At 39.3% G+C, this 71387-nt stretch overlaps 7 protein-coding genes across 7 annotated transcripts in view; 3 read left to right on the forward strand and 4 right to left on the reverse strand.

The window, feature by feature from the left end:
* LOC108597402 (sine oculis-binding protein homolog) overlaps positions 1-957 on the forward strand; it is a 3668-nt gene extending 2711 nt beyond the window's left edge. The window contains exon 2 of the mRNA XM_033295035.1: positions 1-957. This exon is cut by the window's left edge and continues 967 nt beyond it. Within this exon, the coding sequence (XP_033150926.1) occupies positions 1-829 (829 nt within the window). The 3' untranslated portion in view covers positions 830-957.
* Positions 958-3028: 2071 nt separating this feature from the next.
* Positions 3029-5197, reverse strand: LOC108595148 (flavin-containing monooxygenase FMO GS-OX-like 1). Its single transcript, XM_017980314.1, has 6 exons — positions 5077-5197; positions 4854-5016; positions 4602-4791; positions 4290-4461; positions 3447-3985; positions 3029-3390 (listed from the first exon to the last, which is right to left on the reverse strand). Exons 1-6 carry the CDS (start codon positions 5123-5125, stop codon positions 3220-3222), a joined length of 1284 nt encoding a protein of 427 aa, XP_017835803.1. The 5' UTR covers positions 5126-5197; the 3' UTR covers positions 3029-3219.
* A 570-nt stretch (positions 5198-5767) lies between these two features.
* On the reverse strand, positions 5768-7245 carry LOC108595406 (electron transfer flavoprotein subunit alpha, mitochondrial). Its single transcript, XM_017980631.1, has 4 exons — positions 7172-7245; positions 7062-7121; positions 6833-6973; positions 5768-6766 (listed from the first exon to the last, which is right to left on the reverse strand). The coding sequence occupies exons 2-4, from the start codon at positions 7101-7103 to the stop codon at positions 5957-5959; spliced, it is 993 nt and encodes a 330-aa protein (XP_017836120.1). The 5' UTR covers positions 7104-7121; positions 7172-7245; the 3' UTR covers positions 5768-5956.
* A 138-nt stretch (positions 7246-7383) lies between these two features.
* LOC108595411 lies at positions 7384-11079 on the forward strand. Its single transcript, XM_017980639.1, has 7 exons — positions 7384-7521; positions 7604-7679; positions 8300-8419; positions 8499-8578; positions 8631-8677; positions 9828-9935; positions 10000-11079. Exons 1-7 carry the CDS (start codon positions 7493-7495, stop codon positions 10971-10973), a joined length of 1434 nt encoding a protein of 477 aa, XP_017836128.1. The 5' UTR covers positions 7384-7492; the 3' UTR covers positions 10974-11079.
* Positions 11080-16636: 5557 nt separating this feature from the next.
* LOC108594660 lies at positions 16637-18100 on the reverse strand. Its single transcript, XM_017979802.1, has one exon. It carries the CDS (start codon positions 18098-18100, stop codon positions 16637-16639), a length of 1464 nt encoding a protein of 487 aa, XP_017835291.1.
* A 377-nt stretch (positions 18101-18477) lies between these two features.
* On the reverse strand, positions 18478-20358 carry LOC108594661. Its single transcript, XM_017979803.1, has one exon. It carries the CDS (start codon positions 20356-20358, stop codon positions 18478-18480), a length of 1881 nt encoding a protein of 626 aa, XP_017835292.1.
* An 11442-nt stretch (positions 20359-31800) lies between these two features.
* LOC108594662 (myb-like protein AA) lies at positions 31801-49075 on the forward strand. The gene is made up of 6 exons (XM_033295036.1): positions 31801-31955; positions 39721-39769; positions 41775-41907; positions 42921-43042; positions 43178-44782; positions 49025-49075. Coding segments are annotated over exons 1-6 (1962 nt in total). The 5' UTR covers positions 31801-31953.
* Positions 49076-71387: the final 22312 nt, after the last annotated feature.

Here is a 71387-nt window from a genome sequence, read left to right on the forward strand (position 1 = left end):
ACCGGCGCCCATGCACGAGCTACACAACGCGCTGGGCATACCGCCAGTCACCGTCATGGTGCCGTATCCCGTAATCATACCATTGCCCATACCCATACCCATACCGCTGCCCGTGATGGATTTCTACAAGGCGTACTTGACGCCCGAGGAGCGCAAGAAGCCTGCAACGGAGGAGCAGCCACAGCCGCTGGACTGCAGCAAGGCCAGATCAGAGCAGGACGAAGAGCAAGAGGATGACGCAGAGCAACTGGCTGTAGAGGAAGAGCTGCAGTCGGAGCAGCAGCTCCCAAGAGAGCAAGAGCTGCCCGAACTGAAACATATACCAAAGACAACAACAGACAACAACGATGCAGCAACCACTACAACAGCCACATCCTCGCCAGCAACTTCGCCAGCAACAGTAGAGGAAACAACCACGTCGACGTCGCCCTCAATTACACCCACTCACTGCATAGTCCAGGCGGAGAACAGCAGCAGCGCACTCGGCGAAAAGCTGCCCAAGCTGAAGATAACGCGACTGCAGTCGAGAGCTACTGCGAGTGGGAGTGCAAGTGGGGGTGGATGTGGGAGTGGGAGTGGGAGTGGGAGTGGGAGCGTTGCTAATAGCAGCGCTGCTGCTGCGGCCGCCGAGTGCTCGCGGCCTCTGCGTAAACGCAAACGCATAATTGATTGTGATTTTCAAAAAATAACGCTGCGTGGTGAGCTGGAGAGCGTCGATGGACAGACGAACAACAATAATAACAATAGCAATCCTGGCAAGCGTAAGGAGGAGGGCGATGAAGATGAAGTGTGCAATACAAACAGCAACTGTGCTAAAGCAAAAAAGTAGTAATTAGCATTTAATATAAACATTATGTAATAATTTAGAATAGACAAGTGCTTATAAACTATTAGAATGTGTAAGTGTGTGCGTGCTTATATTTACATATAAATATACTAGAAAACAGTAGAGTAGAAGAGTGGCAGGAGTCTTATATTTATTTGTATTTGAGACAAGGTTACGCTCTGATTGGTTTGAATTTATGATTTGAATTTTTATGATAATAATAACGGTAAGTTATTAAATGTTTAAAATGTAAGCTTTGAAATTAAGAGGCTTATCCGCATTATATGGATGTCGTCAATTTAAACTTACATGACTATGGCTTTAATTAAAAGGAAGAACAACATCAGTGTTGCCAGATCTGGGATACATATATGAAAATGCTGAAAGCTTGGAATATTTGCAAATAACTGATATGGAAGGTCTGAGGTCTAATATACATATAAACAATTATTATTATTATTAATATCTTTTTTTTCCTATCCACAATCTTCAAAGTCTTCAAAAGTGCTATATCAGTATTGTAATTTTTGCAAACACTTGTATGGCCAATGGTAATTGCTCGCTGAATCTCATAGGAAGTCAGAAATGTTAAAAGAAGAATTGAAGATTCTGAAAAATTTCCGTTCTGTAGTTATAAGTTATAACATTGTTTAATTTAATGGGGCTAAAATATTATCAATTGTTTGGAATAACAGCTGCCATTTTTTTATTCTCAGGGTACATATATTTATTTGAGAAACTTAGGTCTCAATATTTAAGTTTCGTAAAAATCTGATTTAGTAGTCTCGCTTTAATGCCGCCGCTCTCTAACCTCTAATTCATACGCTCAAGCATACTTCATAATAATAATAATCAAATAAAAAAAAAAAAATTATAATAAAATTAAATCATAATCACAATCATATCATGAATTTATGAAATATTATATTTACGAACAGAGTCCTAGCTTTTAATCTTCTACCGAATCACTGTGGCCTTATCCATTTTGAAGGTAAGATTAAAGTTTTGGAATAAAGCAATAGGAGGCAAATCTGTCTTAAATTCCGAATCATTTTACATTTTTTCTATTTAATGGAGATTTTTGGGTATAATATGAAGCGTACATTCTCGAATTGTATTATTTTGGATGATTTCCAGGCTTAGATAGGTTACTATAAACGGTCATGGAACTCTAAAGCAACGTGATTCATAACTAACTTGACTTGTGATGTGCCCATTTCCCTATCAGTTTGCATGATTGAGTCAGCACAACTTTTTTTTTGAGTTAACAGGTGTTCACACTAGGATTGATTAAATTTATTAGAAGATTAAGTTTAGTTTAGATTAAGTTTAGTAGTATAATTAGTTTCACATTTGAAAAAAGTGTCCCACAAGTTTCACGTATTCTCGCGTGAAGGGGCCCGACCTAATCGACTGGTGGCCATTTTTTTCTTTAGTAAAAAAAAAGAAAAGAAAAGCCATGGCCTCTAAACGATTAGATCAATTAAACATGAAAATGATTTCGAGGTAGTCTGCAGGTCAGTGTGTAATAGGTTCAATTCTGAGAATTTTCGTTTCAGTTTCAGTTTTCAGAAAGTTTGTCACTTCTGCTTAGAGATTGCAAACCAAACAAGTGGACGCATTAAAGTTGGGCGCAACCAACTTTTATATACACTTTGGGGGGCATTGCAGCAAACACACGCACGCACTCACAAACACACAAAACAGCTAACGGGCTATAGCTCGTTTCCGAATAATTCGTAAGTTATATATCCCATCGGTTTGAAATAAATATAAAGTATAATTTAATAAATAATTTTTATTAAAACATTAAAAAAAATAAAAAAAATGTTATTTAACTAAAAAAATCAAGCAAAAGTATTACTCATTATTTTTTAAATAAAAATTGAGAATAAATTATTACTTAGAAATGTATATTTTTATTTTAAAACTTATAATAGTTACAGTCCTTGGATTCTACACGTTACAAATATTTATACAAAAACAAATTTGATGTAGGCTAACTTGTCAACTAGAGCAAACGAAGCATAAGTAATTATTCCACAGATTTTGGATCACATTGTTTGGTTTTTTTTGATTCATATTAACTGAATTGCTTCATAAAATTGTATTTAGACGACAATTAAGTTCTAAGATCATGTAGTCCTTTTTGAAAAAAAGACCGTTGATACAGATTCAGTAGCAGTCCTTTAGAACAGAATAATAATTGTAAATATTTAATGCATGTACAACATTTTTTTATTCAAAAGTAAACCTGTCTGAAGGCCAGAATGTTCCATACAATTTGTACTTCACTAATTTTAAGCATAACAAATCAGTATATTACATAAATTTAACTTTAAAGAAGTGTAAGCTTACATACATATGAGATATACAATAAGTTGGAATTAATATTAGAGTTTCGTGTTCGTAAAATGTTCATCGTCTATAATTTTAAAGCACTGCTGGCGATATGTATCCAGATTATAAATATATTTCTGCTTACATTCCTTCATAATATTCAACATAACAGGCTTAATACGCTCAATACCCGATGTAGTTGCCAATTGATTGTAGTACTCAAACTAAAAATATAAAAATCTTGTATTTTTATAGTATAATTATATAGCTCATGGCCTACCTGGCGCTCGGCCATTTGGTGAGCCTTCTTGCGATTGTAAAAGCCGCAGTTCCAGCGTTCGCCTTGCTCCTCCTCCAGCTCAGCTATCATTTCTTCCCTTGTGGGCAGCTCCAGTTCACCCGAATAGTACTTGAGCGTAAAACGCACTTGCAGATCAAACGTATGCGTGGGCAGCACATGGAAGGGAAGTCCAATAAACGCCATTGTGGGGTTGTTGATGTTGACGCAGTGCTTCCACAGAGGCTGCACAAAGTTATCGATAACCTGGATGCCCACATCTGTGCTCAAGCACGGAAACGTATAAACATAGCCCGTGCAATAGACGACATGCTCGAAGGTTTCGCTGCTGCCATCCTTAAAAATGGCACCATCCTTGGTGAAACGCTCGACGTCCGGCTTTTGGGTAACATTTCCCATAAAGGTTGTGTTCGGTGCGGTTTTCAAATGATGACTAAGATACACGTGGTTGGCAACAGTCCGTATATGATTTGCAATATCCATGCCACTGGGACCGGCGCCTAAGACCAAAACGTTTTTATCTGTTGAGATACAACAAAAGTAGAGAATAATTTGTAATGTATGCTCAAGATTTGTTATTATGAACTGTAACTGATTATAACAATGTACATACGTACATACATACATGTATATAAATACGTATGTGTGTGTATGAGGGCATCAGACTGTCGACAGGCTGGCCCACTTAGCTGCTATCACTGCTCGTAATACCCGGCATAACAATTGTCTCGAGTATGTCTTGATAAGACCTTACTTAACTATTTGCATTACGCGTATTTACAATTATTTGCATACTACTTATATTTTAGCTTGTTATTTACAAACCTTTAAAGTTATCCGGCTTGCGATAGAGATGACTGTGCAACTGCTGGCCTTCGTATATTTGCATGCCCTCAATATCAGGGATATCCGGTTCCGTGTAATGGCCGTTGCACACATAGACAAAGTCAAAATAATACGGCTCACAGGTGTTGGCATTGTGATCCCAAATATAAACCTAATTACAAAGACGCAGAATAAGTTACGAGTTGCAACTATGTAAACAATAACAACGCGTAACAAACGACATTGTTAATCAATAAGTACATATGTATATATATACTACATTTGTACATATGTATATTCGTCAGTGTTTACCTCCCAATCATTTAATCGAGGACGCACTCTGATGACCTCATGCTGCAGTTTGATATGCGAATGTAGCTTAAAGTGATCAGCGTACGCGCGTAGAAATTCCAGAACCTGCTCGGCGTTAATAAAAGATTCCTCTATCGCACTGTCATAGGGAAAGTCGGGATAGCCCATCACTTCCTTCGGCAAATTTGTGCTGTTATATTAACACAAAATTTATTTAAAATCCATTTAGTTGGTGTATTTCTCAAACCCTACCGTAAGCCCTTGTACATGCTGCTATGCACCTCATCGTACTCACTTTTGGGCATTTCCTCAGAAAACACCCAAGTGCCACCGATCTCTGTGCCACGTTCATAGGCGACTGCCTCAAACCCTTGCTGCAACGAGTTCTTCAAGGCGCAGAGTCCAGCGGTGCCGGCTAAGATGTTTACAATGTTAATATTCAAGCATTTTATAGTTTTAAAACAGGTATTAATACCTCCTATAACGCATACACGTCGCTTTTTGTGCATTGGCGTCGTTAACATTCTGTATTTTTATTTATTTATTACTTTTCCAGCTTGCAACTATTTCAACGCGTCACACGTTCGTCGTCAACAAGTGAATGAAACAAACTAACTTTCCTACACAAATGAGGGCGCTCATCTAGTATATACCCTACGTCTTGGTTTAACATTCAATGTTGCTGGGTTTTTAGCAACGCTTTGTTTCAGATTAAAAATATTTAATAACCGTACGTTGGGTCAATTTTCAGAACGATGCTTAATTATTTGTATTTTAAATTGTGATATATTATTTAATTATTTTAACATTTTTTACATGTACCGCATTTACAAGTTGCTGAGGTCTACTTAAGGCGCTTATCAGCCAAATAGAAAACGACTCTGAGCACGTCGCAGTAATCAAAAATTAAAAGTGTCCAACAATGGAAATGAATTACCTTTTATAGATTACATATTGTAATTCTGGAAAATTTAACAGCTAAAATAATAAATAGAAAGTTTTTTAATTATCCCATATGTATATTTGAGAGAGCAAGAGATTGTGCTAAAGATGGCGCTCATAGATTATTTAATCTTTAGTTATGCGTCCCTAATGTAAGATCTACTACTTGACTGTCGCAGTCTTCCTCCAATGATTTGAATTTGTGCAGTAAATAATGAGATATTGTTAATTTAGCTAAATTATTATTTGTACAGTAAATCTTCGTTTATTACAGAATAAGGCAAACATGAGCGTGAATGCACGTCGTTTGCAATAGTAGAGACATCATTAAACTTTAAATCCAAATAAATGCAACAATTTATATTCATAGGTTTGATTTTAACCAAACATATTTATGCACACAGTTTGAGGGATTACAATTTGCCCGTTAGCTCTGGCACCGCCTTGAACAGATCAGCAACGATGCCGATATCGGCTACTTGGAAAATGGGCGCCTCGGGATCCTTGTTGATGGCCACAATCGTTTTGGAATCTTTCATGCCGGCCAAATGCTGAATGGCGCCTGAAATACCGACGGCTATGTACAGCTCGGGTGCAACGATTTTGCCGGTTTGGCCAATCTGCAGATCATTGGGCACGAAGCCAGCATCTACGGCAGCACGAGAGGCACCCACAGCAGCGCCAAATTTATCAGCCAGATCGTAGAGCAGCTTGAAGTTGTCGCCCGACTTAAGACCGCGTCCACCAGATATTATCACCTTGGCGCCTGTCAGCTCCGGGCGATCCGACTTGGTAAGCTCCTGCGAGATAAATTCGCTCAAGCTGCTGGCATAATCGCCAGCGGGCGCTTGCTCTACGGCACCACTTCCACCGGTAGTAGCAGCAGGTGGGAAGTTGGTACCACGTACAGTGATCACCTTAACGGGATCCTTAGACTTAAGCGTCAGTATGGCATTGCCGGCATAAATGGTGCGCACAAACGTGTCTTCTGACTTGACATCGATAATCTCCGAAATGGGGGACACATCCAGCTTGGCAGCGACACGTGGCAGCACGTTCTTGCCAAATGCCGAGGCACCTGCAAGGATATGCGTAAATTTAAACTGCGATTGGGCGGCCAGCACCAGCGGAGTCAAAGACTCAGCGGTAAATCCCTTAAAAGCGGCATTCTCCGCCACCAAGACCTTAGTAACGCCCTCCACCTTGGCCACAGCTTCTGATGCCTGTCGAAATAAAATCAAATGATTATGCAAAAGACAACAACAGCAAAAGCAGCAACAGTTTCTTACGGGACCACATTTAGTGCCAGCTACAAGCACTGTGACGTCACCACCGATCTTCTTTGCCGCCGTTATGGTGTTTAAGGTAATAGGACTCAGTGCCTCATTGTTGTGCTCCGCCACAACAAGTGTGCTTTTGCAACGCTGCAACTTTTAATGTTAAAAAAATTGGTTATTTAATAAGCCAAGTGATCTCTGATCGTGTGCTTTTCATATGTATGTATGTACTAATACTTACAAAGCTGCTGCGCATTAGCTGACGCGTGTTGTTGGCAAACATATTGTTTACAATTATAAACTGTTGAGAACTAGTTGTAGTTGTAGTTTTTTTTATTAAATCAATCTTACCTGCCACAAGAATTACAAAAGTCCAAAAGTCGATCCAACAGCTGTTACCAGCGATAGTGCGTCAAATATGTATCGATACATCGCCAACCAACATAACAGAGAATTAATTAACAGGCATAATCGATATATACTATATCGATATGTAAATATATTTTAGTCAGCTGTTGAAGTTTTTTAGCAGAGTGGCAGCGCTATAAAAATGTATATGTATGTGTGAAACAACACACGCGGTAGAAGTTAACAAATATATTTATAAATTGTAGTTATTCTTTAAATTATACACCAAAGTACAAATTGGAAAAGCTTTAGACTACTAAGGACATGAGCAAACCCAAGCCGATACCTGATAGGTGCGTATATGATGTGTGTGTGTGTGAATTATTTTGAATCATTTGCGTTCAATGTTTTGTTTCCTCTTTATTATGTTTGCAGATGGCTTAATTACCGACCCATCGGCGAGCGCATACATGGGACCCGTTTTATTGCATTCAAAGTGCCGCTGAGTGAGGTGAGTAGGTTATGCTAATGCCAAAACAACAACAACCGGTTCAAAGGAGCAATATGATTAATATGACAACGCACCGCCGTTGGACCACCGGCTTGGCAGCAGCATGTTGGTCTCATTTGCTTCCACGTGTGTGTGTGTGTGTGTGTGTGTGTGAGTCGGTGGTGTAATTATGCATTAAAATAGCATCCATACACAGGACCTCACACAGTCTGCATATTAATATAAAAATGTAGTGCCCTTCCAAAAAAGCATGGGGTATACACTATAGAAACTTATGTCAGCGTTAATTAGTTCCAATTTAAAGCTGCTTTCAATATATAATGCTTCTTAGCAGTTTGAATTTATACGGCTTAAGTTTCAATCATTAAGCATATCAATGTGTAGAGTATACAAATGTCTGTCTATGCCCAAATGAAACGCACTGGCATTCATCTTGGCTTTGCTTAATTAAATAACGCCACACACAGATGCTGCGCCTTTGGTCCTTGTGGCAAACATATATATGTACATATTTATTGCAGCGCTTGCGGCTTCGGTCCCTTGCAGAAATTGAGCAATTTGCGCATGTCTTGCATATGCTTTGAATAACTTTTATTTTATGTTTACCCTTTTACTTGCAGTATGTCAATGAGGATGTGGAAGAGGCGTGTCGTTTGGCGCCATCAAGCTTGCTGCAGTCGGTCAACAATTTGGGCATCATAATTGATCTCACCAACACCAATCGGTACTACAATCGACAGGTGCGAGCACAACAAATTTAATTTTGTTTAAATGTGTTTTAAGTTTAAGTTTAACCTAAAGTTTGTGTAATCGTTGCAGGTCTTTATAGAGCAAAATGTGGAACATCAGAAGCTAATGATACCTGGCCATAGAACGCCGCAACGTTGGATGTCTGAAAAGTAAATAAGGCCAAGTTTCTCATGCCTAAGCCTAATGTCTTGTCTATTGCAGATTTTGCGAGCATGTCAGCGAATTTCTGGAGGCCAATTCGGATAATGGTAAGTGCCATAGCTTTGTACATGCTTGCCACGCTTCCCACTCAAAGCGTTGTGCCGTGGGAACGCTTTTCTTTTTACTACATGCTATTCAGATATGCATCATCTGTATGCAAAATAGATTAAATAACAAACACTGTTTGCGTATGCAATTAACTAAAGCAGGCCAACGCCCTCTAGATGTGTATCATAAGTAGATAGAGAATAGTCAAGAGATTGCAGGGACAGCGATTGCATGGGAAACTTTCGCCACAGGCTTATGAGCTAAACTTTGGTATGGAATTCCAGGGCAGACTTTGAGCTGTTCAAATAGACCAAAGCCTGGAAGTCTGCAGGTCATAAAAGTTTTTGACGAGTGTGCTGCGCTATAAATACTTGACGGCCTCAGTGGGATTTACCATTGTGCAACAAGGATACGAACATCTTCGTTTCGTACGCTCAGCTTGTTGAATGTTGTCGCGTTCTAAATGAAAGCGAAGTATGACATACCAATAACCATTACCAATGCCAATAACAATACCAGCCACAAAATGACTCCCAGTACCTTTTACCGCCTTGCCCCAAAATGCGGCATGTTCATTCATTTGTATGTATGAATGCCCCGCATTGCTCGACCGCTGACATGGCTCGTTTATTTTTTTTTTGGTTTTGTGCAAATTTATAGCCGATGTTCTGCGTATTGGCAGGCTGCGCTGTTCTCTAGATTTAACCCAGGTCGGATGCTTCTGCTTTTATGCCAATTGCATAACCCCCCATCCCCACACCACACCACACTACTAACTGGCTGTGAGCCAGTCTCTGGCACAGTTGCATTCATAGCCGGTTTTGTTGCTGTTGTTGTTGTTGCCATTTTGGCTGGGCGCGTGGGCGCTCTGAGCGCGCATTCCTGTGGCTGTGTTTGAAATTAAATTTGTAGCAATTTGTGGCGACATCATGCTGCCAACAGCAGCAGCAACAACAAGCTTTCTCTTAGACGCTGACATGGCAGCCCCGTGGAGTCCCTTAAGACAGAACATGTCATTACTGTAGGATGACCATTTTTGGAAGCCGTGGTCTGACACTTGTACAACTTTATAGCTGCTAAAAAAATTTAAGCCAAAGCAAAGGGTCCACTAAAATAATAATTTATACAAATGTTCTATATACTTCACAGATAAATTAATTGGTGTTCACTGCACTCATGGAGTTAATCGAACCGGCTATTTGATATGTTATTTCATGATTACCAAGCTAAACATGTCACCCGAGCTAGCCATGGAAGGTGCGTTGAGTATCCAACAAAGCGAAAGCTAAAGCAAACGATTTCTAAACAATTTTTTCTATAGCCTTTGCAGCTGCACGTGGCCATCCAATTGAGCGTCAAAATTATACGCAGTCACTGAGTAATATAAATACGGCTCAAGAGTTTCCCCATATCCATCAAGATGCCGCGCGGAATGCTGAGCAGAACAGGCCGCATATGAGGAGTGAAAACTATGGCATGCAAAAATCAGCTAAGTATTATCAATATAAAGCTGCAGCATATAACAATGAGCGGAGTGGGGAGCGTGCAAATGAAACATATATTAACTGGCAGCAAAACCAAGAACGCTATCGTGGAGCTAACGAAACTGCTGAGCGCATAAGTAGCTGTCGTATCCACTCAAAAGATCGTCAAGCACAGCATCAAGCTCAGTTTCAAGGGCAGAAGCAACACTCGTATAAGGAGAGAAGGCATCAGACTTCTCAGGAGCGTCCACATGGAAATCACAACCAGGCGTCGTATAATGATTGGAGGCATCAGACTCCTCAGGATCGTCCACATGGAAATCACAATCAGGCGTCGTATAATGAACGGAGGCATCAGTCTTCTCAGGAGCGTCCACATAGAAGTCAGACTAAAAATCAAGACGCGCATAAGGAAAGCAGGCAGCAGACTTCCCACGAGCAACCACATAGAAGTCAGAATAAATATATAGACCCGCATAAGGAAATCAGGCAGCAGACTTCTCCAGAGCAATCACATAGAAGTCAGAATAAAAATAAAGACGCTTATAGGGAAAGCATGCTTCAGACTCAGACTTCTGAGGAACGTCCACGTGGAAATCGAGAGTCTCGCAAGGCTATTAGTTTGTCTAGCAAGCATTCCCAGAGAAATATCGGCCCTTACATTTGTTCGGCGCGGTCGATACGCAATGCTCAAAAATTTAAGCAAAGTTTGCTCTCGAGAAATTTTTCTTCTTCTGTCCCTTCTTCAATGGATCATAGTACAAACCTTTTTGAGCGACCGCCCAACCGTCCCCATTCCCCGTATCATTGAAAATGGTAGATGAAATCACCGGGACCATACAAATTGATTACTATTTTTGTATAAATAAATAAATCACCGGTTTCTAATAAGTATACCAAATGAGTCATGAGTTCTCATTTTAAAACCTAGACCCTAATAATAATTGTGAGAAAAATAATTTTCACATCAATTCATAATAACTACTTATGAGTTTTTAACATGTGCTCGAAATGAATCATTATCGATTATGAGAATCTTAATATAATAATAGTATTTTAAATAAAACGCATTATGATTCAGACATATTAGTCTACTAAGAAATTCACCTTATCATTAGTTAAAATTACAAACAGTTTGATATAAATATGTAGGTCGGTATGTTTTCCAATTTGTTACAAAAAAAAAAGTTATTGTGCTACTAAGCGACCAGTGCAGATGCTGTTCCAACAATTAAAATTCATTTTCAACAAGCGTACAGCCGCAGGTGCCGCTACTGTCGTTAACAAGCGCTCCACTTCCAACTCAGAGATCGTGTGAAGATACATTTGTTAAATTTGCATAACTGAGATAAGGCATAAAGCGTGTGTCCAGAGCGGTGTGAAATTCCAGGAAATTAGGTTTCAATCAAGCCAGCGGCTAGCGAATTATATTATAATGAAAAATGTCAAAAGCGTAGTGGATGGTCCAGTCACAGTCTGAGTCACAAGAAAAGTTGTACCGAACCAGATAAAAACTTAAATAGAATTACCTTTATTTAGGTAAGTAGACATAAGATAATGTAAAAAGTCTAACTAAACTTGATATAGTTTATACTAACTTAAGTCACTTGAATAAATCTTTTATATTAGTGATAAGTTTGCCTCATGCACAGTTTGGAAACATTTAAAGTTACTTATACTTAAGCTTATTCTATGCATTTAATTCGAGTTTCTTTATAGAAATCCTTTGCTAAGCTTGAATGTATGTACATATATATATATATATATATATATATATATATATATATAATAACTGGCTGTCATATTGTGAAATCATGATCGTTTTATTATTTCGTCATGGTAGTCAAATGTCATCTTATTAGCATAAAAGTGGCTGCTGTCGCCGTTTGCTTCACGAAGCCCAGAGCTCATTATCTGTGTGGGGGATCTCGATCGCTTATCGAGTCGTCGATCAGTAATTGTTGTTGCTGTTTGTAGCGCAGGTCCTGCAACAGCGACAAATCGTTGGCCATTACAATGCCCCTTTGTGCACAGAGACAGAGGCAGAGACACCCCAGCCCAGGGAAAGAGAGACGATACGGGAGGAACGAGAGATAGATATAGAGACAGCGGCAGACAGCAGCAGGTACCGGCGGCGATGCAATCGACTTGATGTTGATCAGATCGCTCTCTGCCGATAAACGACGCCTCGTGTGGCATGTGGCGTGAAGTTGTTTGCTGCTCGCTTAATTGGCCAACATTCTGTCGATCGCTGCGTCTTCAGTGTATGCGTGCTTGTATCTGTGTGTGTGTGTGTGTGTGTGTGTGGAGTTTATTTTTAGTAACTGACTGACCCAAAGATGTCTGCCATAAGGTAAAACTGGCTTTTGTATTAAATATGAGTTTTAAATTTGAACTCGAGTAAGAGTTTTTTTTTTTAAAGTTTTCAATTTATTTTATATATTTAGAAAGCGTGCATCGTAAAACATTTTTTAAACATTTGTGTATTTTAAACTTGTTTGCTGCTCTTACAAAATCAAAACTGATGCTGCTGGAATCCTTTTGTTTCCATCGGAGCTGGAAATAGGTTAAAAAATTCAATAATTATTCATCATTTATTTTAAAAGGTTAGCTTTTTTATATTGTCCCTCAATGGGAGTGTTTAGCTTCAATATTTTAATTAATTATTTTTGAAGTATTAAATTTCTTTTTCGTCAGCTTGTTCTTGATTCCGCAGCCTGCTCCGCAGCTTAGTCACTAGCATATTTATAAATTGATCAGAAATTATTGTATATTTCACTGGTAATTTTTTAACGCTTCTTGAAAGTGTGGCCAATTGTTATGGCCATTTATCTTAGCATAACTTGCAGCAGGATAATTGCATTCCATGCTGAACAGATCCAGCGAATCAGAGGCAAAAACCTGAGTGGTAAGCAGCACAGCAAAGCCGCTTTTGAAGTGAGCTGGCCACAATTAGGCATGCCACATAAATTTCCACCTCGTATGTGTCTGTGTACGTGTCTGGGAGTGTGGCTCAAAATGTGTGCCTGAAAAAGCAGCGCGGCATTGATTTAAATAATAGCATTCAGTTAATACTGTCCACAGAAATATAAGTGAATGCCCAAAAGCGAGTTTGGCGCCTAAAAACGTGCTATGGAAACAATCAATGCTTTCACAACTCGCAATTAGCGCTCCCACAGCAGAAAGGGGGAAAGGGCAGAGCAGATATTTCAATCGAAGCATTCAATTGGCCTTTGGGGCGTGTGGCTGCATCAATTCTTGTCCCGCGGACATTCACTGGTCTCTGGTCTGGTCTCTCCTGCCACATGATATACCTTTATACATTTGTTTGTTTGTTTGTTTGCTGCTGCACTGTCTGGCTGATAAGACACTGCATTGAATAATTTTGCCCACCGGCGTAACTCTCTATTGTTATTGCCATGAATGGCATTTGTAGTGAAGCTAACGATTCAATTTGTCAACTAGCTTGATTAAAGGCTAAACTGTTTTTGTAATTGGTGCTTCAATTTTACATTTAAGGCAACCGACTTGAATTACTCTGCAAATTTCTAGCATCAAATGTAAATTTCAGATCTATTTTACTAAGGCAATACTTATTATTAGCTTATAAATTTTATAAAATTTTAAAGCACTCAGCTAAATTTCTTTACCAACTATAAATATTAAAATTTCTCCTTACTACTATAAAATATTTAGTTAATATATGCTTATCGATGCTTACAATTGCCCTTACGGTATGAACTGCCCTTGAGCGAAAATTAGATTTGCGATCGATTTTTATGTGCAGCTTATCGCTCAGCGCAATCTTAATTAAAAGCCGCCCTGTTGAAAACAAATGTTTGCTTTAAATTGTGATAACAATCTTGGCTGGCAGTTGGCTGCTGTTGCTCTTACTGTTGCTGTTGCTGTGTCCTGGGGCCATGTGTGACAACCGTGGGCAGTTGAGAATTGCACACGAAATCGATTTAAAGCTGGCAATTAAAGGGCGCAACTTGATGTGCAGTTAACAAGTGTTGCAATCCCATTGATATTGATGCCAGTCACGCACTTAATCCCAAAATATATACATATATGTATATGAAACTGAAACAGACTAACCTTATGATGCCCACTAGGGTGGTTCTATTTTATGAGTGAACAAAAATGGACAAAATTGTATAGTAAATCGTTATCTAAGTAAGATTTAAAGTATCTATTGGTTTTATATAAACGCTATGTCCTTGCAAATTAAAAAAACAAGAGTTGGGCGCATCCTACTTCTTAATACACGTTGTGAGTCAGTGCGGCGTTAATAATAATTCAATATTTGTAAAGGTATTTATTAGATCGGTCTGAGATATTATAAAGCTTGAGTGTAAAGAATTTGAAGAAAATTTATTGTGAGTGTAAATCCTTTTCTATTATTCTGAGGAGAATTGTCGCCTTAATGCGATTTGCTGTCTGTACTAACATTTGTACACATTTACCAAAGTTAACGATCCTAGCTCATATTGTCTCTAAGCTGGTCGACTCAGTTTATCTTGCTGATCAAGAATATATATAGTTTGTCTTCCCGCGGTTTCTTTTTCCTGTTGCAAAGAGCAAAGCATTTGAAATCGGATAAAGCCTATTAAATGCGAAGAATAATTTTTATTTCCATTTGCGTGGAAAATGAAAAAAATCCGTTATTTTGCTTAACCATTTTTCTCAATTCATTTCGGCCATCAAATCGACCCACCCTATTGCCCACAGATGAGGCCAATGTCTAGTACATAAATCATTTTGGGCAAATCTTTTTTTGAGGTTGGCGCCGTGGCGCATCAACTTTATTGTCGCCACCAATTGCTGTTGCAAGCTGCGGCGCCAGCCAAAAAACAGAAAACTGAAAATTTGTGCCAACAGTTGAATGAACTTTAAAATGTTTTAGCTGCTGTAAGGCGTAGAAACGCCCACTGAACACACACCCCCAAAACATCTTACTCTTATCCCTCTGCCTCTCTCTCTCTGTATAGCTTCAAAGTAATTTGTATCGTCACGGTTTATTTTCTGAAATATTTGCCAAATATTTGTGCAAGTCAGCAGTAAAGTGTGCTCCAGCCTGAAGCAACACCCCCTTTGGGTGCGAGTGTATGTGCTAGTGTGCGTGTGTGTTTGTTATCATTAGCCCTGCATACTTGCAGCTGATGTGCTGTGGACTGGCTGACAAGCGTCTAGGAATTATTCTCAAGTGCTGTTAAAAAACCACCAGCTGCCCCTTGCCTTAGCCCCAAGGTTAATCTACAGAAATGATATTTCGAGTTGTTCAAGTGTCCAGGTTTTGGGTTGAATTTAGCTTGATAAATTGCTTTTATGGTATTATGGTATTATAAATATAAATAATGGCAGCTTGCTTTTAAAAAAATTTTTAACACAACTCACAGTATCTTTGGAGCTGAATCAAGAGTCTAAAATCTACATACAAATTGAATCGCTTGCTTTCTTTGGTTGTAATTGGACATCAGAGGTAGCTGTCTAGTCTATTCCTGCAAAAATCGGAACTCTTTACGTGTTAGCGTTATTTTGGTTAAAGAACGCTCAATCTACTGATGACTTCATAAACCAAGCCTCGACTGGTTCAGCTTTATACAATAGTCCTTACCTTTTGGAAATATTTTAATGTTTAATGTTTTTTATTTCTTCCAGAAAATTATTCGTTTTCCGAAACGGTCTTTAAATGAAATAATTGTTCGCATTCCTACTAAAGTACTGTAATATTTGGTGATGACAGAAAAACCACCAGCGAAATATAATTCGACTGAATGTATTTCCGCACGAAATATTCCGAGGGTATCATTGAACTTGGAGAGGATCAGACACCAGGGGATCAAGCGGTGTTTCATTCCACACAAAATGCAATTGAAGTGAAATTCAAGCGAAAGTAATATTTATCGAACCCCTGAATAACTTTTTCTGAAGTCCTATAACATAGATTGTAGACAATATATGTTTCCAGGCTGTAGAAATATTGGGTTTTTCATATTTTTGCTTTGGAACATATAGAGCTTTGGAAAAATATTACTTTTGGCTTTACATGAACTCTTACAGTTTTTTTTCTTAATTCTTAGAAAATCTTATTTTTTTTTTGCTGATGCTGAAAGCTCAAGTTTTGGAGGTCGACAATGTCGACGTCAACATATAATTTTAGACTTATTTAATTCTTAATTTTGTTTTGTATGTTCATAAATTGTACCTAAATATAGGAATGTGCATCGATAATTTACGCAAACAAACCAATCTATGATATTTAAATGTTAAATTGTGCTCATGGATAAATGGTCACTCCTCGAAACGTGTGAATACCTTCAGTTTTGATTGACCATTAATCGAGATTTCGTTGGTTACTTACAATTTTTGAAACGTTCGATAAGCGAGGATCGACTGTACTCCAAAGAACTAAATCTACAAATAACAAACTATGTGATAACTCATTTGCTACTCACCTCAGCAAATGTTGCTTTAGCCACGTTTCCACTTGACTTGTTGAATAAAATGCCAGACGAGCTCTGCTATGAGACATACTGAGCCGATGGCCAAGCCCAAGATAAGTGTTATTAGCGGCACTGCAAAGTAGTCCAACTTAAGCGGTCTGGCCTCGTAGGGCTCCGAAGGGATGAGCGGTAAATAGCCAATGTGTATGGTCTGCATGTTGGTGTCATCGGCGAGCTTCTGCATCAAGCCGCTCCCGAAGCAGTTGAGCAGCGTTTCGCTGAGCTTCTGCTTGAGCAGAAACTCCCGTCGCATGGGAAAGCCGGGCAGGGAGTGCATCAGATCGATGGGCAAGGGACGCATGCGCGGCTTGATCATATATTGCTGCTGAAACTTGAACAACGCCAGGCGATCGCTGTGGGCCAAGTAGGCGTAGTTAATGTCAAAGACGCGACGGTGTTCCAGTATGAAATCGTAGGGCACTACGCGCGTTATATTCCAGAGTATATCCGGAAAGTCGTAGGTCTTCAGCACGGTCTTGTCGTAGTCGCCCACAACGAAGCTAATGTTCTGCTTGACCAGCTGCTCGAAGCTGTTGATCTGGGGCTCATAGAGCCCGGTGGAGAGCACGGTTTTCAGCAGGGCCAAGTAATAGTTGGAGAATATGAAGCCTGTGAGAAAGATAGTGCTGAACAGAATGCAGTGCAGTCTGCCCGAGAGCTGGGACAGATTAAAGCTGGCGCTCAAGAGACTGCTGATGATGTCCAGCAGCAACTTGCCATAGGCAAGGCGCCCAGTTTGCCACCAGCTAACGAAGCTAGCAAAGCTGCATATTATGCCGATATAGGCGAGTATAAGCAGCCATGTCTGCAGCTGCAGAGGGGCTATAATGTAAGAGTTCTTCGATCTGGGCTGGCCATTGGGTATGAGTATGTTGCCATACAAGTAGCTATAGCTGGCGGTGAAGCTGTAGTTGCTGCTATAGGCCAGCAGATCGCCGCAGATGTCTGCTTGACTTGTGTCCAAGAAGCGCAAACAGTCATTGGCCGCATAGACTTTGTAGTCCGGCGTGAGCACAGGCCTGAAGGTGGCGTTTCTATAGCTTAAAAACTGCCTCAGCAGCATCAGGGCGTAACCATCGTAGAGCTGCTCTGTGGGATAAACCAAAGTGCGTGGGGGATTGTTATAGAGCGCCACGCGCACCTCCCAGCCCAGCAAATTGTCGAACCAATGCAGACGCGATCGCAGGAAATGCGTTACATTGCTTGAGGTTAATTTCAGATTTGGAAAGTTGCTGCTGGTATAGAATAGGCCCTGCTCTGGCCCTGGCGCTCTGTGGTAAAGCAAAATATTGGGGTAGCCCAGTTGCCACAAATTCTGGAGTAGTTTTAACCAAATGAATGGGGCAGCAGTTCCTACTATAAGAAAGTCGATCTCTTGCAGTTTGGTGGGCAGCTGGTTAAAGAGTGTTAAGTCTATATGCTGGGCAGACATTATGATCAGCATGGGTTCGGGTAGCGCTAGATCTTTACTCAGAAGCGCTGTCAAGTTGTTGAGCAGCACGCAAGGGGTTTGCTGCAAGTTCCTGCTTAGCTCCTCATTAGCCAAGCTTGAGTCTAAGATAATGTTTGTCTGACTGCGCAGCCCTAGGTTAAGCTCAACTATAGCTGCTGCCAAGTCTAGTTGCACCTTGCTTATGCTAAGGCAAAGAAGAAGAAGCATTAGTAAGAGTTTGCGCATCTTGAAGCTTCAGCTGCAGAAAAAGGCGAAAAGTCAAGCGTTAAACTGGTGCAAAGCCAAAGCGTGTGCTGTGGAAAGCGGAAAGCAAAGAGGATTGGTGGTGGTGAGGTGAGGTGAGGAAGGACTTAGAGCTAAATGCGCGCTCGCGCTTTTGCTGTCACTCTATCAAGTGAGCAATCAATCTGGTGGCTCGCGTTACGCCAGGCCAGCAGCAACTCGAGGACAAAGGCGAGCAGCGCCACGACAAGGCCCAGGGCCAAAGACATGGCCGGCATGACGAAATAATCAAGGCCCAAAGGCGTTGCCTCGTAGTACTCGGTGACTTGGAACTGCAGAAAGCCCACGCTCGACGTCATCGTTTCGTGATCCGCATCCAGAGCCAGCTTCTTGAGCAAGCCACTATCAAAGGCCAGCGCCCAGGCGGTGCTCAGTGTCTGCTTCAAGTACCAGCTCTCGCGCATGGGAAAGCCCGCATACAGAAAGAATATGTTGATGGGTATGCGTCGCACATGCGGATGGCGCAGATACTGCTGGGCGTAGTCGTAGAGCTCCATGCGATCGCTGAACAGAATGTAGGCGTAGTGCTGATCAAAGTTGTTGCGATGTCTCTTCAAAGTGTCGTCGGACACAACCTGTATGTTGGGCCAGAGCAGATCGGGCAGCTTGTAGCGCAGGCTCAAGGTGCGATCGTAGTCATCGATCATAATGCTCACATTGCTCTCGATCAGCTGCTCGAAACTGTTGATCTGCTCGCCAAACACTTCGGTGGCCAGAATGCTCTTCAGATAGCCGAGGTAGAAGGTGGAGTAGATGAAGCCCGCTATGAACAGCACAGGGAACAGGATGCAGCGCTCTCTGGCGCGCAGATCCTTCAGCGTGAAGCCCGCAAACAGCAGCGAGCTGATGGCCTCCAGAAGGAACTTGCTGAACAGCCAGCTGCCCTGCTGCCGCCAGTGCACGAAGCTCATAAAGCACACCATCAGCACCACATAGACCAGCAGGCAGCACCAAACCTGTGTGGAAAAGGGCGCCACAAGATAGCGATAGCTGCTTAAGGGCTGTGCATTGGCCACCATTATGTTGGCGTAGGCCAGGCGTATGGCATTCGTCACCACAAACTTTCTGTCCGCGCCCTGCGCCAGTGCGTCCGGACACACATCCACGCGCCGCTCCAGCAAGGCGCTGATGCACTCCTGCGGCGAATCACTGGGTAGCCGCACAGGCACGAAACTGGCATTGTGCACGCCCAGAAAGTGGCGCAGGAACCGCATGTAGTAGCCTCCATAAACGATGCCACCATTGGCATCCTCATAGCAAAGGCAACGCGGCGGGTTTGTGTATATAGCCACGCGTATCTCTTTGCCCCGCAAGTCACTTGTGAGCCGCTCATGCTGCTCTATGAAATAGTCCAGGGTGCTCTCCTGCATCTTCAGCTCGGGAAATCCTTGCAAGCCATAAATATTTTCAACCTCTCCCCTTCGCATTTGCAGCATCAGCTTCTGCTGCAGATAGCCCAGCCCCATCTTCAGCTCGAGAAACCCTTGAAGGTCAGAAATATTTTCAACCTCCCCCCTTCGCATTTGCAGCATCAGCTGCTGCATATAGCCGAGCTCCCACGCCTGCCAAGCAAATTCCAGCCAACTCTCAGTGTCAGCCTCTGTTACCAAGAGCAAGTCGCACTTTTGGAACTTTAGCTCCAGTTTCTCCAGCAGCACAATGGCATGGGCTGGATCGTTGGCTATGATCACAAGCATTAGTCTCTCATTTAGATGCTGCATCAGTCCAGTGACATTGAAGTCGAATTCGTGCAACGAGGCGACTATCATCTGGCTTGTGGGCTGCAGTTCTTCCAAGTAGTTCAGCTTATCGCGTTCTATGGCATAAACAAGATTGGTGCTGATGCCTAAGCGCGCGTTCAGTTCATCGAGCACCTCGCTCAGTTGCAGACCTCCTAGAACTCTAGGCTGCATGCCCAGTAGCAGCACTAGAGATAAACCTATTTCAAGATACATCTGCAAGAGTTTGTTGATTTAGTTTTATCCACAACTTAACAATATACTAGGGTAGAAAGTTCACCAGACTCTGTAGAAAAATGTGTACACTGGTCTTTTAGTTTAGTTGAATGCAAAGTTTTAAGGGCACTCACTCATAAGCTGATCAAATATTATAGTCATACTCCCCAGCTATAGATATTCCAAATTACATGCAATGTACGATGATCTCTCAAAAGGAGATTAATATATTATTTATCCATACGCAGAAAATAAATTCGGGATAAATAGCACGATTTCAATCCGAAACGATGTCCAGAATATTTACCACGGATTTTTATAACCCACGTATGAAATGCTTGACTTTTTTAATTCCGTATATTCTTAAATGCAATCCCAGTGGACTTCAAAATTACTTCCTATTTTTATATTTTTTGTATATAAAGTTTGTCATGTATATAGAAGTATATAGAATCTTTTATCCTAATTGACCTAATTGACGATTGACTACTGCTTATTAGGTGAGAGAGCCGAAGAAAATCATTTTAATCTTGAAACAGGATTGATTTAACAATTAACAGGATTAATTTAACTTTCACCCAGGCTTAAATCACGCTAGCAGGTTCGCTGAGTGGGCGAGACGCTGGAACATTGGCATCAACAGCGATAAGTCGGTGAATGTCTGCTTCACCCTGCGCAGAAAAACGACGCCAGCAGTCTACATCGAGGAAGTTCCCTGTACCACATAAGACCGAAGCCAAATATCTTGGAGTGATCCTAGATAGGAGACTGACGTTTGCGAAACACGTCACAGTGATGAGAACCCGCATTCGTGCAGCGGCGTCAAAGCACTACTGGCTACTCTGTTCGCGTAGTAAATTGTCGCTCGCCAACAAACTGACGATTTACAAGCAGATCATTGCTCCAATCTGGAGATATGGATGCCAGATATGGGGAATTGCGTGCGACAGCCAAATAAAGAGAGTGCAGGTGACCCAAAATCGGCTCCTAAGGCAGATCTCAGGATGCGAGTGGTACATCCGAAACACTCTCCTGCACAGAGACCTTAAGATGGCCACGGTCTTTGACCAAATAAACTTGCACTCCAGCCGGTACAATAGCAGGCTTGAGCGTCACAGGAACAGTCTGGCGACGAGCTTGGTCAGAGACCGCTCTCCAACGCGACTAAACAGACGCCAACCGAGGGACCTGATGGCAAGATCCCCGAGAAGATGAAGACTGAATGTTTGTTATTTGTAATTTATTATTTATTTATTGTTTAATGTAAACTGATAACGCTAGTTGTTAATCTAGCCGGCGCGCCCATCTGGGCTGAATCAACAGAGACCAAGGTCATAAAGCGGTACACGGAATACCCCGTATACCTTATTAAATATTATATTAAAAAAAAAAAAAAGGCTTAAATCAAGCATAAAATACTTCACTCTTAGGTTTTTAATTTATGTATATTAAATGAATTTACCTATAGAAATATAAAAATAAAAACAGTAGAAATTGAAGATTCCCCGTGTCAAGAGATTTTTCAGTGTTCTTAACAGCTTACCAAGTTATACACTAGTATGTAGTTCTAGCTATACTCTTCTCTAGCCCATTTGCTCACAGATTGCTTTATGTACAGCCAAGTATTGTACACTTTGCTATAATTACGCATTTGTTAATTTATTTTTTATATATTTATTTCTAAACGTCGCAATTGGGGAGTTAGGGGCCCAAGCTTATAAATATTCCATGCCAGATGATTGCCAGACAAGCAATTAACACCTTGATGTATATATCCTGTTCTACAATAGGGCCACATTTAAGTCTTATTTATATTTAGCTTTACAATTTTCATGCCTATGCAAAAACACAATGCTAACAATAATATTTATATGCGATTGTACTAATAATAATTACAAATCAATATTCATTCAAGCATCTGATCGTTTGGGAAAAAGAAAAGAGATTGACAGAGCCAGTCATACAATGGAGTAGAGCAAAATAGATTAAGAATCTATTATTAATGAATTAAATAATTTTCGCAAAATAATCGCCCAAGGTTAAATATTTCCAATTACTAATGATTTATAATTCGATATTATTTAAAGTTATTAAAAATTATCTTTAGTTATTACTTATTTAATTTACTTTATTAGCTTTATTTTCAATAATTTTCGAATGCATTAGCTACTGCATTTAGATAATTAAAAATAATTCAAATTTAATACAAATTTAATAAAAATTTTTAATAATCTAAAGGAATTCCGAATTATTTTCTAATCATTAAGCAATTGCTCAAAACCGATACTAAGTACTAATTGCGATTTCATATTTAAAATACAAATAATCTAATTGTAAATTTATAATTAACAACTATGGCTCATAAATACAAATTTGATGTGCATAAAATATTGCAAGTATTTTTTTTAAATGTAGCTTCAAAATTAAAACTTTTGCTTTTGTCTTCTTCGGTGGGCAATGGCTGCAATGCTTGATATACAAAAATAGACGCAAAATACACCAGCAGCACCCTCTCTCTCACTCTCACACTCTTTCTAGCCAACACAGCCAATCACAGCGCACAGCTGTAATCGGGAGCGCCAAAGGGGGACTGCGCTAATCGCTCTGCGCTGCGCTGCGCAGTTCTGCTGCTGTTAAACAATAAACCGTTGTTCACTCACTCGCTCGCTCGCTCGCTCGCTGATTTGTGGCGCCTGATTAACGGTTGTCAGTGTCGTTTACAGATGCAAGTACGAGTGTAATATGCGCTGACTGCCTGCTTATGGCTCTTGAGTAGGGTCTCTACCCCCTCTCTCTCCCTCTCTCTCGCTGCTTTATGAATTACACGCTAATAGGCGCAAAGTTTTTTTTCTGTTGTTTTTGCATTTAACGAGTGGGAATGCATTTTTGGCATTTTGTCTGTAATTATTTTGAGATGAGTCAGTGTCCCTTCAGAAGTTTACTGGGTCAATGCGCCGAAAGTTTAACTACTTGCCGTTAGTTGCTGTTGTTGATAATAACAATTAGCTTTAACTGCTGTAATTTACATGCGAATTTAAAAATGAAAAGTATGTCAGAGCTACAAAATTCTTGGTAATAATTAAATAATCAAATTCCTGCCTTATCTATAACTATCAATTAAAAATTCTTTAGGCGTGACGCAGTCCTATGTTGCCAGTTTGTTTTAACTTCCATTTATCTACAATTCAATCATAAATACTATCTTAACTGGGCATGACTCATAAGCACACACACAGTAGTTACCAGAGTTACCTGCATTAAAGGCATTTCTCTTAAGCTGCAGCGCATAATTAATAAGATAAGTAAACCAACCAGCTTGTAATACGCCCCGAAAACACCTCAGGCTGAAGGTCAAACTAATAATGATTTAGATCTGCTGATCAGCAGCAGCAGCCGCAAATATAAAAAGTAAAGCCAAACTCAAGTCCCGCGGTTGCTGACAAACCAAACAAAGCTAAATCCAGTTCCCTCTCTCTCTCTCTCTTTCTCCTTCTCTGCTGCTCTTGGCAAACGCTCATAAATACCAGAGAGATACGCCTATTTTTACACGCAAGCAACTAAAATTTCCTCGTAGCAGCGCAGCGCAGAGCAAGAAAAATATTAAAACGATGCGACGTGACAGATTACAAACCGTTTGACACCAACGCCAAAGCCGCCACAAGCAGCCAACTTGCCACTTGCCACTTGCCACACGACGACTGCAACTGCAGAAGTCACGCGGTGGGCTAAGCACAGCTTCAAAATGCAGACTCCCGACTTGGCAGACCGACTCTGGCGTCGGTCGGGGTCAGCAGCTGGGGTCGGTAAATTGCCTTGAGGCAGAGCACTCGTTGGTATATAAAACTGAAGCAACTCGCGTCACAAATTAATTCGACGGAGCTGCAGTTGCAGTTGCAGTCAGAGCTGGGAGCTTGCTTAGTCTGGTTCTGGGTTCCCACAGTAGTTCTGCTTCTGAAGTTCACCTGTGCGCCTGGGCTGCGTGGATTCGCTTCTAGGAGGCTGCACTTGTGAGTTATGCCAGTCAGTCAGACAAACAGAAAGACTGCAGACTGACTCAAGAAGGGAGACGGGAAACTGCAGATGCGAAGAGACTCTTGCGCTGGAGTGAGCAATATTAATATATCCTATGCTGAGTGTTCCACATGGAGTAGGTTATCTTCTATATATAGCTGGAAGGTTCTACTGATCGTTCAAATAACTAACTTCAACATTAGTTAAACTTCTTTTTAGTTTTACTTTCTTGAATCACTGATTTACATTCTTTAGCTTGGGTATTTTTGTCGTTGCTCAATTCACACTTTGATCACTTGCCTTTAATTCGGGCAGTCCGCAGTCCGCAGTCCGCAGTCCGCAGTCCCAAGATCCCAACAGTGTATTCCGACTTCGCGTAATTGACTTGAAAGTTATGAACCTTTAAGTGTGGCCACTGCTATGGAGTCTGGGCAGCCAGCAAGGCAAGCCATGTAATTTTAATTTTCTCACTTGATTGCCCCCGAACTGCTGCAGAGCGAGCGCGGGCGAGAGAAAGAGAGAGCAGAGCACTACTCATTCATATGGCTGACCATTCATACAAATCATATTGGCCATGTGCGTAGTTAGAGACATAGAGGTATCCTTTAATACCGGTTATGGATAGCCTCGACTAGAAATATCAGTAGAAGTTCATTGCCAAGACAAAAAGAGCTTAAACAAATTATGAGTTCCATTATTCCATTATTCCCTATTGTAAGAAAAATTGTGTTAATTACTATTCATTTTTACTATTCAATATTAAGCATTATTTGCACTTAAAACAAAAAGCCCTTTCAGGTATACCAGAAAACGGTTTTGGAAAAAAATCCTAGTCATTTTGGATGCAGAAAAGTGGAATTTGTCTAATCAGTATCTCTATACAGAGAAGTCTCTTCTTACTCACTTGTTCGTAATATCCTTTTCCATATTTATACAATATATAGAATACATATATATAATTATTCATTTTGACTAAACGCACTAATAAACCATAGGTGTAATTTTTAGAACAAAATACATTAAATAAATTTTAAGACTCTAATCATTGATATATTCGTTTAGGGGTTATCTAATATATGCAATTGTGTTTAGAGATCGCGATTTGTTCTCGTCTAATTAAATTGCAACTCTTTAGATTTGTCTTACTACTTATAATATGTAAATGAAAAACCTTAAAAACTTTATTGAATCGTGTCAACACTTTATCGTAGCTAGTTTTAAATTATAACTAACATTATGTCTTATGTTAGCCCTTAACAGATGCGACGAGACCTAATCTCGCCATCTGTTGGAAATTAACAACGACAAATTCACAAGCACATAAATAATTTAGATATAACATTCATGCACGGTTGGACACAAATTTGCTAAACAAAAAACTATATAAATAAAGAAATTTTGTTTAGATTTTCATTGTACATATCTCATATTGATCTATCACCATACATTTCAGTACAGAATGTGAAACAAATAGCTTTCGAACCAGTGTGCGTCAAATGCTCGACAATTCAACCCAGAACAGCGCGAAATTCATCAAGCTGGAGAATACCAAGCAGCAAGTTAATAAGTATATATATATATATATATATATATATATATTTAGTATATGTATATGTATATACTATCTGTATAGTAGGCAAATATGCTTAAAAATTATAACTTGTTTGCTGTTGGGTAGTTGTTGTTGCGGCATTTCACATGGGCCTACAAATTTGTATCGCAAATCGGAAAAAGATTCATTCAACATTTGGACTTGAGTTGACGTTTGGGTTTGGGTTTGGGCTTGGTGCGGCTCAAGCTGCAATTGCCTGATGTTGTTGCTTTTGCTGTTGTTGTTGTTGTTGGTAGGCGGAGGCTTGTTGGCTCAATGAATTATGAGCCCGCTTCTTATGAGCGTGCAAACAAACGCGGGCGGAGCCGTTGTGGGTGTCATGCGTCTTGGCCCAATGAAAATATTTACATTTGGCCGCATTTCCAAAGCTTGGTATGTGCTATGGTATTTGACTAGAGCTGTTGTTGTTGCCAATTTATTGCGCATCAAATTACAAAAACATTTTGCGAACAATTGATATCTAAATTTAAATAAAAGTTTCTTTTTCTGTTATAAAGGCAATTATTATTATTTTTATTACTGTTTGATTGCGCGACACGTGTAAGCGACTAATGTTTGCTTTAAAATTAACAAGCCCAAAGACAACGCCTTCCCTTCTTCACCCCCCACAGTCCCTTACCTGTTTGCCTAATTGTTAGGTATGAAGTCGAAGATCGAAAAATCGAAAGTCTCCCGAGTTCAATTTACATAAGAATGTGCGAGCGCTTCAAATTTATGCGTGTAAATATAAATATTACTTTTTTACACTTGCACATATTTACTAAATTTCAAAAAGGTATCTTAGAGTTGCGCTAAAGAGAAGGCTCCAACAGGACTAGACGTATATTCTTGATACAGACGAAACAAGTTCAAAAGCTTAATACATATAATTTGATGTTGAATGGAGCCAATCAACATAGTGCTGGGAATTTTAGTATCTCGGAATTGCTTTAAGTCTTTACAGGCTTATACGCATTATCGACAGATCCTGAATATCAGCTAGATCAATTGAATAACTTCTGAGATAATCAAATAATAATTTTCTAAATAGAGAGAGAGAGAGACCTCTTTAGTTAGTTCTGAGCCAAAGTGTATATTGTCATCATGCTTATTACGTTTGTTTAGTTGTGTTTAACTTGGAAACAAAACACTGCATACCAAAATAGAAACCAATTTGCTAAATTTGACATATTTTGTAAATAGGAGAAGCACAGAAAAATGCGCTGTTTGGTTAACTAAAAATAATTGCCAAAACATCGAGAATCGGGAATTTAAGTCTTGAGTTCCGCCTGGCATTGAAGCTCAGCTTTGCTTCTTGTGAATCATTTTGGCATGCGAGTATTTAGTGTTGCTTTTATTTAGTTTTGAAATTAGCACGCCTTGGCATAAGGTTAAGGCTAAGGTGAAGAGGTTAATGTGTTTTTAAGTGTCATGCTAATTGATGAGCGGCGGCTCAAGATCTGAAGTGCAAAAGGGCTGCAAATCAAGCCAGCCAGCTTTATATATATACATATATATTCGCTCTAAAACTGAAGAATAAAAGATAAGAATATTAGTTCTGCGAAATGCTTTAAAAGTATGCAATATAAATTACTTGAGCTTTATCAGAAATTATATTTTGGTTCGTATATGGAGTCGAAGGTCTATAACAAGCACTGGCAGCTCTTTTATCTGCTTTTTAGACAAACCCCTTGACATTTAGAGGATCGTCTGTTTGAAATTTAACATGTTGCATCATGATAAAGATATATTCAATGAACCACAACTGCATAAATTAGTGGATGCAGGGTAGGTAGGAATGTCAATTGTCAACTGGACATGCTCATATTGCTTAACAAATGTTTACAATGCGAGTAAATTCATTTAGCATTTACTGCTCGGCTGTGACAGTTGGCAACAACTTTCCACTTTTTTTTTTATCGGCAGATAGGGGCGTTTGCAGCTCGTAATTAAAGCCAACTGCAGCAGAGGTACGAGAAGCAGCAAAAAACAAAAAAAAAAAAAAAGTTCATTGCGCGTTTTGTTTGTTTAATTGAATTTGTTGCCGCATGAAAACAAACAAAGGGGCAGTTAATAATACCTCAGTGTGTGTGTGTGTGTGTGTGTGTGTGTTTGCTGTAATTTCGGACACTGGGCCCAACGATTGATCAGACTTGCAGCAGCAGCAGTAAAAGCAATAAAAGCAACAACAACAACAACCACCGCAAGATCAGCGACACCATCGGCGTTGAAAAGCCAGTGCCCCAGTGCAGTTCCACTCGCCGGAGCCGAACAAGTTCCTTGGAACGCGAGCGAAAAAAGATCACTCTATACTCCTCCTCATATTTACGTATTTACGAGTCTGCACATGTGTGTGTGTGTGTGTGTGTGTAGGTATTTCGTTCGTCTTTTACCAACGCCCACCGATTCATCGGCTTAGCTTTAACTGCTCTTGCCATTACATTGCATTTCCCAGAGTCGTTGGAGTAGTGGGAGCTTGGGATATTTTAAGGTTCACTTTTCAAACTCGTGCTCTCCAATGAATATAATCTCATTTTGATCAGCATTCTTAGCTTTCAAATTGTATTAGTAATTATTTTATAGTGTATCTACTCTTCGTAGTTGAACATTTCCTTAATGTCTTTTTGCTGCTCTTGCGAACTGCTTTTGTTGGTTTTCGCGTTTATCAGTTAAGATCAGGCACGGATAGGTCTCTGCAACTGGGTTTATCCTGCCTGCTTGCTTGCCTGCCTGGCTGACTGACTGTGGTTTTGGGTAATTTTTTGGGGGCACTGAATTTTAATTAAAATATTTCTCAGGGTTTTTATTTTTAGTTTGGTTTTGTTTTTAGTTGCTTGCAGTTTAAAAGACTTTGTGCTTGGGAACCCTTTGATTAGCCAGAGAGTGTGACACATTTGCATCAGATATGATAGACTACGTGCATATATAAGTACCCAAATATAAAGGACACATACACACACATACACAAACACAGACGCAGACGCAGACGCGTTGTGAGGCACATAAATCAGTTGGGCCCACCGTGAGGTACAAGGAAATTTGGCAAAAAAGAGGGAGAAAAAAAATGAACTTGTCAAAGTCGACGCACCTCTCAGGTGCTCGCTCATAAATACTCTAACTACACATTGTTTGCTTGCATATTTCACACTTCGGTGCATTCCGCAGTTGACATGTTTTTGTCTCTTATGTTTTTTACTTATATCTTCTCTCGCCTTGTGAGCGCAACATGGCGCCAGCAGGTTGTCCTTTTGGGCATGTCCTGCTGCGTCAGCAAGATCTATTGCCAGTCCATACTGGGCTATATATGGTTTGGATCTAGGAAGACTAGGCTGGGCGGAGCGGGGCTGGGAACTTTGAATTGAGACGTGCGCAAATTGCTAAACAATTTGTAAGTCAAAATATTTACCTGTCTGCTGTGGTTTTTAGTCGCAAGAGGTCGTTGCCTGAAATGATAGAAGAGTTTCCGTTTATTCAATTTATCTTTGATATTATTATGGCTTGCCAACGAACTTAGCTATTTCCGCTGTTTAGTAGACATTTCAATTAGCAAGCAACTGATTGTTTCTTAAATTCGAACGCAAGTCGACATGGGAATTTGGCTTATCTCAAGTTTAAACTTAAACCATAAAGTTCCATTAGTTTTCAAAGATTGAGATACTCTTTCAATCTTTTGTTTATTAATTAGAAACTGGTATGAGTAACATTTAGTTGAATTGACATTTAAACAAAAGCTCCATCAAAACATTATCGACTTGTTCTGCGCCTTGAAAAACTTCCCCAAAATATTTCAGAAATTTACATTTTGTTGCCACTCGGTGTCTGACAATGAGTCAGCGATGTTTTGACACAGTTTTTGCGTAAACAAATAAAAGTGTTGATGATGGGGCTGCTACCGAAATTGAGATGCCATCTATCAATAGCATATTCCATTCATGTGCACTTGCCTTTAATTGAACTTATTTGCTTTGCCTATCGGCGGTGGGGAAGATATTCTACACCTATCGCAGTTAATTGAAAACTGAGACATGAGCAAAGTCCATTGCCAGAGTAGAGTTCTAGGTATATGTATGTTTTCTGATTTCTTCTTTTTTTCGGGGTTCTTTACCCCCAACGACATTGAGCAGTGGAGTTGCCTCTGCCGCCGATAGACAGACAGCAAATTGCTGGGGCAACAGCTTTGGGCTTATCAGTTATCAGTTATCAGTTGTAGTTTGAAAGTCTGCGCGGGGCTGAGGAGCGAAACCCGCTTTAAGCGCTAAGCAAGTTAGCCTAATTAAAATTTGGTTGTCTGATTAGTCGATTAGATATAGCTTGCGTGCATACTATAATGCCACCGATAAGCCATTATATTATTTATTTATTTATAATTTTTGTTGTTGCTGTTTGTTTGTTTGCCTGATTTTTGTTTTTGTGGGTCATTGGCAACACATTTGTGGTTTCGTTTAGAGCTTAAGAGCCCAGCAATCAATCAGTTGACTGCAAACTGGACCTTGCCCAATACACATTGTGAAATATTCGATATTACATTTGTTAGAAGCGTGCTGAAGCGTTGGTGGATTAAAAAAAAAGGGAAAATAATTCAAGTTCTTTTCAATTTAATCAAATATACTGATAAGCATGTCAAATGCAGTTTCAAGAGTTTACTTTTTAATTTAATTTATTTTTAAGAAATTTTAAAAGCATCTCTAAATGTATTTGAAATTTGAAAATTGTGTAACTAAAGTCCGATAAGTTACCTTTCAAAAAAAAAAAAAAATGTTTGGGGGTGTTTTTTTCAATTAATAGCGAAATTGTTGCTAAGTGTGTTATAGTGTATAAGAATTTCTTAATGGACTCAAAGTCCAATCGAACCTTTGTTTACATGTTAGTAAAACAATCACTCCGTTCTAAAACAATTTCCAATATAAAATTATAGTTGTAAAGTTATATTTCTTGTATAGCTCTATCTCAATGCAATGGAAGGATTCGGTTATTTCTATAACTATGATTTCAACTCGATTTACATTTTTTAGATTATAATATTTTAATTTTAAATTTTTTTTTCGATTTTTTCTTCTCTTCATATTTATTTACTTAGTTTCCAACTATCCAATTTTTATTGCTGCATCAATTTTTTCCACAGCAAGCATTGTGCGTTATCTTCTATACCACATTTTTTTTTCAGTGGTAGAACCCAATACACAATCGTCTGCGTCAAACATGTTGCGAGCGGAATCGAACATGCCAGGGCGAAGCATTTCAATTTGTATCTGTATCTGAGCGAGTGAGTTTACGTGCACCTTTCGTCGGCTTTAGATCGTTGCCGCGTACTGAGCGGATAATAAACGCGAGCCAACGCGCTGAAAAATACGTTAAAAGTATTTGAAAAACACACATTGAAAATAAGTTGAATATTAAAAAGCAAATCACGATACAAATTAAAAAGAGAAGTTTAAAGTGAACAGTGCACCAAAATAAAGAAAATAAAGAATATATTACAAAAAATTGTTGCATTTAATAACTGATTTTATTTGAAAGATCGACTCGCAACCAGTTCAACAAAAAAGTCTAAAATACGCCCAGTGCTTTTAAATTAAAAAATATTACAAGTTATAAATAAAAAATGTTGTGCTGAGCGTTGAAAAAAAAAAAAGCAGAAAAAGTGCAATAAAATACATAAAAGTAATTATTACAAGCAATTAAACATAATACAAGTGAGCAACTTTAATTTTAATTTAACGAAATAAAAAAATAAAAAATGAAAAGTGCAGTGGAATAAATAATTTTTTGTTTTGTTTATGCGGCAATTTATTGTTTTTTTGCATGCGCAGTAATGAACACATGTATATAGAATATATATAATATATACATATAGACTTTTGATAACCGCTTTGGATTTTTTGTTTACTGAAGCTGAATGCACGATTTGAACGCACAAAACGTGGAATAACCAATGTTGGATTATAATTTATACCCTTAATTTTTGGGGGCTACAATGCGGCCAGAAAAATACAATGTAAGTTAAAAAATAATTGAACAATAATCAGTTGAGCGAATTGATTAAAACCGACTAGACTAGCTGAACAGTTAGCAACTGATAGGGGCAAGTGAAAAATAAGCGAAAGAATTAAAAAATGAATATGTTAGTTGAATTTAGAAAATGGCTTATTATTATTTTAATAAAATAGTTAAAGTCTTGCAAAAGAAAAATCACGCGATTCCCATGCTGCCGGGCAAAATATAAAAGCGTAGCTGTAAAAAAAAAAAATACTCACACACACACACACACACACAACGACAGAAAAAATACAAAAGCATCAAAAAGCACACACAGTGCCATGACCTGTGAGCGGAGGTCCTCTGCCCAAACCCTTCACACACACACACACACGCACATATATGGCATTTATCATAAGCAAAAAGTAATTTCACTTAAAAAACAATTTTAAACACACACATACAAATTTCATATATTTGTGCGCTTGGAACAAGAAATATGAAATGCCCTGACCAGGGCAACGTGGCAATAATAATTACTATATATATGCATTTATAACTTGTTATAGCACCAACACATGCAAATCCAAATTCCAGAATAAATCCTGTCGCTCACTCTCACTCTCACTCTCGCTCGCTCTCTCGCTCTATCGCTACAACCCCTTAAGCCACAGGGGTAGTCGCTAGTTGCGATCGCGGCTATAAATCAATTGCAACAACCCTTTCGGTGGTCGCTTCCCCATGTGGCATGTGGCATGTTGCATGTTGCATGTTGCACGTTGCGCGATGCACCTTCGCTCGCTACAAAGCTCATAAAAACTCAAAGTATTTGATTGAGCAAATAGTTTTGTCGCGCCCAATTGATAAGAGCGCCGCTTTTCTTTCAGAAAATTCCTTTGACAGAGCATTACCTTCTCAATTTTTATTAGTTAACCGGAAAGATAAGCAAATTACATTTCTACACAAATTTCTTTAAACTTTCATTAATGCTATGTAATTAAATTGGTACTGGGTGAAAAACAGTTTTAATTAATTTAATGATTGCGTTTAAAATTACATTTTTTAAGGCGTATATTTTTCTGCTGATTATTAAGCAGCGCTTACAGCTACAAATCTTTGCCTTACAGTTATGCTTATAAATCTATGTACGTGTCATAAAACATGTTTTTACTAAAAGTTGAGCGAGCAAGCTCAACTTTTTTTCTTTCAACTTTTTCACTTTAAAATTAAATATATAGCGGGCGGCATTAGTAAGCAAAAAGTGAGCACGACAAAAATCGTTGGCGGACCTAAAATAACTGTAACAAAAATAGTTAAAAAGAGAGCTGAGCGCGCGCGCTCAAAAAAAATGTCACTTCAAGTTTTTTTTATAATTAGGTTACGCGCGGGTGGCAGCAAGCTGGTTAAAAAAAATTAGAGCGCTTGTTTATTTGAAAAGTTTTCCTATTATTTATTGCATAGTGCAGTGCAGTGCACTCGCTGAAAGCGCAAACGTGCTCGCCAGTGTAAGTAGGCTGGGGGTGTTAGAATGCCGTCGATTGTCTAATCAAGCTGTGACGAACTCCGAGTTATTCGTCACTTAGGGCTATGCCCAAAGTGACCTCAAAAGTCACGTTTCAATGTGGCGAATGCCTTTATAATATATGTAGAGCATAAACATATGACGCTTAATGTAATTTGAGTCAGCTTGGCTTAAAGGTAAAGCGTGATATTGAAATAATTTCGTAAGTTGTTCGGGATTCAAAGGGAAATTCTGTTGGCAATCAATCAATATCAATCCCGCAGTCGGAATTCTGGCACGACGCTCGAAATAATTTATCTTATCACCCAAACATGCTATACAAACTAAAGACTATACTATATAAACTATAGTAGCGTATGAGTATAAATAAAATAATAATATACAAGGCACGAAAACAAAAGTAAATAGCATAATACACAAAAATGTGCTTGAAGTGTAAGTTTGAGTTTTGTTTTGTTTTTTTGTTTTTTGTTTTTTGTCATCAACAATTAAAGTCATGGCCCTCAAGTGTTTTTTCTTTTTGCGACTAGCAACTGCAGAACGTAACGGTTAAGCTTTTTGTTTATGCCCAGACCCTAATTATACACACACACACACACATATGCATACATATATCGCTATAGGCGATATCTCACCTATGCAGTTATCGCTGGAAAAAATTTACTACGTTTTACTACGTTTTGTGCTTTGGTTGCGGAGCGTGTTGGGTGGGCGTTGAAGAGACTTTTGCTTCACTTTCTTTTATGTCGCGACTGGGGCTATAAAGCAATTGAAATACTTGACTAGCCCAAGGAGGGCTGCAGTGGGGAGGGGGAGAGCGAGTGTCTGATATAGTATTCGAGATAAATCACGGCAGTGTCCAAAAACGTGGCTATAACATTTTTCAATTTATGCAAATATTTGCATTACAAATTAACAACTTAAGGGCTTCCCCCATCCCCTTGCCCTAACTCTGGTCTCTTGCTCTAAAGCAGCTGCATAGGGCCAAGCGTTGATCATCGCTGCACCTGACCTACAATATGAAGCCAAGACTTGGTTGTTGTTGTTGTTGTCTCTTCTCTTTTGTGTATACAATACAAACACACCCACTTTGCTTTACACACACACATACACACAGATACTCACACACACACACACAGAGGCAGTCAGAGTGATCACAAGATTGTCGCGCTGCCCAGTCAAAGTGATTGCAAAATGATTATTGAACAAATTTTTGGGTGAAAATTAGAAAGTTTTTAGTTTTGGAGTGGAAAATGTGAGTTGGCTGCGGCTTAAGAAAAATGTATTGTGCATATATTAAAATTTAAACTGAAACCCAAAGCAGCTAACGAATGTTCAAGCGATATGTGTTCTATGAGCGATATTTTTTATAATTTTCTTACACAATTTTCCAGTTAGTATTTGCGCATTTCAAATCAATTTCGATTGGGCGGCTTCAGTCGCTGGCACGGGCACGTGTTTGCCTTGGACTTGTGTCTTTAAGTTTTTGTCTCTGACTCGTCTATCTGTCTGTCTGTCTGGCCAATATTGACACTTTGGGAAAGTTGCCTAGCACAACAAAATGTATTTGGGTGCTTTTGGCCGATGCCACTCAAGTAGCTGCGAGCTGTTTGCCTTATAAGTGCCCAAGCCCAATAGCCGAGCCCAAGCTCACTGAGGCGTACAAAGAAAATATAAAAAATGTGCGGTAGTTAAACCAGCTTATCAACCCAGCACTGTCCCTTGCTCCCAACTGTGCTAAACTCCCTTCGCTTCCCTTCCCTTCTCTGTGCTCAAAACAAACAAAAATCGCATTAGATACAACCCCTGCGCCCACATTTAACACCTCAGGCCCTCTATATATCTATCTATCTATCTCTCTCGCTCACTCCCCTTCTCACTCTGGCCTGCAATTTTCACGCCTATTTGAGAATTATGCGACAACAGACGATGCATTCCAGAAGCGTCGCGCTAATGAGCCAAGATTTGTGTTGCGGCACGACGACGACTTCATGGCCCACTCCCAGTTTTAGCTACAGGCAACGGCAACGGCAACGGCAGCGGCAGCAGCAGCGGCAGCGGCAACGGCTTCATATTTTACTTTGGCTGTACTTACATAAGCAGATGGGCTAGCCAACTCTATTAGCTTATCACTGGAGTACACTGAACTTGTGAGCGAGCTCTAGGGATATTTGGGGCGTTCATCTCAACTGGAGATGGAGCTAAGCCAGATCTGTGATAATATTTAATCCACATTGAGTACATTGTGTGTTTGTCTGTATGTCTGTGTGTGTAATGCGCTTTTAAAGATTCTTACAAGCGGTCTATTGTGAACCCCTAACAAGCTGAGCACGCCCCTGGCAACAACAACGACAACAACAATAATAATAATAATAATAATAATAATAACAACCACAATTAAGCTGCAACATGACAAAGTGCGCAGCGAGCCAAAAATTGTTGCAATGCCAGCGCAAATGCAGCCGGCAAACAGGAAGAGGAACTGCAGCGGCGGTGAGCAGAGCGGGTTGAGCTAAGGGGTGTAAGGGAGGGATGGAGGGAGGTAAGGAGCTCGAGCTGGCAAGCAAAAAGCGCAAGGTGGAGTATGTTAAGCGTATTAAATAACACGGAATGAAAATAAAAAATGATTTTTTGCAATTTGCAACCCCTAAAAATTGCATTAATTGCAAGGCGGGCAAAAAGCAAGTACAGTAAAAGCCCACTATGTGGGAAGTGAAGTGATTTCAATTCAATTAACATGCTTCCCAGGGCTTGCAGCGATTTCTCACTGTGTGTGCATTAGGGTGACCATAACCAGCTTACGCACAATTGACAGCAGGAAATTTAAAACTTAATATGCACGTGGCAGGAGAGAGCGAGGGCGAGAGCGAGAGTGAGAGTGAGTGAGAGAGAGAGTAATTGCAACGATTACCTGACTCATGGGGCAGCTGATGACTTCTGGTCCGATCCCAGCCAGCCACTCGCACGTGGCCGCAATCAGAGGCCACTCAAGTGACTGAATTTGGGGCTGCGATCATGAGCAAGTGCGCAATAAATGGCAATGCTTGGCCATGGGAATGGGAATGGGAATACAGCTCATGGCAGTACGCCTTGTACCGTTATCAGTAGTCAGTATCGCGAATCTTGACCCGGCACTTTTAGCCAATTTATTTGGCTGTCAACTTGTGCTGGGCCCATCTAATCTAATCGGCCGCGCATTCCAATCGCATGCCAAGGTAGCGATTTAGCATCAAGTGTTTGGTAATTAACGATGCAGGGCTGCCAGTACCAGGCCCCCAGCCCTAGCCCAAATGGGCACGTGCATGAAATTCCGATAATCAACAGTTAATATACATACATGCATATTATTATAAACCTTTGCAGTTAACAAGTTTTTCACAATACAATCTTTTGTTCTTTTCATTTGCATTTCAACCAAAACTCGTTCTCTGACGTATTTGGAGCTGTCTCAGCTTAGGCTCTAATCTCTTACAAAACTTTTAAAAACCTGCGCTAGGCCGACTTCCAAGCAGGCTTAGTCTACACTTCTATAATACAAGCAAAGGCCTAAGCTGGGCTGCCAGATAAGCTCTTTTCCCGCCAGATCTGGTATTTTTAAGGGGCGATTCGCGGGAAAAGTTGCCAAATTCTTTTCTTTTAATAACCAATATTTATTATTTCGATCCTTAAAATATTAGAGCCTTCACTATGCGACGATAATATGATATACAAAGAGAAATTTCTTCTTAAATATTTAGAACATTTTAATTTGGGTTTCCTATTTGCAAATTCTCAACTTAATTATTGCAATGAATAAAATAACTAACTAAACTGGCTGTGATCCGAAACTTGATTAAATGATTGACAATTTATTTGAAAAGAATATTTTGACTTAAAAACGCTTTGAACAGTTCCCTCCCTGAGGGCCTCACCTCACCTCCAACTTGTTGGTGTGAAAGCTCTCTCGACTCCAGCTAGCGGTGGGTCCTGTCCGTCACGTCTTGAAGTGAAGAATAGATTTCTTGAAAGTAATAGAAATGCCAAAAAAAAGAGAAACACAATTCAGTCGTAACTGCTCAATATGCAGCACACATGATACGAATGCGACGTCTATTGCATCAGCCAAGCGCACCAATCGCTCCAAGCACACGACGACTTACAGTGCCTACTCAAGATATGTGCACACACATGCGCACACACTTATACGTACGTATGCTGACTGACTGAAAGAAAAGAATAGAGTTCTATACTCAAGTTCATTTGGGCGTCTGGCGTTTGCGTTTGCGTTTGCGTTTGCCGTCTGTGCGCTTCTGTCTGCATACCAAAAAGGTAATTATGAGTCCGTCGCATTGTAGGGGAAACAAAAGTATAGCACAGACAGCGGCATAGAAGTAATATCAGATTACATGCAGACACATAGCTGAGCGTCTGTATGAGCGGGAACTGTGGCATAGAGACACTCTGGAGAAAAGTACTGCGAATGCGGTTTAGACTCAACGGGTCAGCCGACCCGACCGCGTACCCAAAGCTTTTGTGTATTAGAAACCCAAGGGGCCTAAAGGTTCGATTTCGGTTTCAGCTTTTCAGCATGCATATGTACATATATTCATATATGTTTGCATATGGGGTTGACTGAGCTTAGAGACATGTGCTTTTCGAGCTTAAAATTTACAATTAAGTTTCCCGCTTATTGTAATTCTGTTTCTTAGAATTTAAATTATGTTGAATGCAAGCTAAACATAAATTTAACTAATACGCAAAAACCGAATTCATTTAATTGCTTGCCAAAGCGAAAGCGAAGCGTTCCCAACAAACAGACACAGCGTCCACTGAGTCAAAGTCAAGAAAAAGAGAAAAAAAGCTAAAGAACCCCCTTAACTTCAACAGAGTAGAAAAAGAAGAAGAAAAAGAAGAAGAAGAAGAATAAGCAGAAGTATGCCAGACCCTGCGCTGCGCTCATCCTCTCTCATAATCATCAATGAATTGTGAAAACATTTGAAATTCATGCGTTTTGCTTTTGTCGATTGCATTTTGTATTGAAATGAACTTCTTCTCATTTCTTTTATTTTTTATTGTCTGCTGTGAAATTGAAAAATGATAAAAATCGCACTCAGTGCCAGCCACCAGGCATTTTGCGTCTCGTGAATTGCTTTGCTTTTCTATATAGTATTTCTTTATTTTTTTTTTTTTATTTTGGGACTGCCTACTGTGCGGCCAAAGTGTTTTGGGGTCTGTAATTTGCACAGGGCACTTCAGTGCGGCCCTATTATAAAATACGCTTACGAAAGTAAATTGGCAAAAAATGTATTTTAGATCAGGAGAAAGAAGTAGAGCTTATTAAAAATGAGTTAGGGTATTTTACTTCGGCTATGCTAAAATTTCTCTCTATTGATTTCTCTTGCGCTTTGGCTTTGCCTTTGCTTTTGTGTTGTTTATGTGGCTTATGGCGCGATTTTCACTTTTCAAAACACTTATAGTGTAAGAAGAAGCAGCAGCAACAGCAGCAGCATAACTTGAAGAATAAGAGACCTTCGTCTAAAAGAAACTACCCTTCTGGCTGCTTGCTACAACGAATAAGCTGAAATCAATGACCTTTTGCCTGGGCTCGGACTTGGGTCCGTCGAGGGGTGGGGAGGGTATTAGTCAGCGTCAGCAGCTTGAAATAAAATACAAAAAAAAAAAAAAAATAGCTAACAAACAAAAAAAACTTGGCTACATAATATGTATAGCATATGTATGGTATATATGGAGTGCTGCACATTTGAAAATCGATTGACTTGAGCCTGACATTGGCCACAAAAGTTGCTGCTACTACTTATGCCACATAGCAGTAGTCGAAGTGCCCATTGAGAGCGCCAGTAGCTCAGCTCGTTGAGCCAAATATACTTAGTATATATATTGAATACAAATTTATGCATATATGATATTATACTATTAACACTTTTGTTTTGAGAGCGTCACGATCCGCATTGATGAAATGACTTAATTGCTGCTTATAAAAAGCTTCCCATTCCCAGGCCAGAGCTAACAGACGGAAGTTGTCTTGTTTTGTTTTGTTTTTCTCCTCCTCTCTTCATTTTTATAAATAAATTGTGAAAACAAATTAATAATATGCATAATCATTAATAATCTCTGCGATTTATGCAAATTTGTTTTTTCTTTCCATTTTATTTATATACAATATTTCTTACTTTTGTTTTCAGTTTATTTGCGCTTTATGCTTGATAGTTATTGCAAATATCTCTATAACTCATTATTTTCCTTTTTGATAAATTCTTTTCAGGTTACTACAGTTCATGCTGCTCAATGCCAGGATTATTTTAATACAGATGGTAAGTGCTTAACTTAAACAGAAGTTACTTTTAACTCTCAGTTGACAAGTCTCCCACTCAACTCCCGCTTTGAAGAAGTTAGCGATAAGCGATAAGTTTAATTGATAAGCAAACATCCTGGCACAATATTTAAACTAGGCTGAACTATTCTACCAACCAACACAACTCACACAAACAGAGAAGGAGCTTCAGAAAGCCAAAAACATTATATTTAATATTTATTTTAAGCTATTCATTCACAACAAGCAACGAAAATCAATTTAAAGTCTTTGCAATCAATAGCTCTTGGCTTTTCGACTTGTCGTCTACTCATTATTTTCATTGTTTGAAGCACTCACATGCAATAATCATCAAAAATTATCACCCACTGTATCTGTCTCTGTCAGTGTGTGTGACTGTGACTGTGTGCGTGTTATATTTCTTTTTGTCTGATTATTATAACCAGATCGCGTGTAATCATAAGTGCAGTTGCTTTTTGAGAGTTGGGAGTCAATATCTGAGACGTTTGGTCGGTCAGTCAGTTGGTCTCTGTGTACATTGGAGTGTCTCTGTCTCTGCCTCGGCTCAGGGTCTGCGGCACTTGAGCCAACGGCGTCATAGTAGCAATAATAAAATAAAAGTAAAAATAATAATTATTATTATGTACATGCTTACATACGAACAGACAGACAGACAGACGATAAAACGTCATTGAACTATGAGAAGAGGTCGCCACGTCAAACTGAAAAATACTCAAAAATGTAAAACCAACAAGTTTTTTTATGAGTGGCACAAACAGCCCCTGAGCCGCGCCCCCCTCTTCCCAACCCTACGCGGAAAGCTAAGGGAGTCGCCCGCCTGATTATCAAATAAACCTTAAATTTGTTTGATTTGCTGTCAGCTTTAGGTTGACATAATGATGAAATGCTTAACAAGTTGTTGAGAAAATGTTTAACAAATTGCGAAGAGTTGTTGCTGCTGCTGCTGCTGCTGCTGTTGTTGTTGTTGTGCTTAGGTCAATTTGTTTTGGCTTGCGCACTATCAGCAATCTTTATGTGGCTTAATCAGTCTATAAGCTCATGCATGTTTATATTTTTAGACATTTCTACCCGAAATAACAAAGCACATTAGGCCAGATAGTCCGCGAGCTTCTACTTGCCACCGAGCCAAGATAGTCAATTAATCGATATGAGATAACAATTTCGCATATTTCATTTTATTGGGCGATGTCACTTTTCTAAGTCATCGTCCATCCTACTTAGGCCAGTCTTGGTCTGTAGCCAATTTTATTCCATGCTGCCTTTTTAGTTAGACAATAGACTAGTCCCTAGTGCATGGAAGAATCGCAGGGTTCGTAGCTCAGTCTGTACTCTGCATAAAGCTGATTGCGCAATTTCCACAATCGAATTTTGCTTTGCTGTTTAGTCTACCATTTATAGCTAATAATATTGAAATTATGACCAGTCAACAAAAACAGAAACCCACAAATCGTGGCGATGATAGACAGCATGTGCTAGACACATGATAGAGTTTGTTGATAAAAATTTACAATAAAAAAAAATATTAACACAAAATTGAAAGATAAAATGTGACCATAGGTGATTTATTTGGTTCGCCATAAGAAGAATTTTATCGAACTAACCTTCAAAGCTGGCAAACTCTCTGGAAGCGAAACCCCAATAAAATTTGTTTTTAAACTCTTCAACAACAATGTTTAGGATTAGCTCGCAAACCCAAAACCAATTACCAGCTGCTGCCGCACAGATCCTCATTTAATGGCCAGTGGCTAGGCAGTTAGATGGGTATGGGGGTTCATAAAATTGCAAAAACTTTTCGGACGATGCCGACAATGTGTCGCAGCTGTGCCGACTGCGTTGCGGGCTTAGTCTTTGGGGGGCAACATAATAAAAAGCTCAGCGCATTAATGTAAATTTATGAGCCAAAAAAGGGCTGACCAGGATTAGAGAGAGAGATGGAGATGGAGAGTTTGCAGATTTTTAATGTACTTTCTACTTCAATTTTGCAGGTAATGCTTGCTCTTGTAACTTCGACATGTGCAAAGAAGACAGACGAATATATCTTGGCGCTCAGCACCGTCAACCATCGGGCGCTGCATATCAATGCGCACGGGCGCGTAACGGCGGAGGAGACACGGGCACGTAAGTACAATAGTATAGTATATACTAAATACTAGATACTACGATATGGTTGTACATGATTTATGACTTTGGCTTGGGAACTGTTACGGTTTTTCGGTTTGCTCATCGTTTGTGTTTGCCACAAATGGTATTTTAATTGAATTGGCATTTATTTTGAACTCAGGGGGCTGTCTGTGCATATTGTGGGCTTAATTAAATTATTGGTAATTTAATATTTGATTGATGTTATGCCCCACGCCACAAGTTCCACAAGTTCCAGCGCCGCAGACACAGACAGATCGACAGAGAGTGAGAGAGAGACCGCGACGCTTGCGGTTTGCCCGCAATCAGCTTTTGTTTTATTTGAAATTCATGCGGTTGGCGCTATTTGACTTTGTTTTGTGGGTGAAGTTCAGATCCAAGGCGAATTGATCTTTTGCCAATAAACGTGAGAGAAGTTCAAGTACATCAACCGGGAGCTCCACCAGCTAGTTGACTAAGTTGGTAAGGTGCTCGGATTAGTTCAGTCAAAGCCTGGTGGGGTATAAATTTTGTGTCATTTTGGTATTTTATCTTATCGCGATCGTAAAAAAATATGCTGATATTTTCATTAGAATTGTAAGTGAATACTTGAGCCTTAGTTTAAAACTTGTCACACTTGCCTAAAATTGATCGTTCGGCTCGGGATCGTTGCCATTCTAAAGGTAACGGAAGATGCTATTCCCTTAAGGAATTTATTTCAGGGTTGAGCACAGCGAGTTCAACAACATTCCATTCCGTTAATTGGCTAAATTGAGTTATTGATAGACAGAGACAGAGAGAGAGAGAGAGAGAGCGCAAGTGTGCAGCTAATCAAACCTATCAGAACTTTATCGAAAAGCTTTCAATTAATTGGGTTATCTGAGCGCCGCAAGAGAGCCCCTTAAATATTTACTTAACACTAACACAACTTTGTTATGTATTAATTAAATTCGAATTGCTGATAAAAAGCTAGTCTAACTTTATTCGTCTTTATTCTTTCTACCTCTCCGTAGAATCCTTCATTATGGACAGTGTTGGCGATGTACTCAGCGAAAAAGCAGATTTCAAAATCACCATTTATGCCAGGGATGTGGACTATTATCTCTGCTTTGTGAGAGGCAGGCTCGTTGGAAGGGTAAGTGTACATTTATTGAATATACATTATATAAATGTCTTATCGCCAATAACTTAATCAACTTGACTTGAAGAGCAATTTCCCTTTATAAACATTTGTCTTTCCTTCTTTTTTATTTACTTTTACCTTATTTAGCGAAACGTCACAAAGGATTGCCACTTCCATGAGAAAATGCACCACGGTTATTTCGGATATGCATATGCATATAATGAGACCCTGCGTGTGGGTATTAAGCGAAATTTTCACTCGATCAGTGCTAAGGATTTAACGAAAAAGGGTATTGTGAAAAATGCTTGCTTTCTCTTCTATCGCGCGAGGGCTGAAGAATTCCATAATCAGTTGTTGAATTGGCAAAAGAGCACGACAACAACAACAACAACTAGCACCACAACAACAACAACAACAACATCAACTACAACAACTACAACAACACCCAAGCCAGTGGCGAAAAAGAAATTCGTTCGCGGCAAGCTGCGGCGTCCACCACATGCAACAGCAGCAACAACAGCAACAAGTATTAATAGCGATAGTTCTTCCACCTACAACAACAACAACAACAACAAACACCATAACCATAGCCATAACAACAACAACAACAACAACAATAGTCTTAAGCAACGCCTAACTGACGATGAGCTGCGTGAGGCGCAAATCATACGGCACAACAAGCTGCAGCTCCACAAGCGTAAGCATCTGAACTTACAGCGGCAACACCATCATCGTCTCCATGTGGCACATAATAATGCCGCTGGTGGTGGCATGCAGCAGCCGCAGCCCAAAAATCTTGTGGTGCGTCATCATCACAGCAATGCCACGCGTAGCCGCAATCGCAATCGCAAGCGCAGGCAGCGAGAGCGACAACGCCAGCAACAGCAGCAGCAGCAGCAAGAGCGCGAGCGCGAGCGGAGGGAGCAACATTCAGCTGAGCAGCTGCCCACTGCCTCCTCGGCCAGCTCGTCGTCCTCATATACGGCTACGGCGGCATCGACGGCATTGAATTTGATTGCCATGCTTACGGCAAGTCGACGCAAGCGTTCGCTGGGCGTGGCGCTGGCGGCGGAGCAGCAGCAGCAGCAGCAGCAACAGCAGCAGCAGCAGCAATCACAAGCAGAGGCAACGGCGCAGCCTGAGGCGAGGCAGCAGCAACAAAATGAATACTCAAAAGCCTATGTTAATAGTAATTTAAATATAAAATTAATTAGTAATAGCGGTAAGCTTAATGTTAATCATGCAATACCTGCCTTGCCAAAAAACTACAACTACTTGTACAGTAACGAGCATTATAATATGAATACTAAAAGTAGCACGACTGATTCTAGCTCTATAGACACTAGCACTAAGTACGATAGTCCAAATAGCCATAGAAATAGCCATAGCCATAGCCATAGCAATAGCAATAGCCACAGAATTAGCCATAGCAGCAGATCGTTAGAAGACAATAATTCGAAGCAGTTGAGCGATCAACAAGTTGCCACAAATAAGCGAAAAGAGCGTCTAATTTCCAGCGTCTACTTGGCGCAGCAAGAGCAACTGCAACAGCAACAGCAACAACAACAGCAGCATAATATAAATTATATGCCTAATAATAATATTAATGAGGTTGATAATAATCTGGAGTTGCAGCCTAATTTAAATACTAATCCTTATACTAATAGTAATTATAATGAGGAATTTGCGAATGACGAAACGATACGAATTCAAAACAAATATGAAACACATATAGTACAATACAAACCTGAAGTTTTTATTACACACACACACATACATGCACATTTCTTGGGCTTTTTTTCAGCAAACATTTTAAGGTAAGTCCGCGTTTTAATGAAGTTGTCGCTTTGCTTAAATTGTTGCTAGGAATGCGTGGATAATGCCGCGTCTGTGTTGACAGCGCATAAATATGACATTAAATATATATATATATATATATATATATTCATATTCAAATATGCGCAGCGCACAGATTTATGCTTTTTACAAAATTAATTATCCAAACAACAAAATGTTTGAATATTGTGGCCACATATGCAAATGAGAGCGGCAAGTGCGTTGAGTGGACACGGCCATTAAAAATATTTTATATTCACATTTGTTTGTGTGTCTGTTTTTTATCAAGCCCCGCTTGGCCTCCTCCCTCCCCTGCTCTAACGCAGACTTCTCCTCTTCGCGTACAAGGCGTTGACTGGAGGCGCTAAATTCAAACCGCAAAACTGGCGCCATCGAAATGCCGCTGGTGCCAATGCTGGCTAATGAAACTTTATTATGCCTCAAAGGTAATTATTTATAAATTTGATTAACAAAATGTATACAAAAAATAACAACTTCACAGAATCTACATATATGCATATATTTGTATAGCAATCAATTTAAATACACAAGTCAGTTGTCATTTTTGAGCGGAGCCATCTCTTGCTATAGAGGCGTTGTTATACCCTCGAAAATATTTTTGATAAACAAATGCATTCAAAAATTTAGCAGACGACCTTAATGTCAACAAATGTTAAGGCACAGTGCTTGGCATAATTATGGTCTCGCTTCTTATATAATATCTATTATATCAGCTTGATTGCTTGCTTGCGGTCTTTTAACTTATCTTGGGTCGCAATAATCTCAGCCGTTTGCTTTTTGGCACCTTAACCCAACACATTTGATGGGGTTCCTCTGAATTTTTTAGTTTCTTTCAATCTTTTTTATACACTTTGTCACTACAAATTGCAAAGAGGTATGCTAAACTTCAGTTTTGATCATGGCTTGGGACCATTTCATTTTGGCTTAGCTTGTATCTTTGGATATAATCTGAAAATACATAAAATTTACAGAGCTTATGCGAATAGAAAATTTTGTATAGCCAGGCAGGCATACTCCTGATATATTGTATCTATTTGTCTGTATGAACATTTAGACTTTAGCACCTTTAATAGTTAGAGACTCCAAACTTGTGTCGTAAGTTCATGTATAAACTATAGAAAACACAGCTTTGAATCCCCCTCAAAATTTTAGCACATTTTTGTTTATTTTTAAATATTTCAAGTGTAATGTTCGAATTCCGCCAGACGCTATCAGGTTGGTAGTTGTGAGTGCACAATCTGAATGTTGCCATTCAGACGATCGGATGTCTTGGCTCCAAAAGTCTATGTTGCGAGTAGTTCCCATCAATGAAGGTTGTCAACCTCCATTCATTAGAACCTATGAATTCCCTAGGTGACAGTCTTGGTTACAGTCTTTCCCATATTTAGTCTTGGCCATACATAGAAAGTGCTGGAATTTCTTTGGAATGACGAGCGACAAAATTCAGCCAAAAGATTTGCTGCCAAGTGTATTGGCGCGTCAGGTAAGCTCGAGTTTTGCCTGAGCACTGGTTTCTTATTATTATCATAAAGCTTGCATTTATATATATATATATATTGAATATTTTACTTTATTTTTGTAGTGTGTATGTTTATTAGCCAAATTAGCGTGTCAGGTGAAATTTAAGCAGATTTGCTTGAGCAGCTGTGTCTGTTTATGGGAAAATGATTAGATCCGCTTAAGTTTGATTGTATATTTGCCAGTTATTTTTTATGCGTTTATTTTTATGACAGTTATTCTAATGAAGAAGCATTTTAAGCTGTTGCTTAAATGACGGAAATACCAGAGTTACCCACGGACCCATACACAAAAGTCTTAATCCCAAACAAGTCTATATAGCTAAACAGATACATGTACATACGTATATATGTATGCATATTTTTTAGTAATACATATCTATGAGTTAGTTAAGCCTGTGCACAGATCTTAAAGTTGCCGTCGTGTTGATTTCTAAGCATTTTTCAAGTGCAGCTTACGTCAGGATTTGTTCCGACAACAATGATAACAACAACAACAACAGAAACAGATGAGATTATGATGATGATGATGATGACGACGACAGCAGCCATTAAGTTGTATTAGATGGTGCTTAATTTAATTTGTTGTAAATTAAAAACAATTTGCATTTAGAAATGCGCTCAGCACACACGACACTGAAGCTGACATCAGCTATGGCCCAGTCCAGATCGGAATGTGCTAACAATTTATAAGCCAGCATTTGTTGTTGGCCTATAAAAATAACAGGCAACGTTTTGTTGATTATGTAGTGCTTGGCGCCATTTAAACAGCGTCAAATATAAAAATAAAAACATTTTTATGATGCGACAACTAAATCCATACGAAATTTATACGTACTGTGATTTTAATAGCATCATTAAAAGTCTCAAAAACAACAAAAAAAAGAAGTAAAACAAATTTTATTATTTTAGAATCATGACGGCATTTAAATTTATTGCTTGTCAAAAAAATTTGCAACAGCTTGAAGATCTGTCTTTATCTTTACAAGCGACAATCTATTAAGGTAACCGATCGATGTAGTTCGATATCAGCTGATTCTAAAGCATTAATGTTGATAATCAAAACCTAAAATATAAAAGTGTGAGAAAAGATTACAGATCCAAGTGCGGCCAGACTGGTTTATCCAAATGCAAAGTACACTTGAAATAACTTTAAGTAAATGCCTTATTTTTGTTGATATTTTTAAGCGCATATTTATATGTGTTTTATCATTGGCGTATACGTATTTTATTTGAGCTTTCGCGCATACTTCGGGCCAGGTTTAAAATTAAAAACTGACGCGCACTCAATTAAGTTTATTGCACTGCAAATCATTTGTACGTAACCCATTTTTTATGGCATTCTATGCTGAATTTGTTTGCCTTGGCCGCGCAAGGTGTCAAGATGATTTGTCAATGCGCCACGCCCCCTCCCAATCCCAATACCAATACCAAGCACTAGACAAACTGTTGGCCATAAAAACGCCAAACGCCAAACAGTTAGAATGTATCTGTAAGTACATACCGAACCGTCCGTACCGTACCGAACCGAACCGTACCGCAACTGCAATCGCGGTTATGTATACTCGTTACCCCTGGGCTAGTCTTTGGCAACTTGTTGCACTTGATTTTTTATGACCCCATGGCACATTAAATATGATGGAATGCCAGCTGCCAGTCGTCCAGCTCGTCCGCTCCGCTGTTAATGACAACAACAAAATTATATTTCGTGTGCGGGTGTTAACTACCTGTGTGTGTGTGTGTGTGTGTGTGTGCTTGGGTGCTTGGGTCTTCCTTTAACTTCCTTTAACAATAATTAACCGCGGGCTGACCTTCTGCCTGGTGTGGTTCTACCAGTTTTTGTTTTTGTTTTCTTTCCTTACCTCGCAACCTACTTACAGCCCTGGGCATACAGCTATTGCTATTTAGGACTCGAATACAGTTGCCTTTTAACGCCTCTTTTGAAGTGGGTCAGGGCTCGTTGAGGCGGGTGCTAAATACTGTTTTAGAAAATACGAATCAACATTGGTATTAAATGCTAGTAAGCCTGCCTGACTGCAGTTGTTGACAATGCATAAGCCGCTCAGCACCCAAAACAGAAACACAAATCGAAAGAAATATTTTATAAATACCTGACCAACACCTGGCTTGCAAATTTACAAATATAAAAACAAAACGCGAGTTCGGCAGCTGAAGTGTACAACATAGCGCGTTGTTTAGGTGCCAGGCCACGTCAAGAGTGGAAAATGCGGGCTTAAACAATTTACACAATATCATTTGCCACCCAGGAGTGCAGTTGTGGCTCCTTCACAGTAGCCCACGACTCTTGTTGGCGTTACCTGCAAACGGTATCTACAAATTGGGGCCAATAGCTGGTTATGCGACCTGTCAATCGCCCAACTAAAGACTTGACAATTTGACAAATAGCCACAGACAGTGGCAGAGGCAGAGGCAGAGGCTGAGGCAGAGAGTGTGCGACTCTAAAATCTACATAAATTCTCACCGTTCTGTTAGGAAGCAAAAGATAGTTGCTACTTTATCACATATGAAAAGAACTCTTCAAAATCATATGTAAATAAAAAGAACGTATTAAGTTGGCATATTCCACTTTTTGATACACTTTAAAATTGAATACTTTCAGCTTCTCGATTGCAGCGATCAAGAGAACAAAAGTTTATGTGAGCTGAGCTAAAAAAACTCCTTAAATATTTGTGAGCCAAATTTGATCTTTTAGGCCAGGCGTCCCAAAGGTATGAAAAAATAAACTTACAAAAAGTCATAAAATTTAAACAATTCACTTAAAGCATAAAAAGACTTTATATGATTTTAGTCCAGTTATAAAAAAGTTTTCCCAATTAATATAATATTATATTTTAAATTCTCGCATACTTTTAAAGACTGAAATATTTCCCAAGTTATCTTCAAAATTAAAGTTTACTGTGTTGTACATTTTTGTTAACAACCAGTGCTGTTGTTGTTAACGGCTTTGACTCGAACTTCAAAACATCTCTGCTCTTATGCGCCTTGTGTGTGGATAGGAAATTCTTACAAAAACTTTGTGCGCCTTCTTTTGTGTGGACTAGGTGCTGCTCGCTATCATTCAATCAAGCCTGTCCAAATTTTCAAGCTCACAAGTTTTCCAAGATCCAAGTGTGTGTGTGTATGTGTGTGTGTGTGTGTGTGTGTGTGTTGCTTTGAAAAATGCAGCAAGCAGATGCGCCGCAAGTTGCATGTTGTTGTTGCTGTTGTGTGTGCCTCCTACTAATCAATGGCATCTAATTAAATGGCGTTGATTGTTGTTGCCACATTGACAAATTGCTTTTGTTAAGTTGGCGGCCTTTTGATTTTTATGCGTTTTTGATTGGACTTTGGGGCGCAGCTGGAATAAAGTGTGAGGCGTTTTGATTTATTTGGATAAGACGATAAAGTAAAAAGCTTTGCGTTTGAGTTATGTCTCAACATGCTTAACCGTTAGCTGTTAGCCATGCAGGGCTGGGATGGCGGGGGGAGCTCCCCAAAATACGTTGAATAAAAACACAGTTTGCAAAAATTAATGCTTAAAAATCCAGTTTACTAACAACGCGATCTTTGCGTCCAGATAACAATCAGAAACACATGGCTTAGTATAGAGACTCTAACCCGTTGAGACAACAACTGCCACATTTGTGGCGCCACAGGTTTCGGCTAATATACGAGTCTAGTATTTACATATATGTATATATATTAAATCGATCTTTCACACGGTTCACACAGCGACTTCAAACAAAAGCCCCCACTCCGTTGTGTCTAAATGTGTATTAGATATTTTTGATTGGCTCACTTGATACATCAAATTGATGTGAATGACGCTGTGCTTGACGCTGATGACTTCATGGCAGTTAAATCTACAGACAGTGACAACGATCTACCCATACATATAGAGCTGTCTATATAATATGTAGTGGCGGCACATTTGAATAAGCAAAGAATATATTTAAATAATTTGATCGCCGCACAATGGGCATAGCTTGAGAATGGCCTTCACTTGCAGCGGGGTTCAATTCAAGCCTAACCTCAACATGGGTAAGTAACTCCATCTAGAATTCTAAAACAGTTACAAAATATTGACTCTTCCTATGGCTTTGGCTTTGGCAGTGAAACTGAAATCTGTGTTGAGGTCTGGCTTGTGGGTCAGGCCGTCGCTCAGTCTGAGGCTTTTTAGCCATAAACTGCCTGAAATATGTTGCCATAAATTATGTACAACTGAAGAAAATGTTGTTGTTAAAATATTTAGAAAAAAAAACACAAAAATTAACATAACTGCATTTGCATTATGACATTTCCTAGTCAAAGCTGTCAGTCGGTCAGTCAGTCAGTCACACTCACCCACCTGAAAAAAAAAATAGTAAAAGTTCTCCCAACGACAAATATGTAAATTTAACAAATGCATTTCTGTTGTTTATAGGTTTTAAGTAGCTATATGCCGAACTATGTTGGCGTGTCGAGCTTAAGAGCTTCAATGAGTTGACATGATTTTAATGATATCGCATAATAAAACATAGCATATGAGAATGGTGTATAATGAGTTTTTATAGTTATTAGTACATTCATTTTGGGCATTTCTTATGCCTGAGGTTTTATTTACCATAAAAACAACTCTTCGTTTGCTGGTAGGTGTTGGCAGTTAAATATTTAGAAATCTTTGTGTATATTTTAAAAATTAGCTTTATCTTTTGGACTCTGCAGAAAATTGGGTACAGTTGTCTTTTAACTTTGACAAAGAGTCAGTGTAGTTTAATTGAAAGAGTGGGTTCGGTAGTTAAAATTTTATATGTGTGTAGTTATATTAGTTCGTTCAGTTTCATCGCATACACTTGGTAATTTGGTTATTTAAAAAAAAGGAAAAAGAAATTAAACTCAAAGAAATAAACCGAGCTTAAGCTTGAATGCCTTTTTATCCGATCCTGCTCGGTTTAATACCCTCGGGTATATTCAAGCTTTTGACATTACAGGATCCCGGACTGTAGGCTGCGTCCGACTACATCTTCGCAAAAAAGTATTGGTAATCGTGGAATGCAGCAGAAATAACTTCCGTTTAATCATTACTTCAATTTCAATCTTATGAATGAATTCCATTCCATTTTATTCCCGGAATAATTTTGCGCCGAATGAATCAGCGCTCACTCAGCTTACGATCGATACTGACATACATTAAATCCCTCGAAATTTTGTCGCACAAATTTACGCTTGGAAATGCTTTGAGAGGAATTCTACATCGCTACTGATTTCACTAACTTCTTTTAATTACATAAAAACATCGAGAATGCCCCTTATTGATTGTAATGAAATACATATTTAATATTAAGAGTCTCTTTCTCTATCTCTCTCTCTCTCTCTGTCTCTGTAGCTCCCCTTCTGTTTCTTTGTATCGGCTTGTTAAAAAACGGTCAGAAGTACGTGGAAGTCTATCAGCAAATGCCACCCACCCAAGCAAACAGCTTGGAACCAGGTCGCAACCCTAATCCTGCTTATCAGCATGCCAAATTGCTGCTAAAAAATTAAGTGCTAGATAAAACACTTTATTGAAAAGGGACAGCAAACAGCCAGGGCGATAGTAGTCGTCCTGCCAACACACACACACACACACACACAAACTATTGCGAAAAACGAGTGCACACAGCAGTTGGTGGCGTAGTTGGTGGCGGTCAGCTAACATGGCTCAAACCATGGCCCAGGTAGAGACCAATTGTTAATTTATGACTTAAAGCGTGCATAATTGTGATGAAGCAGCTGATTTTGTGTCGAGGCTGCAAGGGTTTCGATAATAGGTATGTAATTTTTTCTCTCTTTCATGCTCTTTTTTTGGCTTAAAATATAGTCTGCGGCAAATCTTAATTTCATTGATGTCCTTGCGACGTGTGCCAAAGGCGAATGCCGCAGCAGCTCTTCTGAGGCGAGGCGTAGTCTATTTGGGCTGCGATAGTCTATATAAATGTTGATTTATATGCGGCCATTGAGTTTTCATAGACTAGGCCCAATTAACAGCTGTCTGTTACTTCCGTTTCAATCAAAGTCAGACATTACTGTTGACAGCATGATCTATTGCGATCAATACTACTCTCATTGACTCTGGTAATTGTTGGGTCCCAGCTGATAAATAGCTCATGCGATTTGCTTTTAATTACAGCCATTTAACTTTATGATCCTCCATTGTAAAGCTAACCCAACCACAAGGGCTGGTATTTACTGGATTTATATGACTCTATTGGCTACGTTTTGTAATAACAAATTCTGGGAAGCATATCCATAAACTCGTGATAATACAGGAATGTTAATTTAAATGCGCACTTGTCTAATAAATAATAATATTCTGGGAAACAATTACCGAAACGCATTTGCGGAAGTGCCGCCCACTTTTAAACGCTTATCAAAGCTTATCAACTCGCATGCCATCTGGATTAAGAAGCACGCAGCCTAGCATATCATACTATATATAACCTTGACCTAGCACTATAAAAAAAAACATTAAAAAAAAGAATAAGGTATTTAGTTGACTAGCGATAAAGTCTTTATGGGATTTGTTGTTTTCGCAAATATTTAGCAACAGCATAAACAAACTTGAGGCGAGACCTTGAATGAGCGAAAATGCGTCGTGTCCAGCTCCAGAACCAGCCAACAAAAGACTCTAATGAACTTATCGAACCACCAATTATGATCGTATAATATTGCCGTTGTGGTGGGCCTGATGATAGTCAAGTCAGTCTCTGGTATTTATGAGAGCTTACCTTATCGATAAGAGCCCCTAGCTACGGGTCATAGAAAGTGATGTCATGGACAAGGCTAACACTAACTACAGTTTAGCGCTGTAGCTCTGTTTAGACTAATGACTAATCGACATATCAAGTTTAAGTATATTGCCACTAAATAAAATAGACCGATTAGGAGTTCCCTGCTTCAATAGAAACTGAGGTACAATTCTGTAGACAAGTGGTTACGAATAGACGCAAATTCAGAGAATTTCTTAGGAAAAATTCCGCTAGGTTCGATCCACTTGCCGATAGCAACGATCTGAGGTAAGAGCTATTTACGAAAGTCTCTTGACAGCGTATAAAACATCGATAAGTGGACAGGCATATTTTTAAGCTTAATCAAGGAAATGGCAAATTTTCCATATCTGCACCCACTGATATAAGCGCTGTGAATATTTTCGTACTGTGATTTCACGCAGATTTCGCTGGAACTCAAAGACATTTTTATTGGACAGTTTAAGGTCGTAATCGATTTGTCGCCAGTTCGAGGCTAATGAGACAGTTGAGGTACAGTCTAAAAAGCGTCTAGTCATGCTGATTGTTGCAACTCGCCGCGGGCCAAAAAGCAGGAGCAAACGGTAAGCGAGTTGCACAACCATCAAAAGATTTTCTGTGTGTGTGTGTGTGTGCGTGAGGCTTCTGTTGCGTCACGTTAAATAAAGACAGCAACAGGACATGAGGCTAGCTTCCGGTGGTGGTGGTGGTGTTGTTGGCTCATAAAAGGATGTCGTGCCGCCTGCGGCCAGGGGGCCTTGTGGTTGCCGTGCCATTGAAACTCAACTGCGCTTACACAAGCTACGTCAGTCAGTCGTCAATGCCTGACAGTTGAATTCGTGGCCAACGTGACTCGAAAGTAATGCAAAAAATTGCATGAAAAGCGAAATAACCAGCCTGAGTGGAAGAATTTCAATTGGACAGCAAAGAGGGTAAAAGGGAGGCCAAAACTGGAGTTGGCCGACCTTAAAATATACTTTAATTCTGAAATGTAGTAGTTTATCTTTTTCAAAATTAAATCTAGTTTATATTAAGGAACTACACGCATTATGAATTAATTCTAACTTAAGGTTAATCTTAATCTGCTGATTTTATCAGAAAGTTTTCCACAGATTCTTACCGAAGAGCACCAAGTTAATATATAGTAAATGTATTTGGAAGAATCGAGAGAGAGCGTAATGGTTTTCTGATAGGAAACCTATTTGAGGGCTATGGAGTTTGATGTCAAATTTATTTAAGCTAAATAACAATTTGGTATTTAATTTAATATGCCTGGTATAAATTAAGAGCAATAAATACTAAGCCCATCCTTGATGCATAATTTTTGCTGTTGTGTATAAATTGTTTCTAACAAGCGACAAACTTGCTCAGCTCCTCAGCAACTGTTGCATGCAACAAGTGACGCTAATGGACACAGCAAACAAACTAAGCGTCGCCACTGCCTGGCCATAATAACAACAGCAGCAACAAGAACAACAACAAATTGATCAATTCTGCGCAGGCAGCATGAAAAGAAAGTGTTTAGTTTACGCGAAGCGTCAGAGCGTTCAGTTAAGTAGTCTATATAGTCCAGAGCTGCGTCAATTTTAATCAGCGTGGTGGCCACCGTGCTGCTCTGGTCAAGTGGCTGCCGCGTCGCCGCTTATTGCGACACATGAAGTGAAGAGTTTTGCACTTGCGTTGGCGATTGTCACGATCCTCACTGCCAAGAGGCCAGCCCAGTAGCCAGTAGCCAGTACCCAGCACCCAGTGCCCGCGTTGCAATGAATACATATTCAAATAAGAAATCAAGTCCAATGTCTGTCGCCAGTTACAAGTTGCGACCACTTGCCACATGTCAACAACACAGAGACACAGAAAGAGAGAGAGAGAGAGAGGGAGTTGGAGTATTAATGGAGTAGGAAGTTAGCTACAATGTCGTCGTCGTCGGTGTCGTCGTCGTCGCTGTCAACGTTTGTCAAATGCACGCGCTACGGCCAAAGCCAATCAGGCAATGAGCCCAAGCAGCTACTTGGGTGGCTCAGCTCAACGTGGCACTTGCAGCTGCCGCAAAAGGCGTTATCCACATTACTGTGCCACTAGTAGCTGCTGGAATTTGTTTCGTGCAACAAGTAGCTGGAAATTAGAAAAACGCCCATCACATTCCTTGCAACTCCAACTCCACTCCAGCTCCACTGACATTTGTGTTTTTTTCTTTTCTTCTTGTACTGCGATTGGCGCCTAATTTGGTGTAAATTCAAATTTCTTTCTGGCAAATAATTTGATTTTGTTTCTGCGGTATTTAGAAAGTAATTGCTGCCGCGTGGGTGCCGCTGACCATGCCGCACTGCACTTGCCACCAGCCACTAGCCACATGCAGCTTGAACTCTAACTGTTGCTGCCTCTACGTTTTTTCTTATAAATGGTCATTTGATTGTCGAACCAGTTTCGAAGCTATTCCTTCCACACCTAACTGCAAATAAACTGGTAATAGTTGTTATACTTTTGGAGAAAAAAATATGTATTTATAAATAGACAGGTGAAAATAATTTACACCTACGCAATTGGAAAGGTCTACAGCCAACAAGAGTTTACTTCTAAATTCAATTTAGAGCAAAGCAAGTGTTGCCTAAACTTTTACACATTCATATACCATATCTGAAAAATCATATCGCTAAATAAAAATATCTAAATATTATCAACAGCCCTAAGTTAGAGCAGCTCAATTCAATTGTTAGGATTGTTGGGATTGAATGTATATATCAATAATGAACTACAGATGCTTCCAAAAAAAAAAAACAGATTCTTAAAAGAAACAAACATTATTCATATTTCAGGTTATTTACAAATAAATAATTCAAATATTTCTTTTACACAGAATAAATAGATTTTTAGCAAGTTTTCTTTTAGAAAGCAGGCAATAATAATTTAAAATAATTAACTGTAAGAAATTAGTTTCAATTATTTCAGAAATACTCAATTATTTGCAATTGTAATCAAATTGAACAAAACGTTTAGACTTAATTTGAATTGAATTGAAATATTTAGCAGGTATAAATAATTGCAATATGTTTATTAATAATTTATATTAAAATGTAAATAATAAACAATACTAGAGTATAATAGAATTACAAAATTCAGGCTTCAAAGAAAACTACTTGGAATACTTCCAATCAACCCCTACCCCAGCACAATAGAAACTAAGATCGCTGTATGGGAGCAAGTGACTTGTCGGGGACTGTAAATTAAACTAATTGTAAGACTAAAATAGATTTGTTGGGTGGCTCTACTTCGGGAGGAGCAGCTTTTGGCTTGACTCTCCCCCTCACCTAGATAAAATACAATCCAGCTGGCTCTCTCAAGTTTCTGTGCACATAGCTCTGGGAGAACTCATTATTGCTAACTTGAGGCCAAAGACATGTCTACGTGGCTGTCGTAAATCAGGCGCAGGATCCCTTAGCAGTACTTCCACTGGAACGGCACGACTACTAATAAGCAAAATGAAAAATGTGACACGCCCGTGGGGCACTTAATTGTTGGCAAACCTAATGAATGCATAATTAGTTTGCTACAGCGAGGCACTCACTCCCCAAGAGCCTCAGATCAAGTTTTGAGTTTGGCTTATTTATGCAGTCTCATATAACATGTTGAACTCAAGTAGAATGCATTTTTAATAATTTCATTAGGCCACAGTGAAGCTTGCCACAAGCTGCAGCGCGATATACAGCCAAAGAGAGAGAGGAGACATTCGAGCTCGGCCGATTGTTTCTCACCGATAATGCCGATGACATGTGTAGATCTCTAGGCTTTTGTAATTGCAAGTGCCGTTTTACCGTTGAATGTCTCACTCGTCTGATAACTTAATTGGAATTTATATTATCATGGCTATGATCAATGAGTTCTGCTGAGTTCCCAACTCAAGTTTTATGAGCTCACGATATGCATCTGGGATTGAGCTGTTGTATAAAATTAAAAACTCAACTCGCATAAATTGTCATGCGGAACGCTTTTCAAATGAGCTTTTAATTTGAAATAAAAATTTATAAACAATTTCCAAATAAAATAACTTTCTGTTGTTGTTGTTGTTTTTATTTTTGTTTTGTGGAAACTCCATAAGCTGCCTAATGACTTGACACATGCCCTTAGCTCTCCTCTCACTCTCGCTCTTTGTTGCGTCCTGCGCTTGATTTTGAAACTGCGATAAGCGCTTAATAAATATTTTATATTAAATATGTTAGATTGTCGGCAGCCTTATCTAGCTGGTCGCATCTCTCAGAAAGATCTTTGACCAGCGATAGTCTCGAATCAATTTTGCTGCGTTGTTGTACTTAATTAAAATCGAATGGAGAGAGAACTGCGCATACATTAGCCAAAGATCCTTTTTGAGCACTTCATTTGTGGCCGCGGCGGGTCGGGCCAGGGCAGCTGCCAGGGCAGGGCTGGCGAGCTCAATTAGTAGCAATCAACGGGCCGTTGCAAGTGTTTCGCTTGCTTGCCACACAGCTTGCCACATCGTTCTCTCAATCTCTTTCTTACTCTCAAAAATTCTTTGGCTAATTTTTTCGGCCTGGGCTGATAAATCAAACATTGTGTGCGGTCTCAATGTCTAATCAATGAATTGACTTTTTTATGCGCCTCGTCTTGTGTTTTTTTCTCTCCTTTTTGTCCTTTTATTTATTAATCGCTTTTGTTAGTGGCGCACACATTAATCACCCACGTAAAAAATAATTTTATTTCTAGGCTAAATAACGCGCACATAAATCATAATTTCAATTGTTTACATTAAATATTATGGGAAATTATAGAGAGTGAAGTGGAATTTAACGATATAAGTATTTACAGATCGGAGAGCTTAGTACAATGGAGTTTAGTTTTCTCACGTTTCACATTCTCTGGTATCAAGGAAGAATATACGAGTCTCGATCGCTAGTGACAAAGTGCTCTTACTTAAAGTAACAGATGTGGAAGATGAGAAACAAGCGTTCAACATTGATCGAGGTGTTCTAACTTTAGCTGCGTCTGAGCAGTGACTTTTTAGTATTTTGATAATTGATAGATTTGTTTGGAAGTTTGGATCAACCAAAAATTCTACAATAATGTCATACAATTTCCTCTCTTTTTTTTTTTTATTTGTTAATTGCATAGTTCTTATAAAAAAGAGTTAGTTTATTTTTGGAAGCGCAACAATCGATAGTAAGTTGGAATTCCAATTTTCCGCAACGACTAGGTCTCCCTTATTTATATTTTACTATTGAGTTGCAATAGCCCAGTACATAATGTTTTAACAAATGACTCCGAAACTTAGAAAAAAAATGTGACATTTTAATTTTAACTATACTGACAACTGTGTAGAAGCAAAACCGCGACTTAAAAAAAATAAACTAAGCTAGTTAGTAAATCGGTAAAGTTCTGAACGAGCTTCCTTTATTATTGGTATAAATCCTCACTTTTAATGCATAACTTAACTTTCCTGGAAATAGATTGTGATTCTACATTTAGCGTATCGATTGTTGCATTTAGATTAATCTCAGATCTTTGTTGGAAACTGCATGATATACTGTGTACCGACGTGTGAAAGAATATATCAATTTATATTGAACTCGATTAATTAAATTACACATTTTTTAATTGAGCCAACAGTTCGGACTACATAAATGTTAGACCGTATTTCCAAATTTTTCTTTCATGTTATAAATCGTTAAGCCTGAATGTCCTTGAGAACAATTGCTTTTACTCTTTGGAACTAAAATATCCTTTCGTATCCTTTGTATCGTTTATTTGCGCACTAAATCAAATTGTTCAAGGCTAGCTTGGCCGCCTCAAAGTATGCAAACTTTCGCTGTAGCATGAAGAATATGCTTTTTATTTTTGCGTAAAAGTGAAATTACACAATTGCATAGCTTGGCAAGATTTATGGCTGGCCGCAATGTGTTTTGCCCGCAACCCTCGTTCCCTCGCCCAGAACAGAGCTAATGCAACTTAAATCAATTTTAAATGCCAGCCAAATGGGGCGATATATATAAAACCACAGCTACGCTCCATAATGCCACATGCCACATGGCCAACAATTATTACAATGTAACTCGCTCGCCTCTCACCTCTCTTTCTCTCGCTCTGTCGTAATTTAGCATGTAAAATGCATAAAATTTTCTTTATATGTGCTCGTAATTTATTGTCAACTGTTTTGGGCGAAAGGTGTTCATGTCCTTGCCCCGTCTATTCATGTGTGTGTGTGTGTGTGTGTCGCTACCTGAGCACACATTTTGTAGGCGTTGTAAAAGGTTTCGATGCGCTTGGCTGCTAACTGCTTTCACCTTTCCCTTTCCCCTGGCCCTTTCCCTAGATGCCGTTGCAATTTGGACGCCTTTGTCATTGGCACAGCAGCTGAGTTTACCACGTGGCCTTGGCCAAGCACATCTACGCCCTAGCACTCCCACTTCTAACCATAAATGCATTCTCAATTGATTTGCGGCCTGCCTTTTGTGCCTCTCTGATTTGCTTCTAATTGCAGCACCACGTCCAGTGAATCATTCCGACCAAACGAGTCTATGACTCACACGCATTTGTAGCTCAGCCTCTGAGAGCAACAAACCAAAGCATCAATGCGCTAAATTTACATATTTTGTATTTCCAGACAACTCTTATCGCTGGCGCCCTTTGATGTGCCAGCCAAGATACATTACCTGACAATAGTTTAGTTTATGTATATAAAAGCCATCAGCAGACTGCAGTCAGCCTTAGTTGCAGCTCAATTCGACTTTGAATTCTTTCCGAGCACACATATAAATTATATCGATCTCTATAAATGCATTAGGATCAATAGGAATATATGTTTTTTAATATAATTTTGGGCAAATCAATAATAAAAGATTGATTAATAGATTGCCGTTTACATAATTTTGGGCACTAGGAAACTCCGCAGAGCTTTTTCTCTTTCAGGAGTTTGGTAAGTACCATGCTAGGTAATATTGTTTAGTATTAGTATTAGGTTCTTTATTTCTAAGTATCTATCTTTAATAAAACAAGTTAGTATTCGAAAATAATGGGTGCATAGTCACTCAAGTATGAATGTTGGAATTATTATTTGACAGAAGCGTCATCCTAATTCTAATTTATATTTATTATTTATTTGTATTATTCACTACCAGACTTTTCTCCATCATAGAGTACGCCTCTAATGAATGCCAATCTTGTTTGCCGTTTACAATTTGTAACTGTAACTGTCGATTAGTCAGGACTTTGGTGACAGCTCTCGCTAGAAATTTTAATTTCGGCCAGCAAAACGCACGTGACTTGAGCAACGTTTGTCAAGAGTGACAGGCCAAAGGGTCTATGGGTCTATCTGAATATAATTTTTAATATTCATGGCGCTGTCAAATACCCAAATTGGTGTCACATTTTTTCATAGCCAGCAACATCACGTGTCGCAGTTGCTTTGCTGCCGCTCAATTGTCTGTGGCATGTGCCACACACACATTCAGTGTATTTCTTTTATAAATATTTGGCAAACACATAATTGGATTATACTTTGTATTCATAAGTGTCATAATTCAACTGAAATTTGTGTCAGGATCCCGGCAGATGAATTCATAGCTGAGACATATGGCATTCATAATCTTATTGCACTTTTGACAGTTGTACGTTGCTAACTATGGGCAAGAGGGTTAAGAATAAATATTTGTTTAGCGTACCAGACTCAAAGTACATTGAAAAAATTTTAATTCTAATCATTATTATTTTTATTTTTTTAAGTTTATTTTTGGATTAAGGAAATCGATAATCCGCTTCTGGAATCTTAAATGAAAAATTAACGCTTATCATCTTGAAAAAAAATATTGATATGTTTCATTGTAATTCTTTAACTATTTAGTGTTAATAAGTATCTGTGCATTTGTTGGTATGGAGGAGGCAGAAGGTCTCCATGGTATTATTTGATAGAATATTCTCCGAGAATATTATCAGACATATTACGTAATGAAGTAGGCAGGAAATGGTTAGGCTGTGTTTATTTTGAGAGCACCTTGGGAGCCAATTTAATGACTGTATTACCGATTTAGCTATTACCTGTAGAGTGATTATTAAAAATATTTAAATTGCAAAAATTCCCAGTGGAGTGGTTTAATTACATTTTCATTAGTTTTATTCACACAACCATTGTGATTTATTTTTTACCATTGCTTAATGTATTTGATTATTTAACTCTACGAATATATTTCCAGAGTTTGATGAATGCTAAGGCTGCTGTACATTAAAGTTTTAAATTTTCTTGACTTTTGCTGGCACGAGTTCGTTGAACTTGACTTTAAGCTAAAGCTATTGGCACTCGCCAGACTGAGCCACGCCCTGAAAACAGCAGAGCGTGTATAACCTTAGGCGCCAAATTTACCGTTTTGTTAGCGGAAATGCGACACGGCAGACATGTCTGCCATTTGAATATGTACCCGAGAATGAAACAGCAACAAGACCAACAAAAAGTTGCAACAAGAAATGGGAAAACTTGATTAAAATTTCATGGCATAACTTGCTGCGAAACATTTGTGCAGAAAATGAAACTGAAAAGCACTGACGTTGTTAATTCAAGACTAAGGTGCTAAGGCATAATAAAACTGCAAATAAAAAACAAAAGTTTGGGAACAACAATAAAAGTCGCAGCAGGCAAGGCGAAGAAAGTTCTAGCCCTAGCTAAAAGGGAAAGGAAAATTGCAGCAAAGTAAATTTCCATTTGCCACTTGCACCAGCCGAGAGCAACAAGGATTTACAGGACTTCCAAGTGCAGAAGTGCAAAGTGAAAATCATTTGTTGAGTGTTAAAACAACCAGCAAGGGTGCATAAATTTCAATCAGGCTAGGCAAATGCAAAGTGACGTTAAGTTTTATATTGTCTGCTCTGACTTGAGAACTTTTACTGCTCTTGACAGTTTTCAAAACTAAATATTTATTATACTCTGTCTACAAATTATCTTATGAACTCGAGCATTAAATTGCCAGCAACAATCTTTAATTGCTTCTCGACTGCGTTTAATCATAATTAAGCCATATTACTATAGCTAAACTTTTGTTGAAGCAACCCAACCCAACCCAACCCCCATCGCCACCCACAAGGAATCTCTGCTGCGGGTTTGTAATCAAAGCTGCCCTAATTGAAAGCAAATCCCTCAATTTGGCTTGACAAAAGCACCAGCCATTCATATTATCAGGGTTAAGCGGCAACATGCTCAGAGACCAGCAGACAGAGCCCATAATTGGCCAACAATCAAAGCTTATTGAAACGTTGCAAAAAAGCGGAGAATAGAAAATGAAAAGAAAAGGAGGCAGCTTAAGATATATGTTTATATGGGTAGACAGCAGTCAGTTGTAAGACATCGGCTACACTGAGATTGAATAAATTAGCTTTCTAAATTTAAATAAAAATCTACTATATATATTTTAAGCTTTAGCAGTCTAAATTATAAAGAACTTCGTTTTATACTGTGGAGCCAAGGAATTTTAAATCAAACCAATCCAAACCAAATCAGACTCAAGCTTATTTAAGGATTTTTTCTTTCGAAGGAGACTGGTACAATTTATATAATTATTCCATATGATTACTATTAAAAATAACAAAATATTTTAAATGTACCGAACTAAAATCTCCAAAGATTTCCGCAGCACCCCTGATGTCTTAAGCTCTTTTAGCTCCCACCATTATGTATCATAATACTGTAAGCATATCAGTTTATTAAATATTGCTAGTTCTAAAATTTTAATTCAAGTACTCTAATTTATTTACTCTCTCACTCTCGGGGGTTTTAATGGATTTTTAACGCCCCCTAAATTTATTAATTTCATTGCAAAAAGTTTAGGTGCAGCCTTCGAAAAATGAAACTAGATAAGGTCGACGCTTGATTTAACCCTTGATTAGATTTAAGGTCGATCCTTGATTTTCGAAGATAATTGCTTGAACAGTAGCTTGCGCGTTATCGAGGGTTGACTGTACCCATTCTGCTTCACATTCGATTTCGAGCTTTAAGTAAAGTTTTAACAAAAGCCTTTTGTTTTAGCCCCAATTGTTTTCGGTGTATGTGAGTTTACATATACAAGTGTCCCAAAGAATTTGTGTAACATTAACTTGTATCTTTTGCAGCTATTTTTGGCTTGCTTATGACAGCTGACCTTATTCTAGTCGCGTCTGGGTTGGAATCTGTGTCTCTGTCTGTGTCTGGCAGACAGAATGTCGCCTACAGTCGACACACACACACACAGGCACACAGGCACGCACGCACACGCAGACTGGAAAGTATCTTTGAGATATGTGCACAAAGTTTGTCTGCTGAAATATTGGACTATGATGGCATAATCTGTGGGCCAGATAATGGAAAAAGTAGCTTTGATTTGGCTTGAGTTTGTTACGTATGCATTCGGGCCAAGTAATAAGCCATTCTGAAATGTTGTGGGCTAAGCGCAGAGTAATGCAATTACAATTACGTATCTAATAAGACAGCAGACACTAACGCCAGCCGATGCTGCTGCAGATGCAGATACATAAAATGCAGTAGTAATAGCCCCGAAAGCGCAAAATGAGTCGAGGCACAGCGGGCTCTAAAGAAAGAAACCCCGATGCTAGCAACAGCAGCAGCAGCACCGGCTAGAACAACAACAACAACAACTGGCTAGAGATAGCCATCTAGTTAGCCAACAAATTGCATAGAGCCTCCAAAGTGGAAATCTAACACACAGACAGAGACTCACAGATGATCTGGAGATGGTGAGAAATTTTCTAGCAAAGTGCGGCACGGCTGCAAGTTCAATGCTGGCTAATCCGTAGGCAGGCGGGCTCACCCGGCTCGCTTTTGCGAGATATGATTAGGAATTTAAATGCTTTTGAATTATTAAATTAGTAAATATGCAACGCCTGGCCATGGATTGCCTGCCGCTGTGGCTTTGGCTCTGGCTGTTGCAGTTGCAGGTGCAGCTGCGCAGACGCCTTGCAACAAAAACCAGTTAAAAATCCATTAAAACCCCCGAGAGCGAGAGAGAGAGAGAGAGAGAAGAGCCGACTCTAGTGGAGTCCAGGCCCGGCGCGGCGTTCCCAGCTCGTTTTGTTCTTGTTCTACGCTGTTGTTGCTCTTGTTGTAATTACACACGCCCCCTAACCAATGGGCAAACGCTACCCACTGGCCAACTTGGCCACTTGACCACTTGTGCGCGCTGGGACCGTGTAATCGAATCTATCAATCTATGAGATAAATCTTATTTTCTAATCTTGTTATCGTGCGCATGCGCCGCCGCCGCTGTTGCAGCTCGCTCCGCTCCGTTGCAACTCCTCCAGCCCCCTGCCTCCCCTCTCTCTGTCCACATCTCACACCCCACCAGCTATGTTTGGCACACAAATTACCAGCCCACAGTCGCAGCTCCGCGTCTCGCGTCCCAAGACTGGAGTCAAAAGGCTCGTGGCGGCCTTTTGTGGCTAATACTTGGCCAAGTGTACTTGGCTTGTACGCTTTAGTTATGACCACTCCAGACTCAGTTGGAGCTCAAGAAAAAAAAACAAAAAGTGCAACAACAGCAACAGCGGAGAACAAAACTGGCCCACAATTTGGCATAAATGCATAACTGAGTAGGCAGCTTCAAGACTTGCAGTTGGCCAATTGCAAAAGTTTCAGTTGCTCTATATAAAAGAAAAGGTTTCCAATTCTTAAACTAAGAAGTTGAACCTTTAAAATGCAATAAGAGCTGATTAAAGAAAAACCTTAAATCATAATGAAATTATTCCAATAATTGACTGAATTAGAATTGAGTGAATAGAAATTATAGAATCTACCCAACTGTCCCGAGTGTACTTAGTGCACTCTTAGTCACTAGTGTCCTGTCATCCGTCATCTTTCTTTTCAGACTTGTACATAGAAATATGCTAGACTGCCCCAGCTTCTTGGCTTAGTACTCTGCTTAGAAATCCATCCCAGGCATCTGGCTAATCCAGCAAAGCGCTCCTTTCTGTTTCAAATACTTCAGCTTAAAATGCTGGTATACTTCCCTAGTGATTCATGATATCTTAACCCTGGACCCACTAACCTGCCCTGAGGAGTTAGCGAAACATCAGTTTGCCAGAGTATGGTTGAAGCTTATTCGAATTCTTTTTTTTTTCATAAATGTTAATTAGTTTTAATAAGGGGACCTATTGTACTAATTCGTGATGGATACACTAGCCCAACCCTAACCCATTTCCCGGTAAACCCTATGTCATACAAAAACAAAATGATAAAATCTATTGCCAAGAGTTAATAAAGTAAGTTGCCTAGTAAAATTTTTAAAAATTTCCTTAATACTTTTTTTATACACTTTGACATTTTTTTTTAATGTATTTTACTTCCCATGCAAAAAATATCCCCTATGATTTAAAGGATTTAATAGGCCCTCATAACTGCAGCTTATGACTAACTAAGTAGTTGCTGAACGGCAGCCTGTAGTTGCTCTAAAAATAGATCCAAACATATTTATAACCCACTTGGCATGGCGCTCAAGGTAAAAGACTATTGGCTCTGAGGGCCCTAGGGCGATCGAGGCCAGGGCCAAGTAGCCGAAGAGCCTAAAACCAGGCAGCAGGGCTCGGGAAAAAAAGAAGCAAAAGCAATTAAGCTGGAGATTAATTTACGCGCGCTTCAAACATTTAACAAAAATATTAAGAAACGCAAATAAAGCGCGAAAAAATAAAAAGCAAAACTTATGCCAATTGGCTGGCCAAAGTGGTTGGTAGCCAAGTAGCCACAAGCCAAGTTGATTGAAAAAGATGAAAAGTGCCTGGAAATGCTATGCAACATTGGTAGTGGCTAAGGTTAAGCGACCAGCGACTGCGACTGCGACTGTTGTTGTTAAGACTTAAGGTAGGCAATATTTAAACTAAAAATGAACAAAAGATACAAAGCAAAGCCGACATGTGTGTGCTTGTCTGTATTTGTGTTTGACTGTCGATACTGCTGCTGTTGTTGTTGTTGTGGATGATGATGTTGCGGACTGGCTGACGCCAGGCAATGAGAATGCGAACTGCAACTGCAACGGCAGCACCATCTCCCTCTGCCTCTGCCATTGCCACTGCCACTGCCACTGCAACCGTCAGAGCAGTGGCAGTGCCGGCTTTTTAGGCAGGCGTCGTACCGTGGCATGTTTACTTAACGAATGCGCGCCCAATACCCTTTTGCCATCACCCACCATCTCCCCCTAGTCCACTTCAACACTCACCTTGCTGCTGCTGCTGCTGCTGCCAATGCGATCCCACATAAAAGCCACTTGAACGTTGGCCACTCTGGCTGATCTGCCTTTGTATTGACTGCCTGATGTCTGAGGTCAAGTGTAAGTTTTTAATTTTTAGTTTCAATGCGCAATCTAGTAGATTGTTCTGTCCACAAATTGAGTTATGAGCGAGGGACAGCGGTGAGAATGAAGCAACAGGAAATGACAGCAAGTTGAATTTACTTTTCAAAAATTATGTATTTCAGTTTTCACACTGAAATCCAAAATTGCTTCATACTGAACTAAGATCGTATAGTATATACTACAAACTTTTTAAATTTCAAAGTTAAAAACTGTGATATAATAAAATACAATACAATAAAATTAAAATATAAAAAATAAGATGGGAATGTGTGAACACCTTAGTTTTAAATCACAATTTAGTAAGTAAGCTTTTAATGTAATTTATAACAAAAAATGCCGATTTTAAAAGAAGATTCTGGCTGAATCTAAATTGTGACACCCTGGGGTTGAAATAAGCCAACTGTATTAAAAATATATAATAAATTCCCTTACTTATAAATAGAATATTAATCTATGATTAAACCTACAACTTTTGAGCTTATCATTCGATTGAAATGAAATTTAGGTGAGTCTTGGAGAGTTATAAAACATTAGGTGTGAAAATTCCTTAATGGTTAATCTTGACAAAAAACTTTAAGCGTAGGGAAAATTATAGTTGCGTTCTCTAATTTGCGAGCGTTTACTGCATTTTTATGAATAACTCGTGATGCTCTGTTCATGCTACAATTTATTTTTCTTTTACTTTAGAGTCAGAGTTGGAGTTTGTTGTGTGCAAAGGTAAGAGAAATGAATTTTTATGAGCACGTGTACCCAGAATACAGAATACTCAAAGTGCAACATAAATCAATGTGTCAACATTGCCGTTACGAGCTAGAGCGCCGCTATCAGTCAAAAGAAGTCCCCACTGTACACAGGGCACACACAGTGGATACGGCACACTGTGCGAGGTGCTAGCGACACCTCGCCAAGCGAAAAGAAAACGTGAGACTCGCATAAATGTGCTTAAATAATTAAAATGCTCTAAAAATATGCAAACGCATGCGAGTAGAATCGTAGACTCATTGCCAGGCAGACAGACCCGGCCAGGCCAGGCTTTATGCATTGTAGGCGTACCCGGCAAAGTCCAGCTCAGCTTCCAGAAGGCTAGCCGGGCCTCAAGTCCATGGCAATGCCAATAAACTGTTGTTTATTTTCGTTGGCACATAAATACATCCATCAGGCAAGGAAACCTGACAAGAGAGCTTCTCAGCTATGCACGTCGGCAATTTATCTTTGAAATCAGTGTCTGCCTCATGGTTGTTGTTTTTTTGTAATTAGATACGCGCTTTGGAATGGCAACCCACACCCAGCATCAGCACCAGTCGCAGCTCCAACAATAACTGCGACGGCAGGTGAAACCAAGCGAGGCCAGTGCAATCTCGTTTGCTTTTTCTCTCTTGTCGTGGGCGTTGCTGTCAGAGGCTAGAGAATTAAGTTATAGATGCGCGAGCATACAAAATACTTGCGGTATGCCTTACATGGATGTTAGCAGCAACCGAGTCGGGTCTACCCCACTTTCATTTGGTCAAGCGTCGCCAGCTGCCAACTCCCAACTTGAACTCCAATTGCAACTTTGAGTCGTTTGCGTCTCCACGCAATCAGCACCAGACAGTTTGCACCTGCACACCCTTCTCCCCACACCTTCACTCCCCCAAAGACGACGCAGACTCCTCTCTCCACTCTCCACACTCCAGACTGTGAGCTGCTGAAGTGCTAAAATGCAAATGCAAATGCAAATAGTTGAGGCCACACTTTGAGCACAACACTTGGCCCAACTCTATGTAAATGATAAACTAAACTATGGTATGAACTCCACCGAAAATCCAAAGCTTTTGTCTGCAATGAAAACCTTTTTAAGTTGTTTAATATAATTTTGATATGTTTCTGTGTTCTTAAAAATCCCAAAAAGCATAAAAATATTTTTACAAATTTCCCTGAACAATTCTGGTATTTTGTAGTTCAACAAAACTCATCTAAAAGCCTTTTACTAATTGTTCCAAAACATTTTCTAAGTATAAGAAAATAGTTTTGATGTCCTAGATTGGCCCATCAAGTCCAGATGTATGTTCAATGGAAGGCTTATGAACAATTATAAGCTCTGCAATAAATCAAAAATTCAGAAAATGTAGGAAACTCCAGAACAATGTGAAGAGTAAATATCATGGAAAAGAATTAGAGCTTCAATTTTAATTGATAAATAAATAATTAAAAATAGTCAAATATTTTCATAAGTGTTTTTATTTAATTCGACTTGTCTCAGTTGTCTGATATGAAAGCTACGTAAGGCTTGCATTTCAAAATAAAGGTAATAAAATGACATATTTAATGAAGTCCAAAATTCTACATAAAATTTATATATAGAAGTCAAAAAGAAACGTTGCCGTTACCCATTTAATAGTGGTTAGGTCTTCTATTCTTGTGATCATCGCGGATTTTAATATTTCAAGAAATTTAATGTTAAATTTAAAGTAGTTTACATTGTAAAACATCAGAAATAAAATAGATTACATCATGGGATCATTTGTTTTTCTTTAAATCTGATCATTGCGTTGACGCAGATTTCTGTTTATCATACAAAACTGCAATTGCAGCAGCAGTTGAGCTCATCTTTCTCAGAAATAAAAACAAAAACAATGATATTTTTCATTGAAAGTAAAAGCTTACACAAGGGGCAGCAAAAAAATTAACGATAAATCATTACAGCAATGCAGAAAACATAGCAAGCGAGACAGCTCAAGAAACCCATGAAAAGCCAGTTACATATTTGTACGTAGTTAGATATACATAATACTATTTGATCAATTAGCAATTGGAAAATATTTACATGCGCACAATTGACAGCTTCATGCTGGCGAAGCTCAGCTCAGCTCAGCTCACCCCAGCTCAGTGCTATGAAACTCCAATGAACTATGGCGGAGAGACAGAAGACGGATGCGAAAATTGACAGACAACTATGGAATTACAGCAACAACAAATAATAATAAAATTTGAAATGCTAACAGGCAGTGCTAGGTGTTACAAAATAAGAGAGGTCGCTTCAATAACGAATATTAGATACGCTGCTAATCAAATCAAAATACAAAGCCAAGAAGTTCACTAAACTCAGCTCGGAAGGGTATACAAACTACAGTTAGTCTTCTATGATTGCTGCTGCAGTAGTAGTTGACAATAGTTGTCTAAAGATGCCACTTTACCCCATCCCCTTACCCTTACCCTTACCCACTTGCCCCTTTACCGGCGTTGCCAATTATTCGTGTAATGAAAATGAAGCACATGGCGATATGGCAACAGACTCCAAACGGCACACTCTGTGCCCGAGGCCTTTAGACCTGGTACTCGCGCTCGTGCTCGAGGCGAATCGGATCTCTCGGGGGTCTCTCCGCCAAGTCTTAAAGTGACAGTCATGCGACGCGTTATTTGCACGGCATAATGAGTTATTAGAAAACGTTTAATAATTTGCATAAATCAACAGACGTTGGTAGGCAAAAACAAAACTATTTGACATACAAAACATTTACAGCGAATATAAAAAAATAAAAACAACAACTTGCACATAACTGCGTACCAGTTAAACTTGCCCACAAACCGATTGAGTTGACTTGAGTTGAGTTTGCCCCAAAGCTGTTGCCGTTGACATTTTTGATACGCAAGTTAATTTAATTTCGGCTTCAACATTTATTATATTTTTAGACCCGGTATACACAAATTTAGAAGAGTCTTTTAAAATTTAGTTAACTGAGAATGAGTGCGCGTAACACGCAGAGGAGACCCTGTCTGTCTGTATGAACACCAAGATTTCTGAAACTATAAGACAACAGACTTCGCTTCTAGGTCCGCTTATATTCTACGCTTATCGAGTTTATTTTAAAAAAGTTTCTATTTCAAAACCCACTTCCGCTTTTATTTTTTTTTTTTTTTTAGTTTTATTTCCTTCTATTCCCACATTGAAATTATTTTTGTTTTATTAGTATTCATAGGTACAGGCCCTCGCATTGTCGGCTGTGTCCGACTTTCCTCATTTTTTAAATAATAACAAATGACTTTTAGTTGAGTTATGTTTTCTTTGATGAAATGTTTTTATATTTTTAATTATTTTTATCACCTTTATCGTCTTTGACTTAAATCTGTTTTTTGATTTGCTTTTAAGCAATTGTTATTTATATGCAAATATTTTCGACTCAACCGAGGAGATTTGCATAATTATATTTATTTTAAGTTCTGGCATTTGAGGAATTCCACGAGCGTCATAGCACTTCCCTATAGTATGTACGATATGTTTTCACACACATCTACCAAGGCAGACTTGCAGCTGTGATTGCCGCCTGGCCCCCTTTCAGTCCTCAGCTCTACAGTGGGACTGTGTCTATGCCCATAGAGCACCAGCGGGCGCCAAAGGGCCGTAGGCTATAGCTTATGTCTTCCCTGCCTGGTTCCGAGGAACAATTCATAATTGTCATTTATTTATTGCCCAGATATGCGGCTGATTTTACGGGCGCTGATGAGTCGCTCGCTCTCGCTCTGTCTCTTTCGCACCATCTGATTGGCAATTTGATCGAAAGCTTCGATATGTAAACTGCTCTCCCTCTGCCGCTCTGCCCCGTTTTGCAGCATTTTATTACAAGGCAGCGCCACCCGCTGCGCGTGCGTGTAAATTTTTTATGACCCGCTTCGTCTCCCCCTCCCTCTCCGCTTGTAGATTCTGCTGCTGCCCTTGGGTTCTTTTGTTTGGCGCGGGTGTTTCAAGTGGCCCTCTGCCTCTCTAGCTTATGCCTATTTATCTTTTCGCTTTCTGATCAATTTCAGCCGTTTCGCAATTTGTTAGTCCTGTGTGTTCACACCATTAAGTCTAAGGGAAGCTGATCGGGACTGTTGTTCTTGCTCGGCGGCTTAAATTAATAGACAACACGCTTGGCGT

The sequence above is a fragment of the Drosophila busckii genome, chromosome 2R (assembly GCF_011750605.1).
Source record: "Drosophila busckii strain San Diego stock center, stock number 13000-0081.31 chromosome 2R, ASM1175060v1, whole genome shotgun sequence".
NCBI lineage: Eukaryota > Metazoa > Arthropoda > Insecta > Diptera > Drosophilidae > Drosophila > Drosophila busckii.

Bases quoted from the DNA above. Each gene is read 5' to 3' on its own strand.
- LOC108594660 (XM_017979802.1), bottom strand. From the start codon at position 18,100: ATGTCTGCCCAGCATATAGACTTAACACTCTTTAACCAGCTGCCCACC.
- LOC108595148 (XM_017980314.1), bottom strand. From the start codon at position 5,125: ATGTTAACGACGCCAATGCACAAAAAGCGACGTGTATGCGTTATAGGA. The intron at 5,017-5,076 runs GTATTAATACCT...TAAACATCTTAG, and splicing joins ACGTGTATGCGTTATAGGAG to CCGGCACCGCTGGACTCTGC. The intron at 4,792-4,853 runs GTAGGGTTTGAG...TTAATATAACAG, and splicing joins AGCATGTACAAGGGCTTACG to CACAAATTTGCCGAAGGAAG.
- LOC108595411 (XM_017980639.1), top strand. From the start codon at position 7,493: ATGAGCAAACCCAAGCCGATACCTGATAG. The intron at 7,522-7,603 runs GTGCGTATATGA...TTATGTTTGCAG, and splicing joins CCCAAGCCGATACCTGATAG to ATGGCTTAATTACCGACCCA. The intron at 9,936-9,999 runs GTGCGTTGAGTA...TTTTTTCTATAG, and splicing joins ACCCGAGCTAGCCATGGAAG to CCTTTGCAGCTGCACGTGGC.
- LOC108594662 (XM_033295036.1), top strand. The intron at 43,043-43,177 runs GTAAGTGTACAT...TACCTTATTTAG, and splicing joins GAGGCAGGCTCGTTGGAAGG to CGAAACGTCACAAAGGATTG. The intron at 44,783-49,024 runs GTTTTTATTACA...GAATACTTTCAG, and splicing joins TAGTACAATACAAACCTGAA to CTTCTCGATTGCAGCGATCA.
- LOC108595406 (XM_017980631.1), bottom strand. From the start codon at position 7,103: ATGTTTGCCAACAACACGCGTCAGCTAATGCGCAGCAGCTTT. The intron at 6,974-7,061 runs GTAAGTATTAGT...TAACATTAAAAG, and splicing joins AGCTAATGCGCAGCAGCTTT to TTGCAGCGTTGCAAAAGCAC. The intron at 6,767-6,832 runs GTAAGAAACTGT...TTATTTCGACAG, and splicing joins CTGGCACTAAATGTGGTCCC to GCATCAGAAGCTGTGGCCAA.
- LOC108594661 (XM_017979803.1), bottom strand. From the start codon at position 20,358: ATGTATCTTGAAATAGGTTTATCTCTAGTGCTGCTACTGGGCATGCAG.